At 38.5% G+C, this 72,089-nt stretch overlaps 2 protein-coding genes, 2 long non-coding RNA genes and 1 pseudogene across 4 annotated transcripts; 3 read left to right on the top strand and 2 right to left on the bottom strand.

Moving 5' to 3' along the window:
• Positions 1–12,153: 12,153 nt before the first annotated feature.
• LOC122147394 lies at positions 12,154–13,198 on the bottom strand. Its single transcript, XR_006161598.1, has 2 exons — positions 12,718–13,198; positions 12,154–12,221 (listed from the first exon to the last, which is right to left on the bottom strand). It is a non-coding gene; the product is annotated as an uncharacterized LOC122147394 (long non-coding RNA).
• A 2,128-nt stretch (positions 13,199–15,326) lies between these two features.
• Positions 15,327–22,691, bottom strand: LOC109110589 (annotated as a pseudogene).
• Positions 22,692–33,469: 10,778 nt separating this feature from the next.
• On the top strand, positions 33,470–34,671 carry LOC122147368. The gene has a single exon (XM_042769651.1). It carries the CDS (start codon positions 33,625–33,627, stop codon positions 34,669–34,671), a length of 1,047 nt encoding a protein of 348 aa, XP_042625585.1. The 5' UTR covers positions 33,470–33,624.
• Positions 34,672–34,700: 29 nt separating this feature from the next.
• Positions 34,701–35,351, top strand: LOC122147395 (uncharacterized protein K02A2.6-like). Its single transcript, XM_042769724.1, has one exon. The coding sequence runs from the start codon at positions 34,701–34,703 to the stop codon at positions 35,349–35,351; it is 651 nt and encodes a 216-aa protein (XP_042625658.1).
• A 19,106-nt stretch (positions 35,352–54,457) lies between these two features.
• Positions 54,458–58,269, top strand: LOC122147581. The gene is made up of 3 exons (XR_006161679.1): positions 54,458–54,667; positions 56,332–56,408; positions 57,951–58,269. It is a non-coding gene; the product is annotated as an uncharacterized LOC122147581 (long non-coding RNA).
• The last annotated feature ends 13,820 nt before the right edge of the window (positions 58,270–72,089 follow it).

The following is a 72,089-nucleotide window of genomic DNA, read 5'->3' on the forward strand; positions in this document are numbered from 1 at the left end:
TTCAATACTTATCTTGCTTGATCTGTCCCCTGCTTTTGACACGGTTAACCGCCAGATCCTCTTGTCAACCCTACTGGCAAAGTGAAGTGAAGTAAAGTGATGTGACATACAGCCAAGTATGGTGACCCATACTCAGAATTCGTGCTCTGCATTTAACCCATCCAAAGTGCACAGCAGAGAACACACACACACCGTAGACACACACACACCGTGGACACACACACGGAGCAGAGGGCAGCCATTTATGCTGCGGTGCCCAGGGAGCAGTTGGGGGTTCGGTGCCTTGCTCAAGGGCACCTCAGTCATGGTATTGCTGGCCTGAGACACGAACCCAAAACAAAATCTCTAACAACCAAACCACCAAACAACTAGGCCACGAATCACATTGGAGAGGTGAGGTGTCTAAGTTGCAACATCTAACTACTGGGGTGCCTCATGACTCAGTTCTTGGACCACTTCTCTTCTCTGTCTACATGGTATCATTAGGTTCTGTCATTCAGAAACATGGCTTTTTATACCGCTGCTATGCTGATGACACTCAACTCTGCCTCTCATTCCATCCTGATGATCCGACGGTAGCTGCTCACATCTCAGCTTGTCTAACAGACATTTCTTGCTGGATGGAGGACCATCACCTTCAACTCAACATTGCCAAGACAGAACTGCTTGTGGTTCCAGCAAACCCATCGTTTCATCACAATTTCAACATCCAGTTAGGCACATTATCCATAACTCCTTCAAAAACAGCCAGAAACCTTGGAGTTATGATTGATGATAAGCTGACTTTCTCAGACCACATTGCTAAAACTGCCCAGTCCTGCAGATTTCCTTTATTCAACATCAAGAAGATCAGGCCCTTTCTTTCGGAACATGCTGCACAGCTCCTTGTTCAAACTCTTGTTCTGTCCAGGCTGGACTATTGCAATGCTCTCTTGACAAGTCTTCCAGCCAGTTCTATCATCCGGAACGCGGCAGCAAGATTAATTTTTAATGAGCCGAAAAGAATGCATGTCACACCTCTGTTTATCAATTTGCACTTGCTACCAATAGTTGCTCACATAAAATTCAAGGCATTGATGTTTGCCTATAAAACCACCACTGGCTCTGCACCCCTTTACCTAAATTCATTACTTCAGACGTATGTGCCCTCTAGAAGCTTGCATTCTGCAAGTGAACGTCACTTGATTGTGCCATCCTTAAGAAGCACAAAGTCACTTTTACGGACTTTTAATTTAAATGTTCCCTCCTGGTGGAATGACATACCCAACTCAATCCGAGCAGTTGAGTCCTTAGCCATCTTCAAGAATCGGCTAAAAACTCATCTCTTCCATCTTTATTTGACCCTCTAATTTTAGCACTCACTAATCTAAATTCTATTCTTAATATATATATATATTACCAAAACAGTTACCATATATATATATATATATATATATATAATATAAAACTAGCTTTCTAATCTTTTTGTATTCTATCTGTTTTCTTTTCATTTGTTATACAATTAACAAAAGTAAAAAAGAACTCTAACACTAGCTTGCTCTATTCTTTTTCAATTCTTTCTGTTTTCTTTTTATTTATTATATTATTTAAAAGCCCTTGCTATGTGTACTGCGTTAAGCTAACTGAGACTTGTTATAGCACTTGTATGTCATTGCTCTTTTGTTGTTTATTTATATTTTGATTCCTTCCATTGTCCTCATTTGTAAGTCACTTTGGATAAAAGCGTCTGCTAAATGACTAAATGTAAACGTAAATATATATATTTAGAAGAGAATGCAACATCACAGTTGTCTGAACCAATGAATATTAAGCTATGTCGTCAGTCAGTCGTTTCCCATCCTGCTTTTGATCAGCGCAGTACTGAGTTTTTTGGCACACATGACATCAGAGCAAGTCGGATGTAACACAACACTTTTCTAACAGGCATGCATCTCGCAGTGATAACCTTGATTGGTTCTTGCGCAGATTTTGCTCATCTCAAACAAGCCTACTGTTTTGCGTCTCTGAGCAAGTAAATGGTGTTTACTTATTGAATGAATCAGCTTTTTGAACAAATAGGTTGAATAAATGATTCACTCATTAGCAGTCAAATGCTTTGTTTCTGAAAGAATCAGGCTTTTGAATGAATAGGTTGAAACTCCATTATTCACTCTTTAACAGTCACTTGCTGCCACCTACTGTTTTAATTTCACATTTTGATAATTTTTTCCCCATGTTTTAAATTATTTCAGATATCAGTATTCAACGATTTTATGTTAAAAAAACAAAACAAAACAAAACAAAACAATAGGCTTGTTTATGCATCTGTAACTGCAGATTAAATGCACCCATGTCCCCTCTGAGATACATAAACTGTGTAAATACATCTAAATGCTATTTCAGATGCAGATTCCAGAAATGTTTTTTTTATGTTGGAATGAAAGACACTAAGTACCAGATGAAGTGCTTCTTATTCTTACCCAAAAATACAAAATGGAAGAAAGAGTTAAAACTGAACACAATCTTGCTGCGGGACAGACCTCGGCTACAACAACATCGTCAAACAAACTCTCTTGTGCTGCACTTGTTGGAAAACAGTGCCTTGTGCGATGCAGCCTTCAAGGTTTGCTTGTAGACGCAATATAGGACACAGGCTCTCAAGTGTGTATTGTTAGTGAGATGTGGAAGGATGAGAACTTGCCGAATGTATGATTGAGAGATTTTTCAGAAGCAATTGATGCACCTGAAGAACTCTGCCTTGTAACTGCAAATGGTCAGGATATACCATTCATAGGATGGATAGAAGTCACTTTTAGATTGATGCTGGATGAAAGAAAGAATAGGGAGCTCATCATACCCATGTTAGTATGGCTGTATAGAAGGATTGCAGTTGACCATCTCGCTGAAAGACACTACCCCCATCATCCATACTTAGCAGTCAGTACCTCGCCCCCTGTACAAAGAGATGAAAGACTACCTACACAATCTCATTGCCCAGGGATGGGTTCAGAAATCAAACTCACCGTATTCCTCACTTGTAATTTGTGTCCGAAAAAAGGATGGCAGTTTATGGTTGTGAATCGACTACCGGGAATTTAATCGAAAGACAAACCCTGACCGACAGCCCATTCCACGAATTCAAGACATCAAAATTGTCTTGGAGGAAACACCTGGTTCTCGTTACAAGGGAAAGCATATCACCAGGGTTTCATGGCCAAAGAGAGTAGACCCATGACAGGTTTTGTGACACCATGGGGGCTCTATGAGTGGATTTGTATCCCTTTTGGTTTAATGAACACGCCTGCAGCTTTCCAACACTGCATGTGCGGCAAATCGGTAAAGGATTAAAGATTTAGCATGACTATGCCACCCTGGGTCTAGCCCAGGGACATTTATTAAATAAATGTATTTTTAAGCAACACAGGTCAACTCATGATAAACTGGCAGGGGACTTAGATATACAAAATAATTATTACATTTAAATTTTTGGGTTTATTACATAAACAGAGCAATCACTGAATGCAAGAGTTCACATATAGCAGATTCAATTACACACTTCACAAAATACAACAATGGGCAACCTGGGACGTCAAGGACATCCAAGGACCAAGGTACAGGAACTCAGGCTTGACAGAAGGGCAAAAGGGCACAATCGGCATACACTGCAAAACATCCTTCACATCAAAGTTACGCCTTCTTTCTTTGCGTGAACATTTGGGTGGCATTATGCAAATCTTCCCATACAGTGACATAGACATGTGGGGGCGCGTTTAAACGAGCCGTTTTAGGAGGGCGTGGACAAGTCTTAACTTTTATAAAGAATATCTCTTTGGGTTTGAGACTTTAGTCTTTGCAACTTTAGGGATCTTATCTATTCACAAACAGCTTGTAACACTCCAAAGAGAAAGGAAAACTTGAAATCGCATCATATGACCCCTTTAAAGAAGAATTGTGGAATTGCAGGAATGCGAACAACACCATACCACCCACAGGGAAACGGGCAGGTGAACGTTTCAGTCAGACGTTGCTCCAGATGTTAAAGACCTTTTGAAACACAGAAGTCCAACCAGAAGGAATCATTAAACAAACTTACCTTCACCTACAAAAGTACACAATGTGAGGTAACTGGATTTTTGTCATTTTATCTTCTGTTTGGCCATTCATCAAGACTACCGGTAGACTTGCTTTTTGGATTGACACCAGAGGGAGGGGCTGAGGACCACAAAGAATATGTAAAGAGATGGAGTCAAGGAATGCGGGAAGCATATGAGATTGCCAAAGAAAACAGCAAAAAGGTGGCAGAGAGAAACAAAAGGAACTATGAAGGAAGTAAGGAGCTTGGTGCTGCACGCAGGAGATCGTGTTCTGGTTAGAAACCTCACAGCTAGAGGAGGCACAGGAAAGCTGTGGAATCATTGGGAGGATGTGATACACACTATTGTTTGCCGAGTGGGAGAAGAAGACCCTGTCTATGAAGTGAAACCGGAACGAGGAAAAGGATGATCAAGGGTTCTACACTGGAACCTCTTGTTACCATGCAATTACCTTCCACTGGAATTGGAGCTCCAACCACAGCCAAAAGCAAAGAGGAAAACATGGGGACCAACCTCCATGGAAAGGCATTATCCTAGCTCAGAGGAAGAAGATGAAGAATGTGGCTACTATTACTTACCTGTGGTCCAGCATCAGCAACCCGTGGATAGAAATAAAGGACTAGAGGAAACAAACTTACCATTTATCAGCTCAGCGAAGTTGAGAAGGAAAGAAATGAGAGAGATGGTGTGAGAGTGGAGGAACAACCTGCAGCTGATGTTGTAGCAGATGGACTTGTGGCCTCGAGTGAAGTTAATGAGGAAGGAGAATAGGGGTGCAGATGGTCTAGGAGAGAGAGGAGACAACCAAAGACATTTATCTATGATTACCTTGGTACTCTGACATGCTATGCAGTAGAACATTTAAACCCAGTCCATTCAATATTGGATGAAGAACTTGACCCGATGGGCTCCCCTAGTACCACCAAATCAGCCAGGATACTTATACACATGCAAAGACTTATATGCATACTGAAGAAAATGAAATTAAAGGTGAAAAGGAAGTGTCTATAAGGAAGACAAGAGACTATGCTCTTCCCAAAACAGACCTTTATTGATGAACTGTAGATACAGTAACACACAATACACACACAACTTAGAACATATGGATAACACATCAACTGTGGAAAAAAAGAAGGGTGTAATGTCGGGACAACATTTATCCTAGAAGGGGAGAGTGTGGTGATTCAAAAAAATTATTAAATAAATGTGTAAAACTAAGAAAAATAGCATATAAATTATATTAGAGTGACACTGAAATTAGAACAAGTGAATGTATTTTCTGAATGCACTTTATAATGTATTATCTGTGATGATTAATGTTCACTGCTCAGCCTTGAAGGTTTCACCGATTGCTTGATTGTTTTCCCTTGAGAAGTGTTCGCCTGTTTGGGGGAGGAGCGTGCAGTTACACTTTGCATTTCAAGCGTTACACTACGTGTTTCAAGCGTTAGAAAAAATGATTTGCAGCATTTTACTGTTACTTGTAAGCATAATTCATGTATTGTGAAATTGCAGCTTCATGCTAAAGCAAAATAAATATGATCTGCATGCTTCTGATTTGCATTTTTCCGCGCTTACACTTTTGGTGTGTTTTTTTTTTCACCAAAATATGGTCAAAAGCACTGCAAGCCGGTGATTTGCAAGCGAAAACAACAGTTTAAAGAACTGCAAAACAGACGGGTCCACCTTTTTCTTGTAGCCAATCAAATGAGCCTCTCACTGACTCTTCATTTACTCTTATCTGATTGGTTTAATAAACACATAATCAACGCCAAGGCATTAATCTTCATTTATTTCAAAATAGTTCTTGCTCCAGGAATGGTACTTTTAACATACACATACAATAAAATAAATAAATAAAAATAACAATTTAATTAAAACATGCTCCTTTCATAAGCTGTGTTCATACTGAATTGTGAGCTAGTGTTAACATTATTTGATTTGGCTTTACATTGAACTTTCATAATCTGCTTACACCACTGAGCTGATGTTAAACCCCTCTCCCTCAGCTTGCGAAACTCAGTTAGTGAGAGAATCGTGCCAAAATTGTAAGTGCAGAGAAAAGAAAGACGGAGCTGTACATATCGGATTTTTTCCGGAACTTTTTGCCCCACATGCACAACAGGTCATTTAAACATTTGCAATAGTTTGGTTTTTTACACATACAGATTGGTTCTATGCAGTCAATCTGTTTTGCAGTTCTTTAAACTGTTGTTTTCGCTCGCAAATCACCGTTCACAGGCTTGCAGTGCTTTTGACTGTCTTTTGGCGAAAAAAACGTGCCAAGAGTGTAAGCGCGAAAAAATGGAAGTCAGAAGCATGCAGATCATATTTATTTTGCTTAAGCATGAAGCTGCAGTTTCGCAATACATGAATTACGCTTACAAGTAGTAAAATGCTGCAAATTTTTTTCTTATGCTTGAAACGTGATTTACAGCTTACATTATTCTGTAATATCAGAAAAGAAAATTCAGCTAAGAATTGTGTACATGTGAGTTTCTCTGTTTTTTCATCAATCAAATCAATAAACCTAAATCAGCAAAGAAGGCAATATAGCAATGTTCTGACACACTTCTGAACCTGACCGTGTTATACACGCAGCATAGAAGAGAAAATAATAATTATTAAAGAAAATCAGCTAATCAGCTGTGTTTAGGTCAGCGTACAAAGAAGGAAAAATAAAATTCAGCTAATTTGAGTGACAGTAATAAGCCCCTTCCTCTCACAGACGTACAGGCAAAGGCAGGAGAAAATACTTTCAGCTGAATAACACCATTCTTACACACACAATCTATGTGTGACAACTCTCTCTCTCTCTGTGTGTGTGTGTGTGTGTGTGTGTGTGTGTCATTAAGTATTAGGCGGATAGCTGAATGTGATTGCTGATAGGCTGTGTCCCAATCAGTGGCACCTGCACAATCCAATCACGTTTGAGAGGGAAACAACACATTTCCGAGATATTTCTTTTTTTCCGTCGCACAAATTTTTTATCGGATAGGCGTTTCGTCCACACGGAACGCCGCCCTTGGGTTTTTGTCTGGACGGCGAATCCGTATATTTTCTGATATGATGAAGTCATCAGCCCACGTCTCGCCCTAATCAGACACTGCTACGTCACATTATAGCAACAAAAACAAGAACAAACACTGAACGATTGTCGTTTTATTAACTGACATTAACACAGATTAATAAATGTATTGTTCCATGTTTGTGTCTTCTTCTCTGTTTTTAGTGTATCTCTGTGGCAGAATTACAGCGCCACATGCTGGTCTTGGCATGTATACTACATGGCTTTGCGGTTTCTTGTTGACACGGATCTTTCTTGAGACAAGGAAAAAAAAAGATCGGATTGGGGTAAGCTCCGTCTCCATGTGGACGGGGCCGAAGAAGTAACGGGTACTTATGGTTATGGATAGAAATGTAGCGGAGTAAAGAGTACAATATTTGCCTCTCAAATGTACTTGAGTAAAGTCATGAGTACTCCCCAAAAATGATACTCGAGTAAAGTACAGATCCCTCAAAATTGTACTTAAGTACTGTATTCAAGTAAATGTACTCTGTTACTGTCCGGCTCTGGTCACGGTAATGGGTGCTCTTACGGGATGTTGATGATGATGGAATAGGCCAAGTGAGGCTGTCTGAATCCATGTAATTGGAAGACTCTGGATCAGTGGAATCCATGGTTGACGGTTATATATTGATGGTTGATCCACCCAGGACATCAAAATGAACAATAATAAAATACTATGGAGCATCCAACAAAGGCAGATATGCCACTTGTCAACATTTCCTGAGTATTGCATGATTCTGTGTTTCTTAAGGTGATCTGTGGTTTTCACAGTCAGATCTTGACAGATGAAACACAATTTGCAGAGAACACTTCAGAACTCCAGAATCCTAAAGACAGAATAATCGATTTCCTCATGGGCTCTTATTTTTCTCTTTTTCTGACTCTTAACTCTCTCTGGGTGTTTGCAAGCACTGACAGAGCTGGTGTCTGTCAGGACATCATGAGATCACTTTGCCAGTTTCATACCAGTCGAACTCAGGGAAATACTCTGAGAGGGTGCAAACGATGTAGGGAAACGATTTCTTTATGTATATACTGTATAGTGCCAAGTGACTGGAACATTTTGATGAGGAAGGTGTTAGAAACAGTGACACTGAGCTATTTACTTCACTGTGTCAACAACCTTAAATTCTTCAGTGTTGAACAGCATGTGCACCTTGCATAATCATTTTCCTCTCTTTATTCTTTACCTCTCTTTCGCTAGCTCTTACCAGCAGAAACATCAAGGTGTAGTAACAGTGATGTGATTTATAGCTTCAGCATGAAGCAGATGCCCCTGATGGGTTTCATGTTCTAAAGCCATCAAAACAAAAACTGCTGAAAGAATTAAGTCAGCAGGACTTCTGTTTTGGAAATCACTCTGTGACCTAAGAAATTAAACAGGAGAGAGAGCAGTGTTCTCTGTTCTTTAGGATTATTGTGTGTCAGGGTTCTGTCTTGTGTTTGTTTCCTGTGTCTATGTTTGTCTTGTGTGTCAGCACATGGCTTTGTTGATGGTTATTCTTAGCCATGTGTTCCTCTAGCCCCTCCTCCTTGTTTCCTCTTTACCACACCCTCTTGTTAGCCCTTGTTGGTTTAATTGTGCTCACCTGTTCCTTGTGTGCCTTCCTCCCTATTTATAGTTCTCCTTGCCCTTTTATATTTGCTGGTTTGTGGTCATTCTTACCCCCCCACAGGCTGAGGCTGAGGCTGAGGCTGAGGCTGAGGCTGAGGCTGAGGCTGAGGCTGAGGCTGAGGCTGAGGCTGTGGCTGTTCATTCTCTTGCCTGCCTTGGAGTAATTTGTGTTCCTGTGGAGCCTTGTTCTGTCTTGTTGTGGTGTTAGAGTTCCTATCCTGACCTGTTCCTGCCCACTGGTTCCCTTGCCTGGCATCTGGGTTTCTTCAGAGTTTACGGTCAAGTATCTGAGCTCAGCTCTATGGGTGCTTTGCTCTGTTCTTTCCACTGGCCTGGACTTGCAGCCCCCTCTGCTGCTATAGTATTCTGCCAGTTGATGTCTGAGGCAGATCCAGTGGCCTTCCCTAGCTGTCTCTGTTTTCTGTGTTCCTGTTGTGGTATCACCTGTGCACCTCACTACCCTTTTGTATTGGGTCTGTTTTGTTAATAAACCCTTGTTACTCACACTGCAATTGGGTCCTATTTCCAGGTCCCTGACATTACAAACCGGCCACTGTCAGGACCCAGCAGATGTGTTTCACTACTCCAGTTTGCTGCAGCTATCCCTGATCCAGTCAAGTCTGTACCAGATTATACCGAGCTGGGGCTGTTCCTGAATCAGTCAAGCCAGCTGTCGACTGAGACTGCTGTGGCCATCACTGTGTCTGTTAAATCAGCTTCAGACACTCCTGAGTCCACTGAGATTGCCGCAGCCATCCTTGCTTCAAGCAAGTCTGTTCAAATCATTCCTGAGACCACTACAGTCAGTCAAGTCCGTTCCAGACTTTTGAGTTGATCCAGACCGATGTGGCCATCCCAATTGCAGTCAAGTCATTTCGGGTCATTCCTGTGTTGACCCAGGCCATTGTAGCCACTGAGTCAATCAAGCCCTGTGAGTCCAGAGATGTCTAGTTTGGTGGCCTTTGTGCCTCAAGTTACAGTTACAAAGTATTCTCCCAAGTCTCCCAGTCTATTTGACTTGTGTACAGAAGTTATGCCAGAGACTGTTCCAACCTTTCATGTCACGCCTTCACAAGTTGATCCTGCCAGTCAAGTCAATTGAGATTGCTCCTGCCTATCGTGTCATGTCCACAGAAGTTGTTCCTGTTAGTCAAGTCAAGCCCTTTGAGATTGTTCCTATCTGTCATGTCCATGGAAGATGTTCCTGTCAGTCGTGTCAAGTCCCCAGACATCACTCCTGTTGTCATGTTATGCCCATATAAAGTGTTCCTGTCTGTCCTGTTATGTCCTCTTAGGTCGTCCTTGCCAGTTGGGTCATGGCCATGGAGATGTGTTCATGTTTGTTTTGTCAAGCCCACAGAGCTTGTTCCTGCTAGTCAAGTTGTGTCCACTGAGATCATACCAGACCAGCTCTTGGCTGTTTCTGATGAGTCCCTCAGAGGATGTTCCAACTAGTTGTATTCTACTGGATAAGGCTGTTCCTGTCAGTTTTGTCTTGTTCTTGAAGATTGATCCTGTTTGTCTTGCTAAGCCCACAGAAGTTGTTCCAGCTTGTCAAGTTACACTGGCTGAGATCATACCAGACCAGCCCTCTGTTGTTTCTGATGAGTCCCTCAGTATTCTCCTGCTAATCCTGCAGAGTTCACTCCAGCCCCAGTGCTGCCTGTGTATGTCTCTGAGTTCTCCCTCCCCCTGCTTCCTGCATTATCTGGCAGCAAGTATGGTCTAGTTTGGTGGGATTGGATGCCAGGAGGTGTCCGTTAGGAGGGGGGTAGTGTAGTGTTAATTTTGCCAGCTATTTTCATTTTAGTCTTAGTCCCGGGCTAAAATGTCCTTGTTAGTTTTTATCATATTTAGTCAACATTATCTTATTTAGTTTTAGTCAACTAAGTCTCAACATCTTAGTCTGGTTTTAGTCAATAAAAACTTGACATTCTAACTATTAGTATTATTATTATTAACCTTACAGCAGTATTAATTTTGGCAGCCTCTTTTTTTTAAGTCTTACTCAAATGTACATTTTAGTTATCATATTTAGACAAACTTGTCCCATTTTTGTTTATTCAATGAAATATATGAGCATTTTAGTCAGGTTTTTTAGTCAATTAAATATTAGTCACATTTTTAACATTTTGTATAATGGTTAAACTGATCAAAAAATTCTCAAAATTTGTCATTTCAGAAATTTACTTTTGCATTTTAGGTATTGCACTTTCTCCAGTAAGCAAGAATCAGTAGAATGTGGACACATACATGCCATGGTGTATTTTACCTCATCTAGTGTACTGATTTATTATAGATTTTTTATTATATAAATCAACACCAAAGACGTATGCAATCTCTTTGTCTACATTATGAAAATTTCCTAGTAATTCCAGCCCGATCTCACTGCAATTTGTACATATTTTACGAGGTGACTAATTAATACAACCACACTTGTACAAATTCATAAGATTTTTGCCAAATCGTAGGTATTTTACGAGTTGCAAAATTTGTACGAATGACCTACACCTAACCCTGCCCTTAAACCTACCCAACACTGGGGCTTAGACAAATTGAAGAGTGAGGTCGTACAAATTCGTACGAATTAGCCACCTCGTAAAATACATACGAATTGGTCGTGAGATAGCATTGGCAATTCCATAATTGCATCCAGTGGGGACATAATTACTGATTACAATGACTTGTATTGTCTTTTTACATGTTGCATTGCATAACGCACCACGTTAACACAAAACCATGTCTGCATTTGTGATCGGAGAAACAACAAACAACAAGCCTACTCTACACTGCTTAAAACTTGCGTTTGAATCATAATATTCAAATAATTAAAATAACTCAAAGTACTTACAGTCTGTGAGTCAGAACAGCCGGCATTGTAGTCTACTCTCCCAGGATCATGAAACAGTCCTCCATAAAATGCATTGCACACATCTGAATATTTGGGTCGAACTGTTCTGGAACTGTGTTGTAAATAGAACTTAAAGTGAAAAAGTGAAACATTTACCAAGTATGGTAGCCCATACTCGGAATTGGTGCTCTGCATTTAACCCATCCAAGTGCACACACACAGCAGTGAGAAGTGAACACACCGTGAACACACACCCGGAGCATTGGGCAGCTATATCCTGCGCCTGGGGAGCAACTGGGGTTTCAGTGGCTTGCTCAAGAGCACTTCAGCCATGGGTATTGAGGGTTCATTAACCCCCCCCCACCGCCAGCACCTAGACTCGGACCTGTAACCTTCGGGTTACAAGTCCAAATCTCTAACTAATAGGCCACTGCCTAGTTGTTTCCTCTTTTGGAAGGCCAAACAAAGTAGTTTCACTTTTGTAAAGTATGGACTAGTGGTTCGTTTTAGGATGGGAGCACTACAGAAAGATTCCGGCCAGAGAATCCTTTATCAGCTTTATTTTCAAGATCAGGATGCCAATATACAAGTTTGTATAAGTGTGTATGTGGTCTAAACAGAGAAAAAGAAAGAGAAATAATGCAATGGTAAGAATAACTGATTAATAAACAAATAAAGGAATACTATACTATGCTCATTGTCATCATTCACAACAGTACAGTACATAAATAATAATCTACGTTAATACAGTGCAACAAAATATGTCACTATTATGCCCTTTAATATCTATACTGCTGCACCTTTAATTGGCTATGCAGCCTGACACTGTATCACTATAACACTCGATGCAGGTAGCACCAAATAAACAGTAAATGCACTGCACTCAAACACAGAAGCATATCTCTAAATAACTAACACAAATAAAGTCTAAATCAACATATGGAGGGGGTAATTATTGCACACAGGAAACATGTGGCATATTATATCACGCTCTGGCATCATGACTACACTAATTAGTCACGCAGTTCAACAAATAAAACTACTTCACATGAATCTCAAAACATTCTTCACAATGCAGTACAAACATGCAACAGTAGTAAAAACTTACTTGCTTTTCATAAACGCACACGAAAGTAAAGAAAAGGGTCTCTGAGTCTTCTCTCGTCATCCCTGAGCGCGAACAACTGAGCAGCACGCTGCATTTTCCTGTCCAGGCGCAGTTCACGTGATGGAGCGTTCACGCGCTTAGAAAACTTCAGCGCTGAACAAATAGGCTTTCAGACAACTTTTACAACGAAACACAGTGTCACACACGGAAGGCTTGAATGACGGGAGGCCAGCTCGAGAAAGCAGCAACAGGTGGGACTCTGCTTCATCCACGGTGAGGAAGGGTCAGGGGCTGACTGGTCATCTGTGTGATCTGGAGAATCACAGAATGGCCGGTACTCCAGGACGGCCGGCGGGCCGGCCCATCACCCGCCACGCACGCAGTCATCACCTGTTTTTTCCCCCCACTAATCTATTTCACACTCCAGTACTGTAGGTGGCAGCAATGCACCTTTAAGTTAGACGTTAGATAGAAGAAGCATAGAAACAAACAAACAATATGCATAACGCAGCCGGGTAAAAAACGGAAAGAAAAGGGTGGGGCTGAGAAGGCGAGAGAAAAAAAAAATTGCGGAATTTAGATATTGAAGCCGCTAAATGTCGCAAACTAACTAAAATATATTTAGCAGCAGCACCTCGCAGTTAAATATTAGCAGCAGTGAAGAAGTGAGCCAGACAGCTATGCAGCAACATGCCCCCAGTGATGATGATGAGGGACAGAAAGATGAGCTGGTTCCACAAGCAGATCCAGGGCAAGTAAGTATGGAACATGAGAGGAGAAAGAGAGTTACTTGCTAGGAATGATGTTAGGAAGTGATATTCAGGTTGCTACATTTTTAATGATTACAGTAGTTAAAACAGCTAAACTTCAACATTTTAGCTGTAAAATGCCACATGCAGTAGCTAATATTAAGAAATATGTTGTGCTTTTACTTTTAAAAATGTTGGTAACGTTACAGTTAATGCTTACAAACATTTGAAGGTTACATTTGTAATGGTGTATTTTCATTTAGATGTGGTATTATTATTTGCGCAGTAAGATTAATTACTACATAAATTAATTAAGATTATTAAGTAATAAATTCATTTTAAGACAGCATGGAATAGATTGTATAATACGCTGTTATAACAGCATATTATATAATCTATTCCATGCTATCTTGGAATAAAACCTGTTTTTTTTTTTTAAATCCATTCCATCATTTGTTTATTCAGGTTGAGCTTAGACCAAGAGCAGAAAAAAGACACCCACTCCAGCTCAACATCTAGTCAACATTAGTGCTATTGCTATAATTTGGATGGTATAGTATCATGAGCCACAATTAAAGTCTTGTGACACTCATGCCAGGCGTTATTGTTGTCGCGTTTCCGCGCGCCGATTGCTTTGGGCCGGGCCTAGTCAAAGTCCAGGGCCGTTTTTTAGCCCCAGTCCATCCCTGGGAAGGGTCCTCCTCACAGATCCAGGACAGTTGTGAATCATTGGATCAAAAACACTCTTTCAGTCTTTTGGAATCAGTTACCTTGTTTTTGTTGTTGTTTTTTAAACCATTTGACTTTGATATCTGGTATCTTACAACTTGTCATAAGTTGAGTTATGCAACACTGGTGTAAAAAAAAGACTCAACCCACTGCTCTGCAGATTTTGTATATCATGCTTATTTAACAGAACAGTGGGTCACCAGGACTGGAGTTGACATCCACTGATGTAAACAACACTGGGGCTCTGTTCAGATCGATACTGCTATACTTATAATTTCTGAAGTTTACAGCATGTGAAATGTGTAGAGAAATGTGAAATAGGTAGAGGATGTTGTATATGGAATGAAGAACACTGCATTATAGGATACAGTAGGCCTCTTCTATGCAAAGTACTTGAGTTTACATTCTATTTCCAATTCAGAATGAGGTAATCATATGCATTTGAAAACATATAACCCAAGAAATCTTGACATGTGATAGTAATGACAATATTGCAACTGAAATGTATTTAATTTATTAAATAACATCCATTTTGATAATAGAAGAAAAAGTTAGGTTTAGAGTAACATGAAAATGAATTTGCATTTTTGTTTCCTTTATTTCTTAGAAAATATATTAGAAAATATGTTCATTTGTATAGAAAGAAAGCTTTAAAAAATGAGGGACAGGCCTAAAATAGACAAATCGTTGCAGATTTAACCTTTTATGCACTCAAACAATTAAAGAAAGGAAAATAAATTACATCTATGATGATCCACCTATTAGAATGGAATTGAATGAAATCTTTAAACTTACACTTCAAAAGTTCCTCTAATTGAAAAATCACCCTTAAACATAAAATTAGATTAAAATGCAAAATAACTGTTTATTTAGGTGATAACACAATGTAATAATGCAGTGAATAATAATGCAAATACTGTGGAGACATCTGTCATCACTTCCTATTTAGCTAACTAAATTTTAGTTCAACAACAGGGTAATGCAATACTGTTGTGCAGCTTTGCTAGTGTTTAGAATGAATAGGCTCAGAGCTATTTTGAGGGCTCTTTTACCATTAAACATCGTACAGGATATGTTTCTGATTCCAGACTTGCAGATGTAATGAGTCAGAGGAAAATGTTGGATGTGAATTTGAAGTCAGTAGTCAAAACAAAAAGTAACTTAAAAATTTTTAAAGTCCTGAAGATATCATAAAAGTCACGTGTTCAAGCATTTGAAGAAATGAAAATTTGTATTGAAATACCCAAACAACTCAACAAAGAATGACATATTCATCATCCACATTAGATACAAAAATCCCTATCGATACCTTCAAAAAAGCAGATTATGACAAAATGGTTCTCTGACACTCCCCTTTTTCTTTTATGTAGTTTGTCTATTTCTCATCCACAACATCTGCATTTATTACATTTTCATTATGATCTATCTCTTGTTCTGTCTTCCTTTCTGATCCAAATTTTGATCCCTTTTTCTCTGTCTCCTCATTTTGTTTAATCTCATCCTCCTCTCCATCTTCATTACCTCCAGAAACCCCTGGATCATCTTCTTTGATCTTGTCCTTCTCCATGCTCTCTTATTCCTTCCTCTCTTTCTCTATCTTTGAGAGGTGATGAAAGAGAGACTGTACATAGGTAAAAACACAAGGATCTGGGTTGTTGCCCATTAGTAACATATCAGACACTTCCAAAAGGGGGCAGCAGTCAGCAAGAGATCTGAAATTGAAAGATAATTTATTTGTTTTATATTAACTGTAGACTCTCAGATGTTTGCCAGATACATATGAAACTAAAAATGCACAAAAATACTCTTTTTCACTCACCACATTTTTTTCCATATGGAATACTGCTCACATATTTACATATTTACACACACATTCAAATGTTAACATACTCTGCTGTACTGAAGGCCAGAGTGAAATTCTTCTCCCGTTCACTTGCTTTGAGGGAAAAGAAGTCAAAAGCAGAGGGAAAGAAGTGATGAACAAGTGCACAGAAAGCCAGGCCATCACTCCAAGAAGAAGAGAAGTTTTCTATGTTGACACCGTTTGAGATACAAAATATTATGAAAATAACCAGATCTCACAGGAAAACTTTTATTATTATTATTATTTTACGAGGTGTCAATTTTGTATGAATTTGTATGATAAAAAAAGTAGGTTTATTCCACTATAGGTCATACTAGCCTAATGTGTTTTGCTCATACTAATGAATGTAGTTTTGTTGGTGAACACATACTCTCAAATATACCTAAAAATGCCTTTGTAAAATTCTATATAACATCCACCCTGACTAAGTTATGTAGATTTTTTAGTTCTTCAATATAAAATTCTTATTAGAACCTGTTTATAAAAGTGAGTGTTTACAAAATTTGTGTTTTTTGGGAATTTTTAACTTACCTCATATTTCTGTGTTTTGTTCCTGCACCACTGGATAATTTTGTGTTTACCTATTTGGAATGTAATAATGAGAAATGAAAAGACGGCTCGTTTATTCTTTTTTTTTTTTTTTTTTTTTTGCGTTTAGATTCACAAGCGGAATTTCGTTTTCTTATGTTTCGTTTGTGGTTTACAAATCAGATTATAGTTGCAATGTTTCATTCGCACACATGGGCGCGCTGAAACGCTCTTTTTATCTGATTGATCAAATCGCTCCACCTTCAGTATGAGCTTTTCATTCTGTCAGACAGAATAACTGTTTTGTGCACAGATCCTTTGAAACAGAATATCTTTTCAGAAAGTCTTTTGAAACATTTCACTGGTTTGAATTTTTAAAATTTGATTCAAAGCTTCAGATAACATTGATTAATAATATAATCATTACTAAAACAGCTAAAATTTTCAGGTCTACTGTCAACAGAGGGAGTTATTACAAATTACAAATTACTGTACAAAGTTGTAAAATTACAATTAATCATGTTTTAATCTTGTAGGGTTTCTGCATCATTAATTTGTTAAAAATAGAAATATGTAGTAAAAACAATGCTTGCCCCAAACACACTGCTTGCATGCAGACAACTATTTTTTGCACTTAACCCTGCAAAACCATGCTGGTAAACCAGCTCCATTATGCTTGTCCACCAGCTAGACCAGCTCTAAACCATCATGCAGCGCTGCACAGACCGATTGGTGAATGACATCAAAGTACGGCAAGCTCGAGCACACCTGATCTGTCAGCATAGACCTACTGTATAGCTCACATTAAAGGGGTTGCTTGCAAGTCGCAGCAGCAAAAAGTATGTGCCCAGCAACCATAGGTGGAAATCTGGTTGAGTTGGATTGAAGAATCATCTGAGGATTGCCCCCCCCACCCCCCTAAAAATATTATTAAAAACCACGCTGTGCATTGTAAATAACAATGATTTATACTTTAAATAATAGTGCAATTAGTAAAACAATACAAACTGGGCAAAAATGCGTTTTAAGTTTAGAAACATTTTGAGTCTCCCCCTCCCTTGCCTCACAGTGCTTTTGTCCAAATGCCTGCTTTCCTCTTTTACATCACCTACACACACACAGTCCGGTGTGAGAAAACAAAGCCAATAGTTGTGGAACTCCAGTTAGTAAGCCTGTCAAGGCTATTTTATCCACTTAAAGATCGGATGAAGTGAAAATTTTCTCTTTAATATAGATGTTGCCAATGTATTTTTCGATGAGTCTGCTATGTTAGCAATATTAATGTTACCTGGTTGAGGGAAAGGGTTGCCAGGTTTTCACAACCAAAATACACCCAATTGCTACTCAAAACTAGCCCAAACTATCCACATTCCGGGAGCTAAAATACATGTTTTTGGGGTCGCTTCAATCCTTTTGTTTAGACGAAATTTACGCCCCTGCCAGTAGCATACTTCTGATTCAAATGTTATGCACAGTTAACAGTGAGAGGGGGGTTCAGAGACCATAGTCTAAATAGCAATATTCAGTGCTGCACTCAATCATACTCTTTATTCTGTCTGACAGAATTAAAAGCTTGTCCTGAAGGTGGAGTGATTTGACCAATCAGATGAAAGGGTCGTTTCAGCCTGCCCGTTGCAACTATAACCTTTGTAAACAAGAAAATGGAACATGAGAAATTGAACCAAAATATCATATTCCATTTGTGAAACAAAATGGAAAAAAGGATAAACAAACCGTCTTTTAATTTCTCGTTATTCCATTCCAAATGGGAAACAAAATGATCAAAATATACACAGACCCAGAATTCATTGCTGATGATGGCAGTTTTTTTTAAAGTATATAGCAATTGTGTGGCTGATCAAAACCTCAAAGCATGTGATATTGTGACAGTGATCTATATGATTATGAGGTTTATTATAAATATATCATCATTAGTAGGGTATTAATAAGATGACTTACTGGTCCTTCTGAAACTTAGCCATGGCATCTCTTCTGGTCGAGGGTCGAGCAGATGACTTGGTGGGGGCTCTAAGAGCAAAGGTTGGAGCTGTTCCACTTTTTCTTCCCAGAATTTCTGGTTTGTTCTTGATATCATCTTTAGTCTCTTTTTCTCTTTTATTTCTCGTTCATCTGTTCTCTTGTCCTCTTCTTTGTGCTTTACCTCAGGTTGTCCTTCTTTGTTGCAGGAATCATTCTCGTTCCTGTGAGGGTCACTGTTACTCTTCTTTTCTTCTTCTTCTACCTCTCGTTCTTTGTTTTCATTTACTCCTGTCTCTTTTTCTTGTTCTCCAGGTTTATGTTCTTTGATATCCTTCTCTTGTTCTTCTTTCTCTTCCATGATGTTGGCATTCTCTGTGACTCCGCCCTCTCACTCACATGCCTCAATGTCAATGGCTTCAGCTTGCGTGTTCTCTTGGTTTTCTTTATTGTTCTCATTAGTTCCACTCTCTGTAGTATCAGTCCCACCTCCTGACTCCGACTCTGCAATACATTTTATCTCCGGGGGATACACATGTTTGGCATCCTGCTAAGGGCCCATTCCAAACAAGATACATTTTGTAGTAGTGTGTTAACACAGAAAATTGCAAAAAGAAAAAGTACACTTCAGATTCCCAGATGATGCTCTTAATTAACAAAGTGTGGAATGGTGGACAATTTGTGCACTTATTTGTCACAGCTTTATTTATGTAGTGGAGGGAGAGGGGCTTTCAGGCGCCAATACTGGATGACAAAATAACTTTTCATTCACTAGATGGTACATAATGTATTTTATAAAGTATAGTTGTGTAATTTGGAACAGAACTAAATCAGTATTAACTGATTATCCACTAGTTTAGCATTCAGCAAACTATTTAACCTGATAGCTTAGCATATTGCTAACTGATTATAATAGTACTGTTTATTATATGTAGCTAACACTGCTACAAAAACACAAACAGAAAGAATCTAAATTTGTAGCCTGTAATTAAATTGGTAGTGTATATTTATTTGTTTCCATCCTCTTGCAGTTTAAATCTAGATTAAAGACCCATCTCTTTAACTTGGCTTACACATAAGACACTAATACGCTTCTAATATCCAAATCCGTTAAAGGACTTTTAGGCTGCATTAATTAGGTAAACTGGAACCGAGAACACTTCCCATAACACCCAATGTACTTGCTACATCAAGTTGAATGTATCTATGCTTATATTAGTCTGTTTCTCTCTTATTCCGAGGGCACCGTAGGTACCAGATCCAGTCTGTATCCAGATCAGATGGTCACTGCAGTCACCCGGATCCAGTACGTATCCAGCCTAGATGGTGGATCAGCACCTAGAAGGGACCTCTACAGCCCTGAAAGACAGCGGAGACCAGGACAACTAGATGAGCCCCAGATACCCCTGTAAACCTTGTCTCAGATGACCACTGGGACAAGACGACAGGAAACAGATGATTCTTCTGCACAAACTGACTTTGCTGCAGCCTGGAATTGAACTGCTGGTTTCGTCTGACCAGAGCAGAACTGGCCCCCCGACTGAGCCTGGTTTCTCCCAAGGTTTTTTCTCCATTCTGTCACCAGTGGAGTTTTGGTTCCTTGCTGCTGTCGCCTCTGGCTTGCTTAGTTGGGGACACTTCATTTACAGTGATTTTGTTGACTTGATTGCAAATTATTGCAAAGATACTATTTAAACTGAACTGAGCTGGATGATGACATCACTGAGTTCCATGATGAACTGCCTTTAATTGTCATTTTGCATTATTGACACATTGTTTTCCTAATTAATGTTATTCAGTTGCTTTGACACAATCTGTTTTGTTTAAAGCGCTATATAAATAAAGGTGACTTGACTTGACCTTTGAGTTTCCATTGGTCTGTGGCGATTACGCAATTGGTGGGTGTGTTCTGAAACTCCACCTTCTTTGACGTGCCCCCCCCCGGTTCATTTCTCATTCAACGGAGGTCAGGCAAGAGAGAACAATATCTCTTGGCTAGTCACTAGCAACATGAATACACTGGAGTATTGAATAGCTGAGCTGGCACAGATATATCCGCACCTGTACGATCGCTCGTGGAGAGACTTTAAGCTTCGTTGCAATTTCTTTCTTGGAATTAAATGCTTTCTCTGAATCTTTAGTGTCGATGACCTAGAGTTATGCAAACAGCGATGCAGAGAAACATCTGAGACAAGTTTTCCAAAGCCATGAAAAGAATTAAAGGAAAGAGTAAAGATATAAGGTAGCAAGTACCAAATACATGTGTTTCAAATAAATGTTACACCATGCTGCTGCTGCTGTTGTATTTTCAATAAGGGAATTTAAAGGGTATACAATAAATGAAATGCCAAACGAACATACAATAATAAACCTTTGTCTTTATTAAAAGTAATTCATGACACCACATAAAATATAATTTAATATAACAATTTATCCAGTTAAAATAAATGAAAATGAATAAAATAAAGTAACAAACTGACTCCAGTTTTACAGGCTATGAGACATTCACAGTTCCCATAAAGGACTGATTATGGTTCTTTTGTATTGCAAACATGTTACTTGACTGAACTGCTGCTAATCATTATTCTTTTGTCTATAATATTCTGACCATTGCTGCCCCTCACACCTTGATTGCCAACACTTCATCATTTCATCATTGTGGTGTTTAGGGGATACGCACGAGCATCGCGAGTTATGTTTACATTAATCTACACCCCACCTACAGCAGCGCGGGGGTGTCGGAATGGTCGAAAACAGTATACCGTTGCTCAGCCTTTTTGAACTTCTTTTTGCCCCCAGACGAAGAACGAAAAAGATACTTTGTGTGAAGCCTTTAGGGTAAGGGGAGAGTCTCATGTATCACATAACATAAAACATGCATTTCATTGCAACTTTGGTGTGAAAGCATCTGCCTCATATTTTGTGTGGAATGGCTATCAGTTTTGCAGTATATTTGGGGTTCCAGTGACCCTAGTAATGAAAAATCAAAATTGTTAAAAAAGAATAATAATTATAATGATAATAAATAAATAAAAAATGGGGTTGTAAATAAAACAAAGATTATTTGATCACGTTTTACAAGAATCTGTTTTTTTCTACTTCAAAATGTCATGTTTAATTTAGTGTTACTTGCTGTTTGTTTGTGACATTAGTAAATTCCGAGATAATATTTTCTACACTAATTTTTTTTAGTGTATTGTAGTAAATCAGAAATTGATCACTTAATTCCCTTCAAATATTTTCCACTGTATTATACTAATCTCATCTAATAAATATTATATTATTAAGATTGCATAATATTATTAAGCTTCAACCCTCTGTTGGAAGGATATTCCAGAAATCTAGTGTGAATACAGGTTAATTACAGCTTAGTTATCTTGATTATGTTTATGGTCAATTTCACCCCAGCATAACACATTTTAAACAAATATAGTAAAATAAATGAAAAATCAACCAAATAAACATCTGGATTGTATCTCTACAGTGTATACCAGTCAAATCTTTGCGTATGAAAAATTATTGCATTTACTCACATTTTAAATGTTGGGTCCCCACACAAAAGTAACAACATTTATCATATTATTTGTGTGATGTTATTTTGTTTATAGTCAATAAATGGTTAGCGATATAAAAAATTCAAAAGATTAGCAAACACCATCTCTTATCAACCTTATGCATAATTATAGCCCCTTTCACATTGCGATTCCGGAAAATACATAGGTAATGTGTCCCGGCAATTGTTCCCGGGTCGCTAGATTTTGCCCCTTTCACACTGCCAGTGATTACCTGGAATATGTGCGTGCGTTCACACACAACCCGTGAAGGTCCCGTGAAGACACGTGATATCAGGCGGGACGTGTTTGCATTCACACAGAAGGCGACCCGGCAATGTTCCGGCAATTTTCCGGGTCCAACGTGCAGTGTGAAAGGGGCTTATGTTTTTGAAATGTTAAAAGGGGTATGGGGTCTCTCAGAAAGAACACAAGGGTTAATGTGAGCAAAACAGAAAGTGAGAGAGATACAGGAACTGAAAAAGAGAGAGAAACATGATAATTCACTGCAACAATTACCTGGTCATTCATTACCTTTGTATCGTTGGTCACTGCGATATTCTCTGAATACTCCATTTGTCCAGAGTCATCTGTTCAAATACGAATCTCCAGTCTATCTACAGTAATCACTAGACTGACAGACAGATGATACTGTCTTCTTCCTCTATCAGCTCTGACTTTCTTCTGATTTTCTTGGTGTCTTTCTCTCTCTTCTTCCTCTCAATCTTCATCCCTCCCATCCCCCTCCGTCTCTGTCTGACCTTTTTCACAACACACACTTCATAAATAGTGTAGCACTGGTAAAACTGGCTCAGGCAGACCCACTGAGCAGCTGTTCGTGCTGGTAACCATTACACAACATTACATACACATGTAGTAGGAATAAACAGTATTGAAACACATCCAAATATAGCCTTTAATCTATTAATTGAAAATATGAACTGGTTAATATTTTTGAACCTTATTTGTATACACTAATACACTCTAAAATAAAATGTACCAAAAGCTGTCCCTGGGGCGGTACACTTTCAAAAGGTACTATATACCGTTTAGGTACTAATATGTACACGTCAGGTACTAATATGTTATCATATCATAAAAGATCATAGCACCCTCATATCAATGTTCCTCTTCAGGAACTCGAGCTGCATCTAAGACGCTTTGGGGAACGCCCCCAGCGTGAACCACTCTGAATCACGTGTGTCATCAGTCCAATGGATGGGCAAGACGTCATAGGCGGGTGACGTCAGAGACCAGGAAGCTTAAAAGCACGTGCGGCGAAGCCGGCATTAGCCTTCTGTCTTCAGCAAGCCCTCTGTGTGTGTCTGTACAAATATCTGTTGTGTCTGTCTTATTTACTGTTGTACTGGCTTGAACAATGTCAAAAGCACCCTCCAAATCAAGACACTTGGGCGAAGGCAAACAGCATTTCAAACTGTGTGTTCCTCCCTGCCCATTTCGGGTGGGGATACACACAGTTTGTGTGTTGTTTGCCTTGGTGCGGAACATGCAGAGTCGGCTCTCGAGAGCAGCTTGCCCTGCATGTTCTCCGCTCCAGGAAGGCTCTTTTTGCCAAGGGAGCCATCGCCAGCGTTCCCCGCGGCATTGGTCCCTCTTCCTCCGAGGCGGAGCGGCGATCTCGCTCCTGGGGTTCGCAGCTGGATTTGGCAGAGGGAATGGAGACGGGTGAGTCACTACCTTCTTCCTCACCTGCCAGATCCAGTGCCTGCTCTCAGGGATTGGAAGCACGCTCCAGCGCTACTTCCCCCCGGGGAGCGGGCTCGGCGCTTCACCTGTCTTCCTCTAAGGAAGTTGACGTGGTGGGCGTCGATGAGGATTGGCCCCCTCAATCGCCCCAGTATGAGGAGCTGTTGGAGGTGGTTACTTGTGCCGTGGCCAAGTTGAACATCGATTGGCCTGCCGAGAAAAAGGCTGAACCGCAGAAAAGCAAGCTGGATGAAAGCTTTCTGCGAACTAAGCCGCCACCTCCACGCTGGAGCCTGCCGTTTTTCACCGATTTGCACACCGAGGTCTGTAAATCGTGGGCAAAACCATTCTTGGCCCGCCTCTTCATTCCCGCTTCTGATCACTACGGCAACGTAGCAGGGATGAATGAGGGTGGTTATACGGAGATCGGTCTGCCAACCCTGCCGAAGTTACAGGGTGCAGCAGTCTCCTGCGAGCACCACTCTCAGTTACTGCCTGGAAACATAGCGGTGCTGATAGGCTCGCCACCTCCGCGGAGGTCTCTAGAACGGTTAGTTTGGTTGTCTCCTGCCGGTCCGCCGTTACAGGGCACCGAACTAGCTGTTCTGATTACACCAGAGGTCAGTCTCGAGAGACTGATTCCCTTAGTAGACGGTGAAAACTTAGTGAAAACTACTGCCAAATGTGTCTCAATGGGTCCTGCACACTGTAGAAAGAGGCTACAGAATCCAGTTTGGTTCTCCTCCACCTCGGTTCAACGGGATTACTCCCACCCTGGTGGGCCCCAAGCAGGCTCTGGTTATGGAACAGGAAGTACACACTCTCCTGAGGAAGGATGCTATCGAGGTGGTCCCTCCACACGACAGAGAGTCTGGGTTCTACAGCCGGTACTTCATAGTTCCAAAGAAGGATGGAGGGTTGCATCCCATTTCAGATCTGGGTCTGTTGAACTGCTCAATCAAGCAGCTGAAGTTCAGGATGCTCACTCTCAAACAGGTCATGTCTCAGATCAGATCCGAGGACTGGTTTGTCACGATAGATCTAAAAGACGCATACTTCCATGTCTCCAACCTTCCCAATCACAGGAAGTTCCTGAGGTTCGCTTTTGGGGGAAAAGCGAACCAATATCGGGTTCTTCCTTTTGGCCTTGCACTCTTAGGCCGGGTTCACACCGCAAGCGGCAGCAGAGCAGAAGCAGCGCGTATTTTTTTCGGTGCCTATGTTAACAGATGAGAGCGTTCACACCGCATGCAGACTTTGACCAGAGTGTTGCAGGAGCAGAGCAGAAGCAGCAGTGCTGCGATCGTTTCGGCGCTGGGTCTCTTAGTGCAGGTGGTAAGTAATTTTATAGTTTTTGACGCTTTCGCTGGCACACGAGCAAACAACTCAATATGGTATGGTTCTCGGACCTGATTTCCCTCCTCGACGGCTCTCCATGAAAGATTCCCGTCAGGAGGGATCTCCTCTCAAAGGCGGAGGGCACTAAAGTCCATCCCCTCCCGAAGCTGTGGAAATTATGGGTGTGGCCTCTGAGGGGGCACAACTCGTAGCTTCCGGTCTCGTTGGTGATCTCTTAGGTCCAGGAGGAAGTGCTTCAATGCTAGAAACACGGCCAGCATCTCCAGGCAGTTGATGTGCCACGTGAGATGGCAACCACTCCACAGACCACAGGCAGAGCAGCCACTTATGACCGCTCCCAAACTAGTGAGGTACGTGTCTGTCGCTTGTGTTACGTGGCAACAAGGAGCTCACAGCACCGGGCCCTGAGACAGTGTGTCAATAATGCAAAATGACAGTTAAAGGCAGTTCATCATTGAATTCAGTGATGTCATCATGCAGCTCAGTTTAGTTTAAATAGTATCTGTGCAATCAAGTCAACGATACGCTGTAAATGAACTAAGCAACTAAGCAAGCCAGAGGCGACAGTTGACTTTGATATTCTAGGTATTATCAAATTGGCAGAGTTTTGAGAACGCAAAGGACATGGAGGACTATAATGTAACAAGAGCATATACTGAGGTGCTAAACCATTCAGGGCTTTATAAGTAATAAGCAAGATTTTAAAATCTATACGATGTACCGACTACACTGGATCATTGCTACACTCAGTTTAAGCATGCCTACAAAGCTCGCTCACGAATCGGATCATGCCGCCATTTTCCTCACACCGGAATATAAACAAAGGCTCGTTCAAGATCCCCCGGTGCAGAGGGTGGTGACGGGCTGGTCCGCCCACTCAGAAGCCATGCTACAGGCGGCTCTTGATGACTTAGACTGGGACAAGTTTCGGGCAAGTTCATCTGACTTCAGCGCAGGGCCGTGCACAGACCTTTTGAGGGGCATGTGCTGAAACTGAAAAAGGGCACCCCCCTCCCTTTTTTATATCAAGATTATTTAGTAAGCCTGCATAAAAGGAAGAAATGGTCACATCTTCATGACAAATTCAATAACACAAAATAATAGTCTCAAAAGCTTTAGATTTATTCACAATTAATAACAACCATAATAATAATATTAGATAATTAGATAATATAGATAAACAGGGTTTCAAGGGCTTCTTTAAACCTAATTACAACAGCAACCTTCTGTGAGCCATGTGCTTGAAGATGTTTATGACTTCACTGTGATCCACTGGGATGTCCCTCTCCCATATATATTCTCTTTTTTAGCTATTCTGTTTGGTTTTATAAGCTAATTTGAAATAATTTGAAAAAAAAATTAATTAAATAATTTGGTTAAAATGAGTCAAGTATTTTTGACAAACTTTTTTGAAATATAATTTAAGTAATTATGTCCAACTCAATTCCAGATTATAAGAAACTATAGCCATACCGTTACTATAACATATCCAACATGTATCCGTCTACCTGGCAAAAATTTGATACTGTGGTGGATCAGGGATGTTGGTCTCTTGAAGGTTTCTTATTCACTACACTTTCCCTAAAATAAGCCAGCAATGAAAAAATAAATAAAAATAGTGTGAAAAGTACAGTTGCAGTGAAAAGCATTTCTGAAGGATCACGTGACACTGAAGAGTACTAAACTGGAGTAATGATGCTGAAAATTCAGCTTTGATCACAAAAATAAATTACATTTTAAAATATATTCAAATAGAAAACAGTTATTTAAAAATTGTAAAAATATTACACAATATTACTGTTTTTGCTGTATTTTGGATCAAATAAATGAAGCCTTGGAATGAATCATGAATTACATTCTGCATGATAAAATATAAAGATTTCACAGTGATCTTCTGTAATTTTTTTTTTTAGTTACTAGTACATTACTGTAGTAAAACCATGTTTTACTACATTTTATACATGTGAGGACGAGCGGAGAGTATACCATAACATGATTAGCCTAAATTTTAATAAATTAAGTGTATCAGCAATCATAAATCAAAGAAGAAATTTCTTATACATGTTATCTAGGTGACGAGGATCACTCGTCGCTTTGTGTAAGTACCAGTACGAAACAGTGCGGGGGCGCACCTGTTATGATTTTCCCGATGGTAAAAACACAAATTATATGTTGTTGTATTACTTATCAATATATAGTTTTTGACCAGCGAATGTGTGCAAATGTGAATTTTGTTTTTTTGTCCGTCATTATAACGGCGACGGCGTCTCACATTACATGTTCATCTACAGGTTACAAACTAGTTTTTGTAGCTATATAGACAGAGCGCTCAGTTTTTCCTGTGGTAAAATGCATTTGGCCAAAATCGCATTTTATAAAAGATGAAATGCTACTGTATGCACAGGCTATTTAAGTGTTGGCTATGTATTGGCTTTGACTAGATGGCAAATGCTAGCCCTCTCTCTCAGGCGACGTCCCACATGTCTCAGTCAGTGAGTCAGTCAGACATCAAATAAATAAAATATGAGCCTTTATAGACATAGTGTTTAGTAGTACTTATTCAAACAACAAGATATTTATTTACCCTTCGCAAAACTTTGTTCAGCTCAGCTGTTGTCTACTGTGCGGCTGCTGTGGAACCTTAAGTTGATTCAATGAATATGGAGGGGGCGGAGTTATCAGCTTACTGACAGCTTGAGGATCGAATAAGATTTACACAAGCTCGTTTTAAGAACTTTCATTTGCTAAATATTTGTAAAACAGACAGACAGACGTAAAGGGTGACCAATAGCATTGATAAAAAAAAAAAAAAAAAAAAAAAAAAAAAAAAAAAAACACCAAAAAAAGGGCACTTCGGAGTGTAAGGGCAAAAAGGGCATGTGCTCTGCACAGGTTGAGCCCTACCTGTGCACGTGCCTGCTTCAGCGAGTTCACGGATGTACAGTAGGTAGACATCCAACATGGGTAATACCGTTAACTGCAAATCAGTCGCGTGTTAAAATCATTCGCGAAACTACCGCCAGGTGGCGCAAATGGACGCATTGCGAAATGAATGTAATTGTAAAATGAAAGGAAGACGTTAAACAACAATAACATTATAATATACATTATAACATCCTTAAAAGCCATTAAAAAATAGGATAGTCTTAGGCTACAGTCTACTCATCAAAAAAATTAAGAAAGGCCTTTACACAAAGGCTCTTATGCATGCTGTTTTTAAACAGTCATTATATATATATATATATATATATATATATATATATATATATATATATATATATATATATATATATATATATATAAATACGGATTAAAATGTTTTCATTTCGGTTCATTCTTGGTTTAAAAAATAATAATAATAATCTTCAGGTTCCATTTGCAGAGCGAAACGAGAACGGTCCAGCATTTAGAAATAATTCTTATTAACTCTGTTATTATTCTTGATTTTTCAAACTGCTAACACTTTGCATTTTTGAATTATGCCTTCACTGTGTGACCAATAATTGTGAATTGTGACTTTGATCGCGCTGGTGCCTCACGCGCACATATTCATTGGAAACAGCAGTCGTTCACCGAGCGGCGCGAGCAGCGGGCCATTTTGGCATAATTTTGCTAATTATGATTTTTTTCCCCGTCGATACTGAAACACAAATCCAAAGCCTGTTTTACCCAATGAATAAGAGTTTAGCTTCAAATGGGCAACATGTTTGGATTTGTCCCGAATGAGAGAGATAAGCCCAACCTTATGTATCGCTTTAAATTATTTTTTAATTATTATTATTTTTGTTGTTGTTTATAAGCCTATATTATTATATAGCCTGCTGCAATTATATTTATCCATTAGAATTATATATTTGTAATTCTTGTTCTGTTCTGATAAATTTTTTACATTTAAAGGATTTGTTGTAAAGTGAAGGGAACTAAAAATGTCCTGTTGGTACATTAGCCTACAGCATTATTAGGCCTGCCGTTATTATTTCTGAATGTAATAAAATGGAACTCTCACAAATGTAATTTATTTTTTTAGCGTGTTTTCGTGTATGTTTTTATCGAGCTTTATTTTTCCATTGCATCTAAAAATGACTTTGTGCATCACATTCACTTCGTGAACAAACAAATATAACTTCAGATCCGCCTCTCGCGTTGCTCAGCTGTGGACAATTTCAAAATGTTTGATATTATGGTTGCTGTCACATTTTATACAGGAATTGTTCATTTAAAAAAAAAATATATATATATATATATATATAGGCTATATATATATATATATATATATATATATATATATATATATAACTATACAAGATACAATATATATATATATATATATTGTTAGTTTTATGCTAACATGCAATCAAGTCTTCGGATACTATACAAGATAAAAGTTCATTTAGGCTATTTAACATCCACTGTGACATTTTACCGTTTTAACGTCTAAACTCCTTGAGATTTTAAAGTCAGTTTATTAGTATTGAAATTCAAGTTAAATCTAGTATAAAAAAGGTTTTAATTGCTTAAATTATTTCTATGAATTAATAAGTTAGCATGATTTTTTCATCATAGCATTTTTACGAGCTGTATTCGTTTTCTGAAACCAAACACCCACTTTTTTCTTTTTTAAATCTATGAATCGCTCGCATATCTCCTACAACCTACAAATAAGGGCTAATTGAGGTTCTTTCTTTAATTATTTATTTATAATGTTTATTCTTGAAGAAAATAAGTATTTATTCTTTAATAAAATAAGGGACGATCCAAATATTTGTAATGTACAATAATATAGGCCTATATCTGCCTGCAGTTAAAAAGTTATATTTGTTTTGATTTATCCATTTATGTAGGCTACAATTAGCCTATTCTAAAAATAAACATTAAAATAAATAATGTCATAAAAAGTGCCATCGGTCTGAATAAATTTTACCATTATAGAATTGGGGTAGTAATTTAAGAGGTGAAAATACAGTGAAATTACAAATGGCATGGGATTTCAAAGCATGACAACTGAAGCATTTGATGCATTTTTTTAAACAATGGCACTTAAAGTTTTCAACTAAAATATTACTATTTCAACCATATAGCCTGTGAATAAATAAATAAAATGCATACTTTTCAGTGAAAGAACACTGAGAGTGTAGGTTGCGTCTGGTGTTTGGATTTGTACTTCAATATAATGAGCTCCAAGTTTAAGAACAGGCTACACTAGGTTTTTATTTTTTTTTTATTTTTTTTTTTTACTCTCTATTTAACAGCATTAACTTACAATGAAATACGTCTTCCTTCAGGCAGACTGAATGTTTTCCTGCCTTGCTAAATGTTGGGTCAGTTTGGGCGAGTCCCGTGCTGTGAAGCGGGAGCATCTTACGGAGGATTCCGCTTGGTCTTAAAGCCTTCCACAAACGCCTACGTTCATAAATAACAATGATTTTGGCAAAAATAATGATTAATTATCAATTGATAATTTGTTATTATTTTGGTCTAGTGAAAATAATAATATGGGCTGCAGGAAAATAATGAATAAAAAGAGTAGGGCTGCTGTGAGTGCAGGCATGTTTCAATCCAGTAACAACACACCGTTCCTCACAGCCAACAAACAGACCGAGTTCAGTTCAGCTGGAGGGGGCTGGGGCAGGGACGGACTGGGGCTAAAAAACGGCCCTGGACTTTGACTAGGCCCGGCCCAAAGCAATCGGCGCGCGGAAACGCGACAACAATAACGCCTGGCATGAGTGTCACAAGACTTTAATTGTGGCTCATGATACTATACCATCCAAATTATAGCAATAGCACTAATGTTGACTAGATGTTGAGCTGGAGTGGGTGTCTTTCTCTGCTCTTGGTCTAAGCTCAACCTGAATAAACAAATGATGGAATGGATTTAAAAAAAAACAAACAAAAAAAAAAAAACAGGTTTTATTCCAAGATAGCATTGATTAGATTATATAATATGCTGTTATAACAGCGTATTATACAATCTATTCCATGCTGTCTTAAAATGAATTAATTACTTAATAATCTTAATTAATTTATGCAGTAATTAATCTTACTGCGCAAATAATAATACCACATCTAAATGAAAATACACCATTACAAATGTAACTTCTGTATTCAAAATCTTCAAAGTTTGTAAGCATTAACTGTAACGTTACCAACATTTTTAAAAGTAAAAGCACAACATATTTCTTAATATTAGCTACTGCATGAGGCATATTACAGCTAAAATGTTGAAAGTTTAGCTGTTTTAACTACTGTAATCATTAAAAATGTAGCAACCTGAATATCACTTCCTAACATCATTCCTAGCAAGTAACTCTCTTTCTCCTCTCATGTTCCATACTTACTTGCCCTGGATCTGCCTGTGGAACCAGCTCATCTTTCTGTCCCTCATCATCATCACTGGGGGCATGTTGCTGCATAGCTGTCTGGCTCACTTCTGCACTGCTATTTAACTGCGAGGTGCTGCTGCTAAATATATTTTAGTTAGTTTGCGACATTTAGCGGCTTCAATATCTAAATTCCACAATTTTTTTTTCTCTCGCCTTCTCAGCCCCACCCTTTTCTTTCCGTTTTTTACCCGCGGCTGCGTTATGCATATTGTTTGTTTGTTTCTATGCTTCTTCTATCTAACGTCTAACTTAAAGGTGCATTGCTGCCACCTACAGTACTGGAGTGTGAAACAGATTAGTGGGGGGAAAAAAAACAGGTGATGACTGCGTGCGTGGCGGGTGGTGGGCCGGCCCGCCGGCCGTCCTGGAGTACCGGCCGTTCTGTGATTCTCCAGATCACACAGATGGCCAGTCCGCCCCTGGGCTGGGGGGTAGTTCTGTATAGCTTGTGGGGGTCGAGATAAAGGTGTGAATCTCTTGCTCTTTCATACGGACAGTCTTATGAGGGTTTCAAACTTGCAGAACAGGTTTTAGGACAACTTTAAAGAAAGGTTTGATCCACTTCAAATGTTGACTACTGTATAGCGCAATAAAGTTTATTAGTTATTATAACTTAATTTCAGAGGAAGTTGCCTTAACTTAAAAAAAATAAAACTGTTGCATTAGGGCTGGGCGATTTAAATCGATTTAAATCGATTTTTTTTTTGCCTTCCTACTTAAAATCAATATTCAAATGACAAAGAAATTGTTCAAAACAAGTTTTAATATAACAATATATTATTTTTTAATACTAGCCAATCATGCATCTAACCATCCACTCGGCGTTAAGAGCTGTTCAGATTAAAACTGGCAACTCTGCAGTGAGTCAGTGTCATGGACGGAGGACAGACCAAGTGTAGGCCTAAATCAATTTTCTAGTCTATATTTTCATCTCGTTATGCCGCTGGTTTAGGTTATGTATATATTTTTATTTCTTATATCAATTATTTGTAAATATAGCAGACACTGTCTAACCGTGTCTACACCGGACGGCCTTGTTCATATAGGGCGAAACATCTCTCTCACTCGCAGTACAGTAGGCCTATGTGAGCCGGCAGCAGAGAGTATGTGAGAGTGGAGCAGCAACAATTTCTCTCCGCGCTAATAATAATAATCACTCCGCTCCGCGTTCTTTGATACCAGAAACACTGCTCCGCCTTCACTCCGTGGCTAAAGTTGAAATGTTATGTTCATAATAGCTTATAAAAATAAAATAAAAATAAATAAATAAATTAATTAAATTACAGAAGAGTTTCAAAGGGGATTAGGCTATTGTGTGCAAACTTTTTGTCCTACCAAACGCCAAATTAATAAAATTGTCAGCATTAAAAGGTATAATTGCTGCTTTCTGCTGTGCAAATTTTTGTTTGTGATGAAAATAACAGTTTACATTTTCGTCAGTTATTTTATCTACAGATCGATGCATTTGTTACAGATTTCTGCTCATTCAAAATCAGATACAGATGAAGTAGCCTACTGTAAGATTACATTTGTTTGAATTCATTATTGCGACAGCGATTACGAATGTGCTGTATCTGTTTAAATCATGCTTTAACCCGAAAATAATCAGTAAAAGGAAGACCAACTCCTTGAGAACTAGCCTGTAACATCCCGCTCGACTATTGTCGTCATTATAATCTTCTGACCGGAGAGATGTGTATCAAGATATAGCTAAATATGTTTGTTATGTATGCAGCTAAATGTTGTTATATAAAGACTGAACCATTAGGGGGCATCAGTGTTCTATTATTGGTTGATGTCTGTATTGAATAAAGCAGTTGAAGAAGCAAGTGAACCGAGAAAACAACGTGTGCGTGTTGCTCTATATGTAATAGATAAAAGTGGTTATCTAAAGTCCTGAGTCGGCAACATAATATAAACTGGCGACGAGTTGTGTAATCCGGAAGACTTTTCACTGCATCGGCGAGAGAAATGCCGGTGTTGGTCAAGTTTGGATAAGAAGAGAACAACCACGCTAAAACAGCACCGAGCTAGTGAGCTAGGGTAGCTGTAAAGAGTTGATGGATCAGTCTTCTTCCGAAGAGTCTAACGTTACAGTGACAGAGACTAGAAGCAGACACATCATGGCTGGAATAATTGGACATATGGATCCCTTCGATGAGTCCGGTGAGCAGTGGGCAACGTACATTGAACGTTTTGAGCATTATGTCTTGGCTAATGAGATCAGGGACACAAAAAAAGTACCGGTACTGTTGAGTGTGCTCGGATCAAAAACTTATGGACTGCTTCGTAGTTTAATTGCTCCCGAAAAGCCTGGGGAGATGGACTATGACAATATTGTGGGAGCGTTGCAGGCTCATTTCGCTCCAAAGCCACTCGTAATTGCGGAGAGATTTCGTTTTCACAAGCGAAACCAGGGAGAAGGAGAGACAGTGGCGCAATATGTGGCGGTATTGAAAGGACTTTCAGAACATTGTGAGTTTGGTGCTTACTTAGAAGACGCACTAAGGGACAGATTTGTGTGTGGACTTAAAAGTGAAACTGTACAGAAGCGCCTATTGACAGAGAAAGATCTCACGTTTCAGAAAGTAGTTGATTATGCGATATCGGCTAAAACAGCCGCGCGTGACGTGCAGCAGTTAAGTGGCTCCCTGAAAGTGAACGCGGTGTTTTCTCAAAAATGCTGGCGTTGCGGGAAAACTAATCATAATGATGAAAACTGCTGGTACAAGGATCGTGACTGTCATCAGTGTGGGAGGAAAGGCCACACGAAGCGCATGTGCAAAAGCAAAGTAAAGAACGGTCGTGACCGAGAATGGAAACAGAAAGTGGAAAAACCTAAACAGAAATGTAATACAAGTAAGCGCAGTGTAAAAAGTAAAAAGAAGAGAATTTATCACGTTGAGACAAGAGACGATGAAAGTGAAAGTGAGGGAAATAAATCTGACACTGACTGTGAGTTGGGACTTTATGCCATGTCACAAAAAGGGAAATATTCACGAATCTCAGTGCTGCCTGTTGTAAATGGCAAGAAAATGGAGATGGAATTGGATACAGGGGCTGCTGTGTCGTTGATCCCTTGGGAACAGTACAAAAACACACGCTGAGCCAGCTACCACTGCAACCCACTGATATAATGCTCAAGACATACACTGGAGAGCCGTTGGCACCAGAAGGGGTCATCAAAGTGCAAGTAAGGTTAAACAAGCAATGTGCTGATTTGCCTTTGTATGTAGTTAAAGTGGATGCACCCGCATTGTTTGGCAGAGAGTGGCTGAGAGTAATTAAACTGAACTGGAAAGATTTAAAGACTGTGCATGTAATGGAGCAAAAAGAGAAAGACAACTTGGAGACGGTGTTAAAGAGACACTCCGCTGTTTTCTCTAATAGTCTAGGCACAATGAAGGGAATTAAGGCCACATTGACTATTAAACCTAACAGTGTTCCAAAATTTTGCCCACCACGTAATGTGCCATATGCTCTACGACCACGAGTCGAGGCTGAACTAAAGCGACTGACAGAACTGGGAGTGATCTCACCCGTGGAGCACAGTGATTGGGCCACGCCCGTGGTGCCTGTCAGCAAAAAGGATGGCACAGTAAGGCTCTGTGGAGATTTCAAGATCACCATCAACCCATCTCTGTGCGTGGATAAGTATCCGATTCCATGCATTGAGGATCTTTTTGCCTCTCTAGCAGGAGGCCAATGCTTTAGTAAGCTAGACTTATCAAACGCTTATCTACAGATGGAGGTAGAAGAGAACTCTAGGGAGCTGCTGACTATTTAGACACAAAAAGGGCTATTCCGTTTTAATCGTTTACCGTTTGGGGTAGCTTCATCACCCGCCTTATTTCAAAAGGCTATGGACCAAGTGCTTCTCGGACTGCCGTATACACATTGCTACCTGGACGACATACTGATTAGTGGTCCAGACGAAATAACACACCTAAAAACTCTGGATGCAGTCCTGGGCAGGCTAGTGGAACACGGTCTGCATCTCAAGTCTGAGAAGTGCCTGTTTTTCCAGGAGTCTGTGGAATACTTAGGTCATATCATTGACGCAGAGGGACTCCACAAATCACCAGAGAAGGTACGTGCTATTGTGGAAGCACCTGCACCTGGGGATGTCAGTCAGCTACGTTCGTTCTTAGGAATGCTAAACTATTATGGACGTTTCATTCCCGATTTAGCTACTATCATGAAACCACTGAATGATTTGCTAAATAAAGGGAAGAAATGGCAGTGGACGTCAGCCTGTGAGTCAGCGTTCCAGACATCAAAAGCTTTACTTGTTTCACAGGAAGTATTGACCCACTACAATCCTAAACTGCCCCTCCAGCTCGCATGTGATGCTTCGCCCTACGGGGTTGGCGCAGTGCTCTCGCACGTCATGCCCGATAATGTGGAGAGACCGATAGCCTATGCATCACGAACGCTCAACAAAGCGGAACAAAACTATGCTCATATTGAGAAGGAGGCGCTAGCGATAGTTTTTGGAATACGAAAGTTTCACCAGTACCTTTATGGTAACAAGTTTGTTCTAATCACTGATCATCGCCCGTTGACCTCCATCCTGAGTCCATCGAAAAGTACACCATCAATGGCTGCAGCTCGAATGCAGCGTTGGGCGCTCCTCCTGGCAGCTCATGATTACACCATTCAATACCGAAAAGGTGCCTTACATGCAAATGCTGACGGGCTGTCACGACTGCCGCTCCCCTACATGCATAAAGAGAAGCAAGGCGCAGTAGAGGTATTTTACACATCTCAGTTAGAAAACTTACCAGTCAGTAGCACCGAGATCAAAGGAAACACCTTGGCTGACCCTATCTTGGCTCGGGTCCCTAGAAATGGTCTCAACTGGTCGTTTTCCAGCTGCTAAGGATGCAGGTGAAGAGCTGTCGCCCTATCTGCAGCGCCAGCATGAGCTCACAACCCAACAGGGATGCCTCATGTGGGGTGGGAGAGTTATCGTACCACCTAAACTGCGCCCTCGAGTTCTGGAAGAGCTCCATTCATCACATCCAGGTGTAGTGAGGATGAAAAGCCTGGCACGCAGCTATGTATGGTGGCCCCGTATAGACCCTCAATTGGAACTACAGGTCAAATCTTGCCACTCCTGTCAAAGCGTACAAAAAGAGCCTGGACTAGCACCTTTACACTCTTGGATGTGGCCCTCCAGTCCTTGGGAAAGGATACATGTGGACTTTGAAGGTCCATTTGAAGGACATATGTACTTGGTCTTGGTGGTTGCACATTCAAAGTGGCCAGAGGTGCATATCATGAAGAGCACCACTGCCTGTATGACCATTCAAGTGCTCAGGGGACTGTTTAGTCGCTATGGCATTCCACACATCCTTGTGAGTGACAACGGACCGCAGTTCTGTGCGGAAGAATTCAGTACATTCCTGAAAAACAATGGAGTCAAACACATTCGCTCAGCGCCATACCATCCAGCCACCAATGGCCTGGCCGAACGGTTCGTGCAGACTTTCAAACATGCTTTAAAGGCATCCAAAGGCACAGCACAGGTGCGTCAGCGACTTGAGGCGTTTCTATTAACATACAGAAACACCCCCCACGCAACAACGAAAGAAACACCGGCAATGTTGTTTCTTGGACGCAGGCTGCGCTCTCGATTGGATTGTTTAAAACCAAGTGTGGCTGGAGCTGTACACAGGTCACAGGATGCCCAACAACAACGGCGCCAGCATCATGCTAAAGACAGAGAGTTTGAGGTAGGAGAGTCAGTTCTTGTGCGTGATTATAGAAAGGGGGAGGAAAAGTGGGCACAAGGTGTGGTGAGAGAAAAAGACTGGACCGGTGTCGTACAAGGTGAATGTGGGATCGCCAGGGGTATGGAAACGCCATGTGGACCAGATGTTGAGACGCCCAGATACAGAGCCTCAGCAAACTGCAATGAATCATACTGTAAGCCCGCAGGTGTTACTACCTCCGAGTGATAGTGGCACCACACTGCACTCAAATACTCCTTTTATTGGAAAAGAAGGATGTTCAAGTTCCAGAAATCAAAGAAACATTAAAAACACACCAGTCCACTGAACCACCATCTACGGAACATCCTCAGTTAACCGAGACAGTGAAACGTTATCCTATGAGGATCAAAAGACCACCAGCTCGTTACCGTGATGAGTGAGCAGTAATTAGTTAATAAAGGGTTATAGCACAGTTTGAGTGAGAGACATATTCTTTCAACATATAAGTTATACAACCACTGAGATATTCCTAATTTGTTGTTGGAAGTAAAAGAAAAAAAAGGTAATTGCACCTTTAGTGTCATACATGAAAAGTGTATTGTTTTGTTTAAACAAAATGTTGAATGTTAATGTTAATGACATTCTATCTTAGTGGTGATGAAATGTTATGTATGCAGCTAAATGTTGTTATATAAAGACTGAACCATTAGGGGGCATCAGTGTTCTATTATTGGTTGATGTCTGTATTGAATAAAGCAGTTGAAGAAGCAGTGAACCAAGAAAACAACGTGTGCGTGTTGCTCTATATGTAATAGATAAAAGTGTTTATCTATAGTCCTGAGTCGGCAACATAATAATGTTTATCATGTGAATTATTGCTAAATATGCAGTTATAGTACGGGCTGTTGGCATGAATTGTATTCGTGATGGAGCGGTGCTGGAGCGAGTGAAAACCACAACGCTCCGACTTTAAAAAAATCCGCTCCTCTTCAGTCAGAATCACTCCGCTCCGCTCATACTCTGCTCGGCAGCGTGTCTCAAACGCGCGGGGGAGGGTTGAGCCCAATCATTCTCAAAACATATTTATATGTTTAAAAAATATTTATTTTATTCCAATTTTCATTTTTGTGTTTCAGAGGAAGAATCAGTGTTAAGGCATCTCTCCATTACAGACCGTTCTGAAAGAAGAATTTATGCAAACGCATATAAAATGCTTTAAAAACTTTAACAGAGATGTTTAGAGGGTATTTAATAGGTCTGCTTCCCACGTAAGATTTTTCTAGTTACTAGTCGTTCACTTGTCATTATTCAACTAATCGCAAATTTATATTAAATTTACAACTATAATCCAGCCTTAATATATTCCGCGCTCAAGCACATGCATTAAGTTTGTCACAAAGCACAGGCAGAAGTAGCCTAATAATTATGAAAAAGGAGACATTTTAATTATTTATTAATAAACAAATGTTTGTCGGCTGCAAGATGAAATTCACAGTGCTGGCTCTTTCCACATGAACGCGGCTTTAGAGAGAAATACAACCTTAACAGATTACATAATGCTTTCGTTTTGAATTGATTCGTTTAAAAGACATTTCAAGCTTTCTGTAGATATATTTCTCATGTATGTGAGATGCCACAATTTTCATTTATTTCATTATTAGGAAAAAAATCACGTGATCGAGAGGGCGCCTCCCTGTCAAGCATGCACATTAATAATTTTTGCACAAACACTTGAATATGAATAATAATTCACATTTTGCATATGAATTACAAAGTAAATAATGTTTTACATGCAATTATCCAAAATAAAACCAAACAAGATCTGTAATGAAGATAAAATATGTAGACAAATAAGAATAAATGCTGCACGTGCACTCAGCATCATACAGAGCAAATCTTGCACTGATATTTTACGGAATATTATACAAACATGCATTTAAATGCGGCTGCAATTTATTTATTTATTTTATTTATTTATTTTTACTTTACTTAAATTATATGAAAGCAAGCAAAGAAGACTCCATTTAAAATCACTGAAGTTGTCAATTAATGAAGCTTTTTTTTTTTTTTTTTTACATCGCGTGCACTTTGTTGATAAGTGAGGACGTTTTAAATCCATCCATTCTTTAGAGTTGCAATGATTAGTTAAATCGTGCAGGTTTAATTTATTCGTTTCTTGTTTTAATTAGGCCTAAATAATGGGAGCGAAATTATACAGTGCCTTACGTTTTACTAAAATAAAGAAAATAATTTATTAAACACGCAAGCCTAGCTCACAATAGGCTACCACTTTTAATTATCCGATGCAAAGTAAACCACATTTTCTTTTTAATAATATAACACATAATTCATATTATATAAATAATACTGCACACTATTTAAATGTGTCTAATTTAAAATATGGTGTAGAGAAAATATAAGCACATAGGCTTGACATTTATCCTGCTTGAATTCGTTCTAAGAAACGCACATATCTTCATAAGGACTAAACTTTCATCTGTGAATATTAAATATTTTTTTCTTTCATTTTCCCCGACTGCAGTCAAATATAACACTTCGGTGAGGCAAAGCTGACGTCTATTTGCGAAAATGTGCTTTGATGCGCTTGTTTGAAAACTTGTGATTAAAGTGCCACTCAGCGGTCAAAAGCTGAAAATGCACTTTGCAGACGCCGCGGCAGCGGCGGTAGAAACAACGTTTTGGATGTCCACCTACTGTAGTATTAAGCTTTGTAAACACGCTAGCCGAACAAGCTACGGATACAATATTTATAAGGACCTGCTCTAATCAGAAACCTTGGGTGGACAGTACAATCTGTGCAGCAGTAAACAAACGCACTGTTGCTTACAACGCCGGTCTTTTGTCGGAAACACAAGCGAGTACAAAGCATCATGTTATGCTCTCCGACGCGCAGTAAGAGCCGCCAAACACAGATACAGGGAACGAATAGAGTCACATTTCCAGCTAAATGACTCCCGACGCATGTGGCAAGGACTAAGAACCATCTGTGCCTTTGGAAATAAATCCTTTGCAGAGGTGAGAGCAGATCCGTCGCTGGCTGACGAGCTAAACACTTTCTACGGCCGCTTTGAATGCAATCTAAGCAGCGTGAGTCTGCCGATCAGCGCGTCAGGAAGCGGCAGTCAGAGCAGTGATAATCATGTGATCACCGTGTCAGAGGACGAAGTTCGAAGGGCCCTAAAGCGAGTGAACGTCAGGAAAGCATCCGGACCTGATGGGATTTCTGGCCGTATTCTGCGGTCCTGTGCTGATCAGCTCGCTGGTTTGTTTACATCCATTTTTAATGAGTCTCTTGCTACATCGGTGTTTCCCACCTCCTTCAAAAAATCTGTCATCATCCCTGTGCCTAAGAACAATAACCCCTCTTGCCTGAATGACTATCGTCCAGTTGCCCTCACATCAATAGTCATGAAGGTCTTCGAGGGACTGGTTAAAAACTTAATCGGCTCCTCCATCCCGGATACTTTGGACCCTCTTCAGTTTGCCTATCGCCCCAACAGATCCACTGATGATGCCATCTCTCACATCCTGCACTCTTCTCTCACACACATTGACAGCAATAACAGGAACTATGTAAGGCTGCTATTTATCGACTATAGCTCAGCTTTCAATATTATAGTCCCCATAAAGCTATCTTCTAAACTCATGGACCTTGGCCTGAATTCTTCACTATGCAACTGGATTCTTGATTTCCTCACCGGTAGACCTCAAGTGGTGAAAGTAGGCCAGTTCACCTCTAACTCCATCACCCTGAACGTAGGAGCCCCACAAGGCTGTGTACTGAGTCCCCTGCTCTACTCTCTCTACACACATGACTGCGTGTCTTCCCACAGCTCCACATCTATTATCAAATTTGCTGATGATACTGTGGTTCTGGCCCTCATTCAAAACAATAATGAGACCACATACTTGGATGAGGTAGAGAAATTAACATCATGGTGCCAGGACAATTGTCTCTCTCTGAATGTGAGCAAAACTAAAGAGCTGATTGTTGACTTCAGGAAGAGACAGCAGCAGCCCTATACTCCTCTTATGATCAGCGGGACCCCTGTGGAGAGGGTGAGCAGCTTCAAGTACTTCGGTGTAAACATCTCCGAGGACCTGACTTGGACTACCCACATTCAAACACAGGTTGATAAAGCCAGGCAAAGACTGTATCATCTGCGTCAGCTAAGGAAATTCAGGGTTTCACCTGCAATCCTGAAAACTTTCTATTCAGGTGCCATAGAAAGTGTATTGACTCAGTGTATCTCACGTGGTATGGGAACAGCTCCAGTCATGACTGCAAAACCCTGCAGAGAGTTGTGCGCTTAGCTGAGCACATCTCAGGGTCTGCTCTCCCCTCGCTGCAGGACATCTACCTCAAACGCTGCAAAAGCAGAGCTGTTAAAATAATCAAGGACTCCATTCTCCCCAGTAACGATCTTTTCTCTTTGCTGCCATCTGGTAAGCGCTTCCGTAGCCTGATGGCAAAAACCGAGAGACTTAGGAGGAGTTTCTTCCCCCAGGCCATCAGGCTCCTAAACTCAAAACCAGCCTCTTAACATCTTCATGTCTCCACTTAATATCCACTTTATCAGTAAGATATTCATCATTCACTACCTCACATTGACATACTGAAAGTGTCAACCTGTTCTGCACATTTGCCTCTTGTACATTCCTGTGTATCTTAATATTTAAGACTACAGTATAATGCACATATGCACATTGCCTCTTGTACAGTCCCTGTGTATCTTAATATTTAAGACTACAGTTTACTTTCATGCACATTATTTTCCACTATATATTTAATTCTACAGTATACATCTTTTTCACATTATACATTTTATTCTTATATTTTTATTGTTTACTTTTATTTCATTATTTCATACCTATTTTTATTTATATTTTTCTCTGTATTTTATTCGTTAATAATTGCACTGTCCATGGAGCGGACCTGACTCACATTTTACTGCTGGTTATATATTCTCTATATAATTGTGTATGTGACAAATAAAAATCTTGAATCTTGAATCTTGAATCTTGAAAAGCATGTTACATGTCCCACAAGAGACAGTAACATACTAGATCACTGTTACACCACAATAAAGGATGCATATCACTCTGTTCCACGAGCAGCTTTGGGACTGTCTGATCACTGTCTGATTCATCTTATACCAACCTACAGGCAGAAACTTAAATCTGCTAAACCTGTAGTAAAGGCTGTAAAGAGATGGACCAACAAAACAGAGCAGGATTTACAAGCTTGTTTTGACCTCACTGATTGGAGTGTTTTTGAAGCTGCTACCACCAATCTAGACGAACTCACAGAGAACGTAACATCCTACATTAGTTTTTGTGAGGATATATGTATTCCTACCAGGACTTATTTAACATTCAACAATGATAATCCATGTTTTACAGCAAAACTCAGACATCTTCGTAGGGCCAAAGAGGATACCTACAGAAATGGGGACAGAGTCTTGTATAATCAGGCCAGAAACACACTGAACAAAGAGATTAAAGCGGCTAAAAGGACCTACTCTAAAAAGTTGGAAGACCAGTTTACTTCCAACGACTCAACTTCAGTGTGGAGAGGACAGAGAGCCATCACCAACTACAAGACACCATCCCCCTGCACTGAGGCTAATCAACCACTTGCTAACGACCTGAATGAGTTTTATTGTAGATTTGAAACACCCCACACCCATTCTGATCATCTCTCTACACAACCGTTAACACCTCCTGCAATACCCCCCCCCCCCCTGCACTTCAAATTAGTGAAAACGAGGTGCGCCAGGTCTTCAGGAAGAACAAAAGAAGAAAAGCACCAGGCCCAGATGGTGTTACACCAGCCTGTCTGAGAACCTGTGCTGACCAATTGGCCCCCATCTTTTCACAGATCTTCAACAGATCTCTGGAGTTGTGTGAAGTGCCTTCCTGCTTCAAACGCTCCACCATCATCCCCGTTTCAAAGAAACCCAATATAACAGGACTTAATGACTACAGACCTGTGGCTCTAACGTCTGTTGTCATGAAGTCATTTGAAAAACTGGTTCTGGCTTACCTGAAGGACATCACTGGACCCTTACTGGACCCCCTGCACTTTGCTTACCGAGCAAACAGGTCCATGCATGATGCAGTAAACATTGGACTGCATTATGTTCTGCAACACCTAGACAGACCGATGACTTATGTGAGGATCCTGTTTGTGGACTTCAGCTCGGCCTTTAACACGATCTTCCCAAACCTCCTCCTGCCCAAACTAACTCAGCTCTCCGTGCCCACCTCCGTCTGTCAGTGGATCAACAGCTTCCTGACAGACAGGCAGCAGCTAGTGAGGCTGGGAAAATACACATCCAGCACCCGTACAATCAGCACTGGAGCTCCCCAGGGCTGCGTTCTCTCCCCACTGCTCTTCTCCCTCTACACTAATGATTGCACATCTAAGGACCCCTCTGTCAAGCTCCTGAAGTTTGCAGACGACACCACACTCATCGGCCTCATTCAGGACGGTGACGAGTCTGCTTACAGACAGGAGGTTAAGGAGCTGGCTGTCTGGTGTACTCTCAACAACCTGGAGCTTAACACACTCAAAACAGTGGAGATGATCGTGGATTTCAGGAGAAAACCCCCTGCTCTCCCCCCACTCACCATCATGAACAGCACTGTGACTGCAGTGGAGTCATTCAGGTTCCTGGGAACCACCATCTCTCAGGACCTGAAGTTGGACATTCACATTGACTCCATTGTGAAAAAGGCCCAGCAGAGGTTGTACTTCCTTCGCCAGCTGAGGAAATTCAACCTACCACAAGAACTGCTGAAACACTTCTACTCCACCATCATCGAATCCATCCTCTGCACTTCAGTAACTGTCTGGTTCAGCTCAGCATCTAAATCTGACCTCAGAAGACTACAGAGGGTAGTCCGGACTGCTGAGAGAATCATCAGTTCAACCCTCCCTTCTATTCAAGAACTGTACTTATCCAGAATGAGCAAAAAGGCTGGCAAAATCACTCTGGACCCCTCACATCCAGCACACTTCCTCTTTGAACTGTTGCCATCTGGTCGATGCTACAGAGCACTGAGCACCAGAATGACCAGACACACGAACAGTTTCTTGCCTCAGGCAATCCATCTAATGAACACTTGATAATAACTGTGGAACACACTACACTATTTATATTTACATACACATACACTTGTTTATCTAACACACATACTTAGTGTACCTAAAGTTTTTTGCACATAATATACCTGTACATACACAACTGCTCATTGTAATATACCTGCCATACAATTGTCAATTTGTATATTGTCATTTCTTACCTACTTATTTGTATTTTTTTTTTTTTTTTATTCTTCTATTATGTGTTTTTTGTTCTGTCGCTGTCATTCTGTTGCACCGCGGAGCTTCTGTCACGAAAACAAATTCCTCGTATTTGTGTGAACATACCTGGCAATTAAGCTCATTCTGATTCTGATTCTGATGATATGGTCTAAATCCTGATTGGAAATCCTCAAAGATACCAGTAAAGTAGTTCATAAAAAAGTAATTACTGCTGTGCTGTTGGGAAATGTCAACACTTGTCGATGCTTTATTTTTCATTAATTTAGCCACTGTATTGAATAAATACCTGGGGTTATGTTTGTTTTCTTCTAAAAGAGATAAAAAGTAATCTGATATAGCAGTTTTTAATGCTTTTCTGTAGGATAGGTTACTTTCCCGCCAAGCAATACGAAAAACCTCTAGTTTTGTTTTCCTCCAGCTGCGCTCCATTTTCCGGGCTGCTATCTTGTAGGGTGCGACTGTGCTCATTATACCACGGTGTCAAACTGTTTTCCTTAATCTTTCTTAAGCGTAAAGGAGCAACTGTATTTAAAATGCTAGAAAAGAGAGAGTCCATAGTTTATGTTATATCGTCAAGTTGTTCTGAGGTTTTGTATATGCTAAGGAATTGGTATACATCAGGAAGATTACTTACAAAGGTACTTCTTTTGGTAGAAGTAAAGTTCTACTATACTTGTAACAACAAGTAGAATTTACAGTTTTAGCTATATGAAGTTTGCACAAAACAGTAACAAAACAGCACAAAACAGACAGTATTAAATCTAAAGTATGGTTTCAACAATGAGTAGGTCCTGAGATGTGTGGTCTAACCCCAATATAGTTCAGAATGTCTTTAAAATGCTGATCCCAATGCATCTTTTTCATTATCAACATGGATATTAAAATCACCAACAATTAAAACTTTATCTGCAGCCAGCACTAACTCGGATATAAAATCAGCAAATTATTTAATACAGTCTGTATGGTGCCCTGGTGGCCTGTATACAGTAGCCAGTACAAACATCACAGGGGATTTATCATTAACACTTGTTTCTCTGGATAATGTTATATGAAGCACCATTACTTCAAACGAGTTATGCTTGAAGCATGCCCTCTGAGAAATACTGAAACCAGTTTTATAAATTGAAGCAACACCTCCCCTTTTACCTTTTGGACATGGCTCATTTGGCTCTACCCCTTGGTGGGTAGACTCATTTAAAATAATGTAATCATCAGCTTTTAGCTAGGTTTCTGTCAAACAGAGCACATCTAGGTTATGATCAGTGATCATATCATTTACAAAAAGTGCTTTCGTAGAAAGGGACCTGATATTCAGTAAGCCACGCTTTATCATTTGTTTATCCATATTGCATCTGCTTTTTATTTGTTGAACCTCAATTAAATTGTTACTCTTAAGTTGGTTTGGACTATAGAGACACAGTCTCTATAGTGTGATATCTAGGTGAAAGAGTCTCTATTTGTCCTGAGAATTAACTGACTTCTGTGACATGAGGCAGCTAGCAGATGGCTGGTTTAGCCAGTCTGTCTGCTTCCTGACCTGGGCCCCTGCTGCAGAGGCGCTGTTACCGGAACCGAACAATGTACAGGACTTCCTGAGCTAGTCGCATCCAAAGCCATATCTAGAGCCCTCACATTCTTACTGTCCTCAATTAAAGTTTGGATGCATGTCTCTAATTCTAAAATCTTCTCTGTCAGCCTAACTAATTCCCTGCATTTATCACATGTGAATCCCTCATTGCCAACAGAGAGAGATAAACTATACATGTGGCAAGCGGTGCAAATAACAATAGCAGGAGAAGCCATTACTCACCATGACTGATGAATGATTCTTACCAGAGTTGTTTGATGAACTTGTGAAGAAGAAAAAAAACAGAGCGAGAGAGAAAAGAAATGGAGCAAGAGAGAGGAGAAAAGAAAACAGCGAACGATCAAATTAATCAGATTAGATTGATAAATAATATCAGAAATATGGTGGGAATTAGGTTATATTTTATCACTTTAAACAAGAGAGAGTGATAGTAAGATAGAGATTCTACAGAAAAACAAAGCTACACGGAGCTACGATCACAAACCAGTAGCACGGCAAACAGGAAGCAGGAATAACACTGTCCAACAGCAAGCACACTTTTCTTTGCTTTTAGTCATAACCCCAGCTCTTTCATGTGAGCGAGAACGACATCTCGATGCCGAACCGCCACCTGCTCTGATTGATCTAAAATCAACCAATTGTCGATATAATTCAGTATACGGATGCCCTGGAGTTGCAGAGGAGTAAGAGTAGCATCCACACACCTCGTGAAAGTGCAGCGTGAGAGTGCAAGGCCAAAAGGAAGAACCCGGTATTGGTACGCTTTGACCCCAAAAGCAAACCTCAGGAACTTCCTGTGACGAGGAAGGATAAGGATGTAAAAGTATGCATCTTTTAGATTAATCATGACAAACTAGTCCTCAGACCTGATCTGAGACACAACCTGCTTGATAGTGAGCATCCTGAACTTCAGTCGCATAACTGAGCAGTTCAACTGACGCAGATCTAAAATAGGACGCAACCCCCCACCCTTCTTCAGAACGAAGAAGTAGCGGTTGTAAAACCCGGACCACCTCGATGGTCTCCTTCCTCAAGAGAGTATTTTTGTCTTGTTCCATTACCAGTGCCTGCTCGGGGCCCACCAGAGTGGGAATGACAACGTTGAAATGAGGCGGAGGAGAACCAAACGGGATTCTGTAACCTGTCTCTACAGTGTGCGGGACCCACCGAGACACATTCAGCAGTAGTTTCCACGCTGCAAAAAATTGTCTACTAAGGGAATCAGTCTCTCGAGACTGACCTCTAGTGTTATCAGAGCGGCTAGCTTGGTGCCCTTTAGCGACGAATTGGCAGGGGACAGCCGAACTAGCTGCTCTAGAGACCTAAATAGAGGTAGCAAGCTTCTTAGTACCGATGAAGTACTGGCTGAAGAGGCGGAATGGTCTCAACCTCGACCTCGGTGTGGAAGTTGGGGAAAAAAGGCAGGCTCCGGCGTGGAGGTGGCGGCCTAGTCCCTAGGGGGGACGTAACCACAGCGTGGGCTTCCGGTCCCAGAGAGCGGGCGGTGGATCTGGCGGGTAAGGAAGAAGATAGGAACCCGCCCGTATCTATTTCCTCCACCAGATCCAGCTGTGAACCTCATGAGTGCAGCCACTGCTCCACCTTGGCCTTGGCCATTATTTTTGGAGAAGCTTTTGATACTAGAGCTTATTTTTCAGAGTGACAAACAACAATAAATAAGACTGAAAACAGTATATGACTGACACACAGGGCAGGACTTAGGCAGGCGGGGGCCCCTGGGCTTGAGGTTATGTTTGGGCCCTATACCTACACTACAAATGCCCTCAAATAGAACATCATTATGGAGTAACACAAAATGAACAAACATGCTTTGAGGTTTATAAACAGTACAATTAATATGCAACATGTCTAGGCTATAGTCATAATTTAAATGTAATATTAAATATTCATTATAATATAATAAACAGGATGTGTTCTCTCAGTTGAGAAATCAAAACACTGAAAAAAAAAAAAAAAAAAAACAGATGTTGGCTTATTAGTATTATAAAAGTTATTGTTATATCTGTGTCCTCTTATGTCAGGTTCTTATTTAATCAATAATTTCAATCAAATAAAAAGACATGCTGGCTATTAAAAATCAAATTAAGTCACTATCAACAAAATTTATAGATGGATTGTGCATAAATGTTAAGTTTAAATATTACATTTTAATGTAGAAATATAAAAAATATAAAATAAGCTACTTTTATTTAAATATGAAACTACAACCACCAGTAGGTGGCATCAAGTGACTGTCTTAATGATTGAGTTGAATCAACCAATTCTTTTTAAAAAGCTGATTCAATTAACTTTGCAAACGACTACTTTGAATCATTTACTGGTCCGTGTAACCCTGAGGAACAAAACACTTTGGAGATGCAGCGGTTCTGCTGTTTGTTCTATTTTCTTTCTGACATAGCAAGTTGTTGTTTACTATAAATTTGCGATCTTGCATATATATATATATATATATATATATATATATATATAAATATATATATATATATTCCTACATCATAGGCATAGCTATGTTTATAAAAACACAGAAACTCATTAAATAGTCATTTTTTATTTAAAATAATTTTAATGACATATCTTCCCCACTATGTGTAATGGCAGTAAGACAAGAAAGAGCGCTCAAAACTCATCAGATGATCGCATAATTTAGTGCAACATTAATATATTAATACAAAATCATCCTCTGTAAAGAAATGAGGTGTGAACATTTGAGAATTTATGATTATCTTTATAAATGTGTGCTCTTCTGGGCTAAAAGCATAATGGAGCTGAAGTAGCCATGTGATAACAAACCAATTGATGCAAACGCGATTCAGTGTCCTTCTATGTGAAATGTCAGTTTATGGATACCAGTTTATGCTGTTTGATTGTGAACTTGAAGGTCTAGTTGTAGTTATAAGCTGTAGTAGCCTCAGCTTGCCCGTTTAGATCTTGCGCTGCATGGTTGCCAGGTTTTCACGACAAAACCTGCCCAATTGGTACTCAAAACTAGCCTAAACTAACCAAATCGCATTTCGAAGGGTCCCCTGGTAAAAATCGCATTTTAGGGAATAAATATCACGTTCTTGTGGTCGCTTAAACCTGCAGACATGAAAATCAACCCGCAGAAACAGTGTTAAAGTAGCCAAATTCCGCGGGGAAACCGCTGACTTGGCAACACTGCTCGCCTGCGCAGTGGAAATGCAGTTAATAATGAATGAATTCTGAATAGCGTATAATAATGAACAAATCAAACAAACATAAACGGGCAAAGGCGGGGCCCCCTCCAAGGTGGGGCCCATGGGCTGCAGCTCACTCAAGCCCAATGGTAAGTCCGGCCCAGCTGACACACACAGAGTGCTTGCTGAATGACAGAAAGCTGATGCCGGTTTCACTGCACATGCTTTTATAGCTTTCTGGTCTCTACGTCACCCGCCTGTGATGTCTCGCCCATTTAATTGTCTTATTACACACTTAATTCAGAGCGTGGTCACGCTGTAAACAGCTTAACAGTACTGGTTCTACAGCTGACTGTAAGAGAATCTCCAATCTCTCAAGGAGTGGATGTATGTTTAGATCAGAAGAGGGTGGCAAATATACATATATTTATCCTGCACACTCATGCGTTCGGTCATTAATTTTTAAGCACCCCTCACCGGTACTTCATTTGGAACAATCAAGACATTTTATATAAGAGAAAAACTTTGTTTTTTAATAACTGGTTTGAGAAAAAATTGTTTGGTTGTTTCCCAGTTAACTCGGAAGGTCTTATCTTAAGTTACGAAGAATTCTTATGTAAATGTAATTTTCCAGTAACTCCCAAAGAATTCTCCATTGTCATGGAGGCTATAAAAGCTGTTATGCTTTTAAGGGACTCATTAGATCATCCAGCACTTTATCTTTATCTTTAGACCCATTTGAAATCCCAGTAGGAAAACTATGTTTTTTGTCATATCCTTCATCACGTAACTATAAGATTAGATCGCTTTTTCAAAAGGAGCTTGTAACAACTCCATATGTGGTGTCTTACTGGAGGAATGTGGTTGATCATATTGACTGGTAAAAAGTATGGACTCTGTCTTCGGAATACATAATAACTAACAAGGTTAGAGAAATCTCATTCAAATTGTTACACGGATTTTAACCAGCTAAAGTGTTTTTGAAAAGGTTTAAATCAGACATAGATACAAGCTGTTCTTTTTGTGGTGACCCTAATGAAACTGATATACATATCGTTTGGGATTGTCCTCATACACAGCTATTTTGGATTGAATTCTCTAATGTTATCCATTGCAGTGTGCTACAGGGTTTCTCTCTGCTTTTTAAGGATGTACTGTTTGGCTTCTTTAATATATAAAAAATACAAAATTAATGAATATTTTATTATTAACCTATTATTACTTCTTGCAAAATTTCATATTCACCACAGTAAATTCACTCATCAAAATCCTTTATATACTGTTTTTTAAAAAAGAAGTTCAACAGTATATCCAAACTATTTAATCTTCCAAAAATCTTAAGGCTGTTAAAACAGTTAATTTATTTAATCTTTTTAATTTATTTTGTTAAAGCTTTCATTTAGTATTATTTATTTTTATGTTTCCATACGTTTGCTTTGCATGTAATGCCACTTCTTTGTATGCAATATTGACATGCTCTGTACTTTTATCTTTGCTACCTTGGCATTAATAAAATAAGAAAAAAAAAAATCTCTTTCCGGCTCAGACTGCATTGGTAATGCTTATGGGTCTGTCACGTGATAAAGGAACGACTCAAACCCGAAAGACTCATGAGATGAACTAATCAATTCTCTTTCTGGCTCAGACTGCATTGGTAATGCTTATGGATCTGTCACGTGATAAAGGAACGACACGAAAACCCGAAAGACGAAATGAACGAATCGTTCAAGAACGACCCATCACTACTTTATAGCAGTACAGTAAGTTAGATTCAATGAAGCTTTACTGGCCTAAACATTTAGATATGCCATAAGGCTTGTCTGTCTCTGTGTTACACTTACGATTGATCTTTATATCACAATAAAAACAATTTTTATTTTGGATTGCAGATGATGACACATGGTATAATGAACTGAAAACAAACTTCTGTTTTAACTCTGTGGTGTGATTTTCATGAGATTTAACAGGCAGCAGGAAATCTGAAAAATAAGAGTAGACAAAAATAGAGTAAAGACAAACAGACAAAACTCTGGTCATATTTGGTTCGACCATGGGCTATAACTTGAAATAAAGTCTAAAATGGAATGCTATCGTACTGTAGCTGCATGAGCACAGGTTTAGAAAAGTGTTTAGTCATAAAAATAACAGGTTTAGACATAGAAGAGTCAATAAAACTTTCTCAGCATTGCAGTCAGAGCAGTCCTTTGGACTCAGACGAGAAGTTTTAGGCCTTGAGGTTACATTTAGGTAAATTCTTTTTCATTCTAATGGTTCCCCTTTTTGAGGAAGTGTAGTCAGATATCTTATGATGTTCTCAAGTGATGACATATACACAAACATAAAAATGCTGACAAAGCAAATGTGACAAATCTGTGACAACATGTGATTTGTTACATTGATTGTATGTATTGTAGCAAACAATAGTACATTGCACCTAAATGTTTGTTTAATAGGAAATGGATTTATGCGGGCACAAACAGCCATGCTTTAAATATGTAAGCTTTACTGGAAATTATAAGACACCAAAAATAAATAAATAAATACATACACACACACATACATACATGCATACACACATACATAAATAGTTTATTTTCTGAATAGAATAAAAGGGTCAATGACATGGCACACATTTTTGTCCATATTTATTAAAAATGCAAAACATAAATACAGTGATTGAATGCATCTATTATGAGTATATTTTTAATTTCTGGATTAAAATTTATTTTGCCAGTTTTGGGGGAGATAAAGTCAAATATAACTGTCCTATATCTTTGCCATGACCTTTTATTATGCTTTCTTAAAAATATTTGAACAAAACTGCTTTACTGCAGAAACACACAGATAATATCGGACAGTTTTAACTTCTTATGACAAGGCAAGGTTATTTCAAAGTGGAAATTGTCATGTATTGTGACTTCCCAAAAATGAAATATAATTTATGAATTATATATATATATATATACAGTATTACAGTATATAAAATGTAACCTTGAAACATACATTATTTTAAAAACCTTTGATTTTTTGAAAAAATAGTAATAATGATAAACTATGTACACTTACATGTATTCAAGGGGCAAGGAAAATATATTGACATTTAATGGTTACACCACATGACATTTCTCCAAAAATATTGATCGGTAGACTTCTCTAAATTCACTTTTCATTAAATTTACACTTAAAAGAAAAATTTTATAAAACCATTTGAAACCAACAAGATTTGAAACCAATACAAATAAATACATACATAAATAAATAAATAAATAAATAAATAAATAAATAAATAAATTTCTAAGAATTTAGCACGTGACAGATGGTCACACTTAAGAGGAAATCTTTTGATGGTCTTGTGATAGCAATTGTGAAGGTGCAATTAGAATCTTATTCTAAAGTCTGTTGCATCACTCAACTGAAGGGGAAGCACAGAAATAGTATATCTGTGCCAATCACACATTTAACTTCGGCTTTGTTTTGTTTATTTGTTTATTTATTTATTTAAGGTTCTAAAATAACAGAAAAAACAAAAACAAATCATAAAGTCAAAAGTCATGATCCATTGTGCTGAATCACAAGGGACGTGCTTGTATTTGGGTGTGGATCAGTGCATTTCTTAATCTACTACTTAATACATCACTTGCCCATTCAGACAATCTTGGTTTGTGGCATTTTTGCTCAAATCTCATGCTTTAATGTGGAATGTACGTTTGAGGAGTCAGAGAGTGATGCATAAACCAATATTTCAGGGCTTATCCATGCTCTCAGTATTCATTCACTTGTTCCTCTCAAAATCAGTTAAATTGTAAAAGGGTTAAAGGGGGTTGTACAGCAGCACACCAATTCCCAGAACCAGCTTCAATTTATACACACAAAAACATACAAACAGTTGGCAGGTTACTGGGAATGTAAGTCAGATTTGCACATGTATTTGTCTAGTTAAAGATGCCTGTTCTGTGTGCTATATCACAACAACAACAAAAAATGAAAACTTATGTAATAATGTAATAATATAAAAAAAATGTATTCTGTGAAGTATCCCAGCATATCTTGTATATACCATGGTACTGTAGAATATGATAATCATTCAGTACTAGGGTATTACTACCTGATGCCATCACATTGCTGTTGTGCTTTTTACAAGGGATGTTTTCCTCTATACTTTTATTTTAAAGACTTTTAGTGTTTATATAAACACTATGACTATATTCACAAAATCGCTATGTTTTGAGTGTAGTAATGGTTAAAGGCGGTTCTAAGGCTTTTAACTCTCCTGTTATCCTATGTTATGTTTGTGCCTCAAAAGCAGTTAGGAGGTAAGTGTATTAAAATAGACTTTAATTTCTGCTGTGAGAAAAAGTAGAGAGATTGTGTGAGAACAGAGGGGTGATATCGCAGCTGAGGGATGCAGGGAAATTTGGCAGGACTGAGTGATCTGTGCTGTGCTGAGAAATTTGGATGTTTGCAGGCTGTATAGAGATTTCACAATAAGGCAGAAAGGATTGAATGTAGTGGCCACCAAATGTATTTGGACATAAGTTCAAGTCACACAGTACTATAAAATGTAATTTATTCTTGTGATGGCAAAGCTGAATTTTTAGTCTTCAGTGTCACATGATCCTTTAGAAATCATTCTGATTTGCTGCTCAAGAAACATTTCTTAGTATTATCAATGTTGTAGACCAGGGGTTTCAAACTCAGTTCCTGGAGGGCCGCAGCCCTGCAGAATTTAGTTACAACCCTGGTCAAACACACAAACCATGTAGTTTTCAAATAAGCCTGAAGGACTTGATAAGGCCCTTGATAAGGATAAGGTGCGTTTAATTGGGGTTAAATCTAAACTCTGCAGTGCTCTGGCCCTTCAGGAACTGAGTTTGAGACCCCTGTTGTAGACAGTTGTGCTGCTTAATATTTATGTGGAAAACATAGTTAATGTAAAAGTCTTTATTGTCACTTTTGTCCAATTTAATGCATTTTGCCGAATAAAAGTGTTAATGTCTTGATTAAAGACTTAAAAAAAAGATATGTTATGTGTGGCTAAAGTGTCAAATATTTCTGGGGCCACGTTATCTCTCAGCTCATAAATCTTAATGTGTAATAGCTCAATCCATATGTTTCCATAAGTTTTGAGACAGAAGGGCAGAGAAAACATCAAGTAGGCTCTGTCACCTAACTCTGTTTATTTAACCACTCTCATGTCCACACTGCATTATGATTTACTTTACAGATCAGTTTACACTGCAGCAATGTTGTTAATAGCCTTTTCCAGTCCTGGTAAATAGAGTTTTTATCTTTATTTTACCCATAGTAAATCGATATACAGGTGCATCTCAATAAATTAGAATGTCGTGGAAAAGTTCATTTATTTCAGTAATTCAACTCAAATTGTGAAACTTGTGTATTAAATAAATTCAGTGCACACAGACTGAAGTAGTTTAACTCAAAAAACCTTTTAATTGTGATGATTTTGACTCACATATAACAAAAACCCACCAATTCACCAATTGGTGACATGCCAATCAGCTAATCAACTCAAAACACCTGCAAAGGTTTCCTGAGCCTTCAAAATGGTCTCTCAGTTTGGTTCACTAGACTACACAATCATGGGGAAGACTGCTGATCTTGACAGTTGTCCAGAAGGCAATCATTGACACCCTTCACAAGGAGGGTAAGCCACAAACATTCATTGCCAAAGAGGCTGGCTGTTCACAGAGTGCTGTATCCAAGCATATTAACAGAATGTTGAGTGGAAGGAAAAAGTGTGGAAGAAAAAGATGCACAACCAACCGAGAGAACCGCAGTCTTAGGAGGATTGTCAGGCAAAATCAATACAAGAATTTGAGTGAACTTCACAAGGAATGGACTGAGGCTGGGGTCAAGGCATCAAGAGCCACCACACACAGACGTGTCAAGGAATTTGGCTACAGTTGTCGTATTCCTCTTGTTAAGCCACTCCTGAACCACAGACAACGTCAGAGGCATCTTACATGGTCTAAGGAGAAGAAGAACTGGACTGTTGCCCAGTGGTCCAAAGTCCTCTTTTCAGATGAGAGCAAGTTTTGTATTTTATTTGGAAACCAAGGTCCTAGAGTCTGCAGAAAGGGTGGAGAAGCTCATAGCCCAAGTTGCTTGAAGTCCAGTGTTAAGTTTCCAAAGTCTGTGATGATTTGGGGTGCAATGTCATCTGCTAGTGTTGGTCCATTGTGTTTTTTGAAAACCAAAGTCACTGTACCCGTTTACCAAGAAATTCTGGAGCACTTCATGCTTCCTTCTGCTGACCAGCTTTTTGAAGATGCTGATTTCATTTTCCAACAGGATTTGGCACCTGCCCACACTGCCAAAAGCACCAAAAGTTGATAAAATGACCATGGTGTTGGTGTGCTTGACTGGCCAGCATACTCACCAGACCTGAACCCCATAGACAATCTATGGGGTACTGTCAAGAGGAAAATGAGAAACAAAAGGCCAAAAAATGCAGATGAGCTGAAGGCCACTGTCAAAGAAACCTGGGTTTCCATACCACCTCAGAAGTGCCACAAACTGATCACCTCCATGCCACGCTGAATTGAGGCAGTAATTAAAGCAAAAGGAGCCCCTACCAAGTATTGAGTACATGTACAGTAAATAAACACTTTCCAGAAGGCCAACAATTCACTTTTTTTTTTTTTTTTTTTTTTTAATTGGTCTTATGAAGTATTCTTATTTGTTGAGAAGTGAATTGGTGGGTTTTTGTTAAATGTAAGCCAAAATCATCACAATTAAAAGAACCAAAGACTTAAACTACTTCAGTCTGTGTGCACTGAATTTACTTAATACACGAGTTTCACAATTTAAGTTGAATTACTGAAATAAATGAACTTTTCCATGACATTCTAATTTATTGATATGCACCTGTATTTCAGTTTATTTATAGTCATAACCGATTTTCACTCCTGCAGTGAACTCCGTCCTCCTCTTCCCTGCTCTGTCCTTCATTGCTGTGGGAGGAATTCTGTTCTTGGTGACCAACATACAGGTACTAAATATTTCATCATGGAGTGAGGCTTCTGTTTCATTGTGAAAGCGAAACTACTTTGTTTGACCTTCCAAAAGAGGATGATATCCGATTCGTCATGCCTAGATCTGATCCGTGCTGGTCACTGAGGAAATACACCAACTTTGTGCTGTGGATTGCTGGATCGGCTTTCACCGTGGATGAAGCAGAGTCCAGCCCGGGGTCGTCACATGTGGTTGCCGCCAGCCCACCGGCCGTTCCTCACTCAAGCCTACCGTGTGTGACGCTGTGTGTTTCATTGTGAAAGCGAAACTACTTTGTTTTGCCTTCCAAAAGAGGACACAACTAGAAATCAGTGGTTAAGTTGTTTTTACAACACCCCTACCAAAATATTCAGATTTGTGCAGCGCATTTTATGGAGGACTGTTTCCTGAACCTGCAGAGTAACCTACAATGGGTCTGTGCTTAAAGGCTGTTCTATAGAGTGGGGCAGTTCCAACTTTGCAAGGACAGTCTGGCGCTTCTGACTCACAACCTGTAAGTACATTTTTTATATTAAAAAAATAATCCACCAATGATTAAAAAAAACGCAAGTTTTAAGCAGTGTAGAGTAGCGCTTGTTTGTTGTTTCTCCGATCACAAATGTAGACATGGTTTTATGTTTACGCAGCGCGATATGCAACGCAACAACTGAAAACACAGTATAAGTTATTATAATCAGTAATTATTTCCCCACTGGATGCAACAAATGCCTCGTTTGTAATGGGTTTTATTGGTTTTGTCTCCTCGTGCCAGGAGATGACATCACAGTATGGTAAGAGGCGTAACATTTCCGTCACACGCTTGAGGTATTCAGCCAATCACAACGCACTGGATAGCTGGCCAATCAGTGTACAACTCACTTTTCAGAACGATGAGCCTTGTAATAATCAATGCATTTCAAAAAGGCGGGGCATAGAGGAGCAACAAAAATGTACATCATGTGGAAAATAATGTGTTTTTTTAACCTTAAATTGCATAAACACATTGCATTACACCATATACACAACATAATGTTCTTTTTAGCAATGTCATATGATCCCTTTAAAAAGTAATCCATTACAATATTGTGTTACTTCATAAAAAAGTAACTTATTGCGTTACTTTGTTATTTATGGAAAGTAATTCATTATGTTACTTTTAGTCACCTAGGCTCGGCTTGCTTATTTGTTTTTTTAATAACAAAAAAACTTGTTGCAAATTGAACTCACATTACTTGTCATGTTTTAGAAGACTCTAATATGCAAAGTACCTTATGATTAACTACCCTTTTCTTATGTGAAGTGATTATCAAGGCAAGCGGTGTTGCTGTTGTGTCCAATATAGACCAACGTCTTTGCAAAGCATATGTGCACACAGCACATAAATCTCTTTTGTTTTGAAAGAGCAAGAAATACTCCTTTTTCTTGTTTTCGATTAAATGAACCTTTAACATAAACTATAAAACCTAATATAATGTCCTCGGATGTGTTATAGGATGTGTTTCGTGTATGATCAAGGAGAAATCTAATCTGCTGTCTTTAGGTGGGGAATCTCTTTGGCACTCACCTCTCCACTATAATCACTCTGTATAATGGAGCCTTTTACTCTTCCTCTGCAGTTTTCCTCATCATCAAGGTAAGAGGCAAATAAAACACTTACATTAGACAATGATGGAAAGATAAGATAGCTGGTGAGATCTTGAATCATGATCGTCACATCTATATCTTTTAGCTGCTGTATGAGAATGGAGTCTCTCTGCGAAGGTCTTTCCTTTTTTTGCCTGCTGCTGTGTCATTCCTCTGTTCCGGACATTTATGCTGATGTCTCGTACACATATCCCATACCCGCTTCCAGGGAACTACACCTATGGGTAAATGATACATTCAACATCTCTTCCTTCAGAAACATGCTGATATGTTAAAATCTAGTGCCTTCTCTGGGAGAACATCAGCTACATACAGTATGAAACACCTGAGTCTTTAAAATCTTTGTATTAGTTCAATATTCAACAATATGAGAATGTCGCCTGCAGGAAAACATCAAACACCAGGATGAGCAGTCAGATTTTTGCTTCATATTATTTTATTATTTCATTTTATCTACTCATTTCTTCTGTGTTTAGTTTTTTCTTCTATCTTGTTTATTTATTTATTTTTATTTTTTTTTAAGGCAAAATACATACTTCAGAATGATGATATTCAGAATGCTTGTTCTTCACAGATTGACTTTATGCTTCACTGTCTATACTGCATATGTTTCCTCTAACAGTGCTTTGCATGTGTCTGTCTCTTATTTACTGCCATAGGATGAACTGTGGAGTGACTCGGGATTATGCAGTTGCAAAGATCGAAGAGAAAAACATCCAAACTTCCCAGGCTGAAGAGGAACTACCATTTAAAAAGATTTCTCCCCAAGGCCAAAACACAGACAAAATGGGTAAGGAAGTGTTCAACTCTTCACAGTGGTGCCACCAAACACATTTTTTTTGTAGTACATATGCTATGTGTACTATATGCCTTTGCAGTATAAAGGTAACTGTTGAAATAGCCCACCCATTTTTAAGCACAACACACACACACACACACAACTGTAACATAAACTGTAAAAAGGCCTGTAATGTTTATAGAAAGAAAAAAAAACTTAAAAAATGTTAGTCAAAACCTATTAAATTGTTTGTTACATTATCATAAATGGTGAATAACTGTAAATTACCATAGAATTTATGGTGAAAAATAATAAAAAAGACATTACCAGAAGTCCCTGCATGACACATCACATATGATTATATTTTATACAAGTAATTTTGTTTCTGGACAGGGCACTTACGACAAACTTTGATTCTTCATTTTGTTTGCAATTTTACTATTTGTATTATCATACTGGTTGTCATTACATTTTAAGGTAAAAAGCATATTTTGTTATTTAGTCAAGAAGATTTGTATATTAACATTATATCACGTTCAATTTAATCAATATGTGATCACATAATACCTGAGACATTGTCACCACATTTTTTGCTGTAAATTTTTGGCAACTGTAGCTGCCATTAATTTTCTATAAATTGAAGGATGATTTTACAGTGCATTTACTAGTGATTGTACAGTCACTTCCTATCTAAGTGCTTGATCAGACTAAGCTGCAATATGCATGAAACGACAGTCAGCATAGCCACATTATTGTCCTGAATGTTCTCTGCTATTGTGATTAAGCACTTGCATTACGTGTTCCTTCCCCTTTTTACTTTTACGAGTACTTCATTGTGAAATATATCCTGTGAAATGTATCAACACTATGAATGTTTGTGTTTTGGCAGAGAGTAGTTTCAAGAGCTGTTTGTTTTCCTGGTTCTTCTTGTGGCATCTGCTGTGGCTTTCAGTGATGCAGTTGAGACACTACTTGTTCGTCGGGACCTTAAACCCGATGCTAAATCGTCTGTCTGCTGGAGACCCAGGCCTTGGTATAGACACACATACTGTATTATCCTCATGTCTGGCTATTTACATGCAGGCGAAGCAATGCCTTTGAGCAGTATGAATAGATATAGACATTCAAATTGGCTTTTGAATAGACATAGACTGTGTCGTGTGTTTAATGAGTAGGAATTGTGTTGTTTTTGCTTACAGTCAGTAGATATACAAATGCGTTTGCATTCACTCAGCTTGTGTGGGATACTGTGTAACCCCTGGAATGGCCTCATCATGGACCACCACAAAGGAAAGCAACAAGAACCAGGTCATCACATAAATGCACAAATTTCCTTAGGGTCATATCAAGAGAAGTGTATTTTTATTTGAAGTATTCAGTATTCCGTATATTAAAACATTAGGAAACTTACTCCCTAGTCCAAAAAGCCCATTTATTAAATTAAATAAAATTTATATGTAAACAGTCCTCCCCCTGACATAAATATAGAACACTAAGCTGTTATCTGAATCACTCTTTTTTTGCTTAGGTGCAGACTTATCTGCAGTTGGTGTGCTTTATAAAAAAATACTGAATAGCAAACGGTATTTACTCTAGGCTGTTATCTGCCAAAATGCAGATTTGTAACACAACTTCTTATGCAAATTAGATTGGGGGAGGCATTAGTAAGTTTGATTTGTTGTAATAATTTATATACTAATGTATTAAATAACTACATTATAGCAATATGTACAATTGAGTTTAAAATATTATTTGATAAGAAAAAATAGTAAAATCCTTTCTCCACCCTGCAAAGAATTTAAGATAAAACAGAAAGATTTTACAGAATTTGAATCCGTATTTAATTAATATTGTTTATCATATATACCATATAAATAAAGTAATTGTTTTAGTTCAGTGATAACATAAAAGCCAATTATTTTTAAACAATATAGTTAAAAAAATGTAAAATTAAAAAAAGTACCAAAAAATCACACATGTTGCTCACAGTGTTAATTGGATTGTAAAATACTGTGCTATATAGGACAAAGTGAACAAGAATCAGACTTAAAGGCAGCCATATTGTCTCTGTCACTGACGGCGCTGCAGTGTGTGCTGTTTTCAGTGTGCCGCCACCCCCATCCTTTCTCTGCAATACCTTCATCCTCCATGTCCTCAACAGATCCTTCCTCTATGGAGGAAACACTTCCTTCATCAGTGTGATGTGAGTCATCACAGGCCCATAATAACATTAAAGGGATGGTTCACCCAAAAATAAAAACAACCTGTACAAACCTGTATGACTTTCTTTTGTTGGTAAACCCAAAAGGAAATATTTAAATATATATGAATGAAGAATCAAAAAAAAAAAAAAAACCATTTTTTTTACCAAACAATGGAGAAATGTCCGCAAAATAATCTATCTTCTAGTAAATACCGAATGTATTTTAAACTTAATATAACACCAACTCTGCAGTTAATTCATACGTGTGCGTTTTTTTTTTTTACCAAACAATGGAGAAATGTCCGCAAATGAATCTATCTTCTAGTAAATACCGAATGTATTTTAAACTTAATATAACACCAACTCTGCAGTTAATTCATACGTGTGCGTTTAGATTTTTACATTTAGATTTTCCTTCTCAAATGTTTACATCCTCGTTGGTTGTAGGAGCCCTCTGCTGGACACTGCTTGAAACACATCCTCCTCGGTGCTCCTAATATAGCTGTTATTCAGTTTGCTGTCTGTAAGATCTCCTTTACAAATATATCAGTATTACTACATATAAAGGGCATTTTTATAAGACGTAAAGTGAAACTGACTGAATTTGTTACTGTAAGCATGTTTGTTCATAACTTTTAAGAAAAAACAGAACCTGTAAACGTCCTGAAACATGGCTTGCTGATTGGACGTGAGTGTTCCTAAGGTGCCATCAGCCAGTCAGGATTCTCATGACGTCATTGGCCTGCAGCTTCAGCGATAAGACACATGCCATTTTTATAATTTGACATGCAAATCAGGAATATTTGTTTTCTGTTCTTATTTTTATGATTGCTTTTTGTTGGAATATATTTATTTCTCGCTTCCCTGTTTCTGTATGTTTTTACAAGTTTTGCGATAAAAAACAAACCAAAAACAAAAAAAAGTCACATGCCATTTTAAACAACTTGTTCTTTGACTGTTGTTCTATGAAAAGGGCCCATTACAGGTTGAAAAAAAAAAAAAAAAAAAAATGTTAAAAATGTAAAACATCTACCCAATGTGCACCAGCAGATGGCGCACAAGGTGGTGTTTTTGTAAAAAGCTTTGCACAAAATTACACATACTAAATAAATTCAAAAATATGATGTCAGTTTAATGTTGTGCATTTTTATTTTAAAATGATTATTTATTTAGCGTAATTGAGATGCTATAACCATATATAACTAAACTATACTCACTGTGGCCTTCTGGAAGCTTGCTGAGGCTGCCTAGTGATTCACAGTTGCCTGGTTGAGAACCACTGGCTTACCCCAGTTTAAAATTCTCTACATAAAACAGTCGGGTACAGTGAAGTAACAGCATACAGTAGAGATTTGCTCTGAGTTTAATTTTTGAAGGACCCTGTGACACTAAAGGCTGAAATAATGAATGCTGATAATTTAGATGTTCTATCACAGAAATAAATAACACTTTACTAAACAGTTATTTTAAATTGTAATAGTTCTTCATATTTTTACTGTTTTTACTGTGTTAATGATCAAGTAAAGGCAGCCTTGGTGAGCATAAGAGATTCCTTTTGAAAACATCAAATTATTCCAGACTTTTGACTGTTGGTGTATACATGCTGAAATACCAAAATAACAAATCTTGCAGAATGCACTAGATGACATCAACATGATTTTAAATTATGTTACAAATGTTTTCGAAGTGAGCGGGTCAAACAATTAATCCAAACTATAACTGAAGTGAGTGGGCTATTTACTCTCTTTTCAAATTATTTCCATCCTTTTTTTGTTCTCTCTCTCTCTCTCTCTCTCTCTCTCTCTCTCTCTCTCTCTCTCTCTCTCTCTCTCCAAACATCCTTTCAGTGTTATAAACTGTTAGGGATATGACATGATCTGACATCGCCACTAAAAATACTTATAAACAAAAAAGACTCAATAGAAATATAAAACAAGGGCGGCATTTTACTGATTGTGAAACAGTCAGAGATGAATGTGACAGAGAGATGGGGAGGTTCTAATAATTTCTATAAATGGTAGTACTGGGAATCAAAACAAAAACATTTGTGTTTTGACATGTACATAAGATTGGAAGAATGAAGAAAAAAGGGAAGGCCTCTGCAAAAGAAGTTGGCTTGAGTTTTTAATATGCTACAATATAAACTACTGAAAAAAAAAATGTTGAAAAATGTTAAAACAACTTACCCAACCCCAAACATTTGTACAGTACAAAAAATGTATAGTACTCAAACATAGACATGATCTCTGTATTAATTTTAGGCACATTTGGTCCAACATCATTCACTTAGACTGAAATGTGCTGTAAACTTCTTATCACTATTTGTTCACTTGACTATACTCTCCAGACTCCCAACAGGTCTTAAATTTGCATTTATAGATTCAGAAGATTTTTTTTTTTAGCAAAACAACTATTCAGGGTATACTGTACATTATCCTTGCACTTGTTATAAACTCATCTATGGATCTCATGTTTGTGCTGCCATAATTAATTAATGTATGTTGTCCCTTTGCCATGCTATTTCCAGTCCATGTTAGAGTACCTTGCCACAGTACCTGCATCCAGTCTTCTTTCTTGTTGACCATGCATTATGTTCTGACGATGATGCTTCTGGGGTCTTGAGTTAGTACTCAGTAGATAATGTTTTTTAGCCTTCATGTTTTTCCCTATTCCCACCTGAGCCTTGCACATGTCATCTAGCTTGTTGGCCACAATGTCTGACATAAGTTTCCATGTTGTGGGCAGGCGAGTAATTGCTAGTTTTTCCACTGTCCAACCTCCTGTTGCAAATTTATACGACAATCTGTTAGTAGGAGTATAATCATCTGTACCACCAGGCAACAATTTAGTGCTGTTAGTTTCCTTAACCAGTGGGTATGAATCATATCAGGCCCTGATATTGTTCAAATCTTCTGCCCTTGGACGTCTGCTTTTTTGAAGGTAACTGTCTCTATTGTGAGCAATCAGTGGATTTGTCTCAGATCGGCAGGTGTTTTCTTAAAGTGTCACAGCTGTAAGTAGACATCTTTGAAAAAGAGGGAAATACTCATTTAGAGTCTTCTTTTAGAGTGTATCTCTGTTGTTGTTGTGCTGTAAGCCTTAGATGATCAGTATGTATGCCTTTAATTACAGGCATTGTGTTACTTCAGTAGCCAGTCACTATCACTCATCTTTACTCCATTCTGTAGTTCAGCCATCCCACAGAACTGACACTTTTTGGCTTGATGTCTTTTGAATTTGATGTCTTTCGCTTTCAGTATCCAGCATCTGAAGGATTACTTAATCACAGTTTACAAATATTTAGGAGATAGACTAGGAATAAAAAAGCAGGTTGATTATTTGCTCCCTGCCAACACTTTGTACCATTAACTGTATTCTCGCTCTCATTCACATTCTCTCTATCTCTCTGCATCATTTTATACAAGGTACAGCCCTTGTATAAAAATAGAGATGTATGAATGAATAGACAGCAGATGGACAGATGAGAGAGGCAAAAAAGGAATGGAGGTAAATATTAGTCAGCGAGACAAAGATGACAGAATGATGATAAGGTTCTGCTCTCTATTATAGGAAGTGCATAAACCGTAGGAGTAAAGCGAAGTCATTTATTTATTCATTTATTTTTCAAAAACCAGTCAGATAGCTATAGAATATAGGTAAACAGAGTTGACAGCACTAATCAGGTGGGAGAGCATTTTTGTTTGGTGGAATGGGGGTTACATTTCCTTGAAATACCGTTTATATATATGGTAATAAATTATTAATCTTCCCCAGAAAAAAATAAAATACTAATGCTTCTATTATTTATAAATTATATATTTCACATTAGGGCTGTCAAGTGATAATTATTATTTTTAATCTAATTAACTGCACATATTTTTTGTTTGAGAAATTACCCCCACAAAAGACGATTAAAAGTCATCATTGTATTATACAAGAAATAAATAAGGTATTCATATATATTTTATTTTCAATTAATAATTAAATATGAAATTATTTTTAAAAAAATTGAATGATACTCTAAATGTGAAACTATACTGGCAGTGTTCAAACAGCTGATTCATTCAGAAACTAAGCAAGTGTGCAGTGCATTAGTGGTTGTCTTCATGAACTGATCACCAAATCATTGGCTCACACAATTCATTCAAAAATGTGGATTTATTCTGTAACAAAACACTTGTGTTGTTCAAAGACACACAACAGGCATTGTTTGGATTGTTTTTTTTCTTCTTCTTCTTTTTTCATTGACCAATTTGAGCAAACAGACAATATTGACAATACTGTCTAAAAATGTTAACTTTTTTGTTTATTGTACAAAATCAATAACACATTTGCAGTTGTGCAGATATTTGGGAAAAAACAGCACTCTTGCTCTTGTGATATTGCTTAATTATATTGTGATATAAATATAATAATTTTAGTCAGCCTGCATCATGTTCATCAGCAACTGCATGCAATGTAACATGACGTACATCATGAATCAATTTAAGTTATTTTTTCCAAAATGAATCACACCAAATTACCGCGTTAAATTTGACAGCCCATAGTATGAGATGAGAAAACACAATCTGAAAAAGAACACAACTGAAGTTAACAGTTTGGTTGTAAATAAACCATGCATCCAGGGTGATAGGTGTCATTATAAATAGGTGATAGGTGTCATTATATGGTCTAAAACCACAGCTATTGGGATGAATAAGAGCCATCTAAGGGTAACTGTTTATCTCCAAAATACCGTCTAACTGTTTATATCCAAAATCATCCCCTTTACTCCACATTACTCCCCTAATATAGTCCACTTAATAAGTGAATAAAAAACAAGTGAGTAGATTTGGACACAAAGTGTGCTGGTAGTGCTGTGAATGCTGTCTTCTGATGTGACTCAGAAATTCATAGCCCTTTAGTGTACATCTGTTATACACTCCTTATTGAGGTGCATTTTGGGATTGAAAGCTAGCACTTGATAATAACCTCTGTGGTTTCAGGTACCTCTACAAATGGCTTTTTTTTTTTTTACATTTCTTGCATAGTTTTTTTTTTCTTTTTTTATGTTTTTTAGGGCCCGAGCCAATGGGCGCAGGGCCCTATTGTTTTCCTAAGGATTATTCTTATTATTATTATTTTTTTTATTTTTTTTTTAACCTTTCGGGGGTTTTTGGAGGCCTTAACATACTCAAAAACTCTTGAAAATTGGCACACACATTGGAACCTGCGGCCATCAGGACGCCGCAGAGGCTGAGACCCGGGCGTGGCACAGGGGCTCTACGGCGCCCCCTGGAACACAGTCAGAAATCTTGAACCATAGCTCACACATACTTGCATGTATTTATATAAAACTCTGTACACTTATAGATCTCATTGAGCCGAACAACTTTCGCGCTCTATGTCATAGGCTCCGCCCAACAGGAAGTGAGTTATTCAGGGCTGTTTAAAAAAAACATGCTCTGGAATTTGAAATACTCCTCTGAGGTTTTCCACCCGTTCTCCACGAAACTCTGAGAACATGATCTCAAGACATTGGGGATGAAAAATTGCCAGGGGATTTTTGATATCTCGAACGGTTTGTCCGTGGCGAGGCGTTGAAATTAGGGCAAAAAATGAGAAACAGGAAATGTCTAATAACATCCACATACACTACCTGAGTTTGATCAAACTTCATCTGATTGTTCGTTGTATGATGCCGATCACATATATGTGACTATTAGGAGTCAAAGTTATAGCGCCACCAACTGGCAGCAGAAAGTGTGTCATTTTCAAAATGCTTTGAATTCAGCATCTTATTTTCACTCGATTTGCTTCAAACTTCATCAGAATAATGACAAAACACGGCCGATATAAATCTGTTGTGGGGATATTGATATCTAATATAGTGTTGCCGTGGCAACGTGTCAATCTTGAATATTCTGTTCTAGTGATTTTGAGGCAGATAAAATGCTCAGAATTACATGAAACTCAAAACACATATCAGTATTAATGATAGCTAGACAATGGAAAAAGCACATGAAGGGGCGTGGAGGAGGCACTCTATAGCGCCACCTTTTGTCAAAAGTCGGGGGGTTAGTTTAAGCTACAGACACCAAACTCGGTACATATATTGTTCTTATCAAGACGAACAACTTTCTAATTTACAGTCATCAGCTACGACCAACAGGAAGTCGGCTATTTGGTTTAAATGTGGATTTTTGGAAAAATATTGCTGTGAATTAATGCATACTACTCAGAGGAAAATTACACTATACACACCAAACTTTGTATACATGATGACAAAACACTGAGGAACCTAAATTGCGAATGGATTTTGGATAGCTTGAACGGTTTTGCCGTGGTGATTTTTTGAAATAACAGTAAAAAGGGAAACATTACTTGTCTTGTATTTTTAAATTGCAGCTTACAAACACTTCAAAACCATTTTTCATACAGAGTAGAAGTCATTCTGAGGAAATATGCATAGTTTCACGACTTTACAACACTGTATGGATAACAGAAAATTAAAAAACTGTCAGACATCTGATCTGACTCTGAGGCCACTCTCTCTGTGTGAGGGAAGGGAGGGGGAGGGTAGGAGAGAGAGAGAGAGAGAGAGAGAGAGAGAGAGAGAGAGAGAGAGAGAGAGAGAGAGAGAGTTATCATCTCTTTAATCACCAGAAGAAAAAAAAATCAGTAATTGTGTGTTGTTGTTGTTGTTGTTGTTGTTGTTTTTTACATCATTACAGCTTAAGAAATCTCTTAGGCCTTATCCTTTTCTGTCAGTTTTAGGGACAAAAAAAAACCTAGTACAATTTGTAGGGCTCAGACAACATGATTTTAAATAATTAGGTTAAGTATGTTAATTGCAACATAAAAAGAAAAAAAAAAAACCTGGACTTAGCTGTAATGCAGGCAAAAATATTTTACAAATGCTTATAGATCAATAAAATCAGTAAAAATGTTTTTTCGCTGAGTGCATAATAATTAGTCACATTGATATTCTGATTATATTTTTTTCCAAGCACATTTTACCAATTCCAAATCACATCAATCTTAATAAATACTATACATTTGGTATTTATTCATTTATGAGTGATATATAATTGTCCTTGAAGACTGGAAGTGAAAAACTCATATTCAGGAGTGCTGAATTATTAGGCATGTTTCTTGTCATGCATTGGCCATAGAGCTCATTGTAGCGGTGCCTCAGGTGTTGAAATAGATTTGTTATACATTATTCAGGTTCACACGGACTCCGTTTGCAGTGCGTATACAGTATGTGCAAGCGGTGCAGAAGCAGCAGCGAGAGCGCGTTATTGTAATGCGAAAGAACATTAAAATAATGCGCGAGCGCGAATCTATCCGCTCGCACACAGATTTCCTTTGCTTTGTCACAAAACCAGACACGTGTGCTCAGATACATGCTGCTCTTGCCCGGAGAGAATGCGCGCACTTAAAACGTGCTTCCTCTCGCTCTGTGTCATGTGAACTCACAACTCTCTCTATGGTCATGAGCTAGATATTCATTCTTTTCGCACCTTTCTATTTCTAACCTTTTTTGTTCACATCCTTTACCGTGTGCAGTTTGAACGCTCTGATCTATTAACAAATAGAAATTAACAGACAGCGTGTGAACCTGGAGTTATGTAGGCATATGTTCTGTTCTCTGTTCTGTTCTCGCGCTCCTTTTAGGCGCACTTCATTCTGACTGGTTCAGATAGCAACACCAAACGCGCAGTGTGTAATACCAATCATGGCCACCACCAGATGGCGCTATAGGATTACTTTTAAATAATTGTTGTAGAAACTTGTATAGAATATTTAAATCATTTATAAAAAATCTTTCAAAGAAAAAAAATATGTATTTTAAAAAGCTAATGAATTTGACGGGTAATATAGTTTTATATAATCATTTCACAAATGTTTATAGATCATTAAAAGGATTTTTTAAAAATGGTTATGGATCATGAAAAGTGTTGGCAACATTTTATAATAAGCTCTCTTTAGTTTACATTAGTACATGCATTAACTAACATGAACTAACAATAAACAATTTATTTTTCAGATTATTTATTAATCTTTTTTATGTTAGTTAATCCTATCATTAAAAATGTTAATGTTATTTCACAGTACATAAACTATCTTAAAATAAAACTGTAAATAAAAAATGTATTAGTAAATAATGTATTAAAATATTTTTAACTAAGCTTTAATTAACATATGTGTGTGTTAAATGATATAGTTAAATAATATAGTCTTTAACATTAGTACAAGCTAAGTATTAACAACATATTTTTACTGCATTTGTTTGTGTTAGTAAAAAAAAACTAATATGTTAATTCATGGTACAGTAACTGATGTACATTAACTATAAATTTTAATTAATAATGTAGTAATCCATTTTGAACATAATATTAACTAAGATCCATAAATGCTATATAAATAATGTACATGTTAACTTATATAATGTTAAAAACTAAATCCTTATTAAAAAGTGTTAGAATAATTTTAGAATAATATATATATATATATTGTTCTTTGTGTGTGTGTGTGTGTGTGTGTGTGAGTGTGTGAGAAAGACAGAGAGAGAGAGACTCCAAACTGCTAAATCAGGTGTGCCCAGTCCTGTTCCTGGCGATCGACTGTCCTGCAAAATTCAGCTCCAACTCTAATCAGTCACACCTACCTTTCATTTTCAAGCAATCCTGAAGACATTAATTAGTTGTTTCAGGTGTGTTTGATTAGGGTTGGAGCTAAACTTTACAGGACAGTCGATCGCAATTAACAGAGTTGGACACCCCTGTGCTAGAGGGTTACTGTGTATGTGTCCGCTGGCCACAGTTTTCCTGATGGCACCGGGGTGGCGTTTGCGCTGATGGCTCGGACCCACAATCTCTTCTATCATCCATATTTTTCCCTTTTTTTTTTAATGCTTGAAATAAGGATAACAGAAGCTCAAGATATTTTCATGTTTTCATCACATAGAAAAAAAACCTCATCTACACACTTGTCTGCTTTTTATACTAATTCTCTTGCAAACTGTTCTAACTAAAAGTTTCCAACTTGTAAAAGAGTTGCAACTTAGTGTTGGTGACATTGAAATCATTTGACTGTAGTTTGCTTATAGCCTAACCAAAGCATCTTACTTCTGATTTTCTGGCTGTCAACCTCTGTAAGAAGGCACACATGTACAGTACAAAGCTGAAAAACATGTTCATGGCATTAGGACGAAACATTCAGAGTTGAGTTGCTCAGTACAGGTTGGCAACTGTCAAAGGACACACATATGAACTGACATACACACACAAACATGTACACACTCTCCCCAAACCCGTCTGTTGCTCTTTAAAGCGTGTGTCACTGCCCCAAGTGGTGAGGGGGAGTGTGGTCATCTGTCTGATCTTGCCTCATGTATGTATGTCTTGTGTGTGTGTGTGTGTATGTGTGTGTGTGTGTGTGTGTGTGTGTGTGTGTGTGTGTGTGTGTCTTCCCCCACGGCCCCCTGTAGTGCTGAGAATGTGCAGTGATGAGTTAGCTGGTGGGCTATTATTGTGCACAGTACGTATCCCCAGGCTCGGCTGCATTGTTTCTGCAAAGCACACTAAGAACAAAGGGCACTTATGACGAGGAGTGACCTACTACTGTGTGTTTGGTTCTGCAGGCTGTGTGTCCCGTCCCCCATGGTCCCCTGCCCTAACCTTTGATTCTCAGTGATGAGTGAGCTTGTGGGTACAAATGAAAGTGTGTGTTCTTGTGTGTTTATATGATACTCAGTGTTTGTCATGTGATATTTCATAAAGTCCACTGAGAGAAAGAGTAGGTGGAGTACAAGAACTGTAAAAAGTGTGCATATCTGCACACGCACATGACTGTGTGTACAGATTCAACACGGGGTTACGATTAGGAGATAAATAATACCATTAGCTCAGTATAAAAAAAGAGGTCAATAAGAAAGATACAAAAACAAATGTGTTTGCATGTGTCATGACATGGGTACACAGGTGTGTATGTACAGATGGGCTGCATCATGCTGAAGTTGGAGCACACTGACCTCAGTCACGTTCAGGGAACAGAACTCTGACTCAGTGCAGCCCACACACATGACACTTGCACACAAATGCATACATGAATTTCTAATACTTCTTTTACACAACCATTTGCACATGCAGCAGCTTTTTGTCTACTAAAACTGTGGCTCTGGAAATTAAAAACTCTGCTTTGCCATTGAGTCCCTATAGTAAAAATATTCTGAAGGAATTTCAGGTTAGTAGGATCAAACTTGATTGCTAGAATCCTCTTGGATATGATTTTATATTTAGAACCCTATTGGTATTGGATTCTAATAATATTTTATTGCTTGATGTTTAAAAGAAATCACAATGGGAGCTATAAGGGTTTTAAAATTCTAAAAGATTTTTGTTAGAATTAGCAACACCTGATTGAGTTTACAAGTAATTCTTAGGAGGAGGGTGATCCTCTTTCTAGCTCAGTGATTCTGTTTTTTGTTGTTGTTTTTCTGCCATGTTGGTGTTATATCTTTCACTTGGATGTTATAAGTTGCACTTAGTAAATATAGCTGGATAAAACAAAAACTGTGTCTGACTTCATTTCAGGCTGCAAAGCAACAAAATGTGATTATTTTAAAGAGGGTTTGAATCTTTTTTGTATACCCACTGTATGTTAAGCCTATAAAGCCTACTACAGTAACTGTACATTTGATACACAAAACTGAAAAATGAAAACCCAATGTTGTACGCAATCTTCTAAAAGCAATCTTCATAAGACCTTATTGGAAGATACAGTGACAACTGATATTTATATGCATTTTATGTAAATACAGTAAATAGTCTGCTATAGTTTTTTTTTTGAATAGGCCTAATATTTTTATGCCAGGATTTACAGGGTTAATATTCCACATGACATTTATCCCATTGTAAATTTAAATTTCTTATACTGAAATTTTATTGGAAACTATTTCTTTATTCATGCCTTGTAGGAAATACTGTCATTCACAACAACAATAACAGAGTTGTTTTCACAGACTTAGCAATTATTTCCTGTGGCAACCCTCATATTGTCATTTTATT

Source organism: Cyprinus carpio, chromosome A14 (assembly GCF_018340385.1).
Source record: "Cyprinus carpio isolate SPL01 chromosome A14, ASM1834038v1, whole genome shotgun sequence".
Classification (NCBI taxonomy): Eukaryota; Metazoa; Chordata; class Actinopteri; order Cypriniformes; family Cyprinidae; genus Cyprinus; species Cyprinus carpio.

Coding starts and splice junctions, on each gene's coding strand:
- LOC122147368 (XM_042769651.1), top strand. CDS start 33,625: ATGGATCAGTCTTCTTCCGAAGAGTCTAACGTTACAGTGACAGAGACT.
- LOC122147395 (XM_042769724.1), top strand. CDS start 34,701: ATGCTCAAGACATACACTGGAGAGCCGTTGGCACCAGAAGGGGTCATC.